The sequence below is a fragment of the Protomyctophum parallelum genome, assembly GCF_964188405.1.
Source record: "Protomyctophum parallelum genome assembly, chromosome: 20".
NCBI classification, from domain to species: Eukaryota; Metazoa; Chordata; class Actinopteri; order Myctophiformes; family Myctophidae; genus Protomyctophum; species Protomyctophum parallelum.
In genome coordinates this window covers 13513770-13585446 of record NC_139718.1, presented here as the reverse complement: position 1 = coordinate 13585446, position 71677 = coordinate 13513770, and the positions used below count along the sequence as shown (strand labels likewise).

Sequence of the window (71677 nt, the reverse complement as noted above, 5' to 3'; positions counted from 1 at the left end):
TCCCACCTGGGAGCTATGTTGGCTCTTTCCATGGGGGTTGCTGCCGGAGAGGAAGCGCACTAGGACATGGACCAGTGTGGGGTCAGACACCATCTGTTGAGCTGTGCTTTCTTGACCATCAGGACTGTTGCTGGTGGAAAGTGTTGAAAACTGACCACAGGCTGGCATGTTGGTCATGAGGGTGAGTGAGTGCAGTACCAGACACCAGGTCTTCAGGGAAGTGTTGGGATCACAAGCCAGCACGGCAAGGAAGCTGCTGATGGATGCTTGGTTGAGTGGGATGGCGGGCACTCGGCTGGCATTGAACAAGATGTCAGAACCACTCTCTTCATTACCATTGCAGGGGTTGAGGTGAAGGTTCAGCCACAGCTGCAGCAGGGACTCAAACTGCACATGGTGAACTTGAAGCATGGAGAACAGCTTGTTGAAGCAAGAACTCAGAATGGGGATAGAAGAGTCCTGCGCCATTATCAGGCTGCTGCCAGGAGAAGCTCCCTTTTGCAGCCCGCTCTGCAGGGAGTCATCTGTCCCATTGGAGGGCTGGGCCACTATGAGTGAGGTTGAACTGAGGGCTTTTAGGATGGAATCAGCCTGCAAATTAGCCATCATTTTGAGTGTCAACTCTGCTTGCTGTTCCAGCCCCACTTCCAGGCGGGAATCCAATGCTTGTGACACAGAGACGAAGGGAAGTTGTGTATCAGACTTGGTGCTATCAACCTTTCCTATGACCTTTCCTGGGCAGTATCCCCCATATCCTGCATCCATGTGAGATTGGTGCATAAACTGACTATAGGCTCCGCCCAAGCTGTTAAATGGGTCATAGGCTGGGATTGGATAGCCTCCGATATAGGTGGTACCAGAAGCATCATCATATTCGATGACCTGGTTTAGCGTGAGCAAAGATGATAGAGGTGGAGCATCTGTGATGATATCGGGTGCAGAGGCCTCTTCGATGTGTTCCACCAGGGGAATGGGCGCAGGCTGGGTTAGTGAGTTATCTGAGTCATCTTTGTCATCAGTCTCCATCAGAGTCCCGGACCCTGACGAGGAAGGTTCCCCTATCCCTTCACCTACTGCCCCTTCGTCCATCACATCCAGGAAGCCTGTTGACAACAGCTCACCTGCCAGGATGTCCTGCAGCATGCAGGTGAGTGAGTGTTGGGCCCAGTCTCCTCCCCAGGAGATGTCCACCCGGTTGAAGTCTGTCCCCACCAGGAGGAGCAACAGGCGCTCCAGCTGTTCCTCCGACACCACTTCACACAGGTGGATGGTGGGCTGGGTGGAGTTGGCTATCCTAGCTAGGACCTTGCAGACGAATAGCAGCAGGTCGGTGTGGCATGTGAAGTCCATCGAAAGCAGGAAGAGTGCCAGCTTCTGCACAATGGAAATGCAGTGCTCACGGGCCAGTGTGAAGGGCAGAGGCTCCTGTTTTGGGGCCTCTTTGTCCATCGTGCCCTCCATATCCAGTGTGAAGCGGGGACATTCGGACATATGCCGCAGACGAATCAGATCTTTAAAGTGCTTTGATGTGGCCTGCTCCACTGGGAATTTATAGGAAGAACCTTTGTTACTCTGGCTCTCAATCTGCTCTGAAGTTTTCAGTTTTGATTCCAGTGTACTGTCCAGGCTACTGTTGCCATTGGTTGATGTGCTGGAGTTCTTAGACTGCAGGCTGTTGTTAATGAAACTCCACTGTTTGCCTGTGAAGGTCCTGTTTCTGTCCTTCTTTCCAATGGGCTTTTTAGCACCTGCAGTCTCATCATCCACACTGGCCACATAGTCCAACAGTTTGGACACTAGGATCACCACCCAGCTGATCATGGGAATGTCCAGCACACTTTCGGTCTTCTGCTGGGTGGCAGTCAGAGGCTGCTGTAAAGGAAAGAGCAGGTTGTCCAAGAGGCTGAGCTGGCACTCTAACACACTGCTGTTGCTGAGGGATCTTTGCCCAATGCAGATCAGGAGCCTAAACACCCTGTCTTGGGGAAAGAGGCTCTGCTGTTCAGAGTTGTACAGCTCCTGCAGAATATTGGAGAGGAACTGGCCCCACCAGCGATTTCCACCACACAGCTGCACCAGCAGCAGGCCCGCAGGCAGGCAGATTTGGGGTGTACCACTGATGCATAGGTGCTTGAAGAGCTCCTCGCAGGCCTGAGCATGGAAGGTGCTCTGGAGTACCGAGGGTACCAAGTGGCCATTGTTGGTGTGCATCAGGCTGAGCATCGTGTCCAGCAGGTAGCGGATGATGGTCCTCAACTGTTTGGTGGAAGAATTATGGATCAGCTCCTCCTGTGCCTCTGTGGTGGTCATTGCTCCGGAGCCAGGAAGCGTTTTGCGTCTGGCACCCAGTGACACACGAACCCTCTGGATGGCATGGTGGGCCAGGTTAAGTTGCAGCTTCAACTGGATGCAATCCTGGTAGGCAGAGAAGACACGCTGGTCCTCTTCCATGACCTTAGCAGTTTTGCGCAGGAAATACTGGGCATTGTTGGCACTGTTAAGGGGTGGCACATTGATATTCTGAAGCAGCGTTTCCAGCCGGTGACACGCTAAGTTATACCTGCACTGGATGTCCTCTTGTTGTTTCACCATCATGGCGAGGTTTTGGTCCGCATCTGGCTGGCTGGCCACCTCACTCTCTCCTACAAGTGGGTCATGCATCAACTTCAGCTCACTCTCCCATGGAAAGATGTAGGTGTGGCCATAGTAGAAGCCCAACGGGATCTTGACCTGGGCATTAGTTCTGCCATATTGTGCCCGGGCATTAGTGCTGGCATACTGTCCAATGACAGTAATCTTCATGAATCTGCAGACCGGCGGAGGCAGGAGGTCATGCAGAATGAGGGAGTGGGTGCTGATGTCAGTAGCTACCACCAGTCTGCGAATGTCCACTTCCTCACCTAGTGTCCATATGTCTATAGACAGAGATGCCAGGTCCCCACAGGTGGGGATGAAAGCATCAGTCAACAGCACAGGACGTCCAAAGTCCAGTGTCACAAACCGGCAGAACTGGGATGACAGATGATCACGCTGGCGTGTGCGTTCAATGATGATGGACTGATGTGGAGGCTGAAGGAAGTGTGAAGCTTCCAGACCACTCTGTATGGGGTCCGGTTTGGCTTTCTTTTTCTTAGGTGCAACCATATTGAGGCCTGGTGGTTGGTACCCAGGACCGAGGCTGTCCTCAAAATCGTCTAAGGCCTCATCTGGGGAGATGTAGGAGGGCATAGCCGTGATGACATTCTGTGGTGCAGGATAGATCATGGCAGAGATGAGGGGGTTGACATATGTTGGAGGCCAAGAAGGGGTGGTCTTGACCTCCAACTTAGCCTTCTGCTGCTGCTCCAGTTTATGCAGCAGCTGTTGATTCTCCTGCAGCACCTGGAGTTGCTGCTCGGCAGACTCCATGTTATTGGACAGCGACTGAAGCACTACCTGGGAAGCTGAACTCAGTGCCATCGAAGCCTCACCCACCGTACCCGCCGATATACCGTCCTCTGTAGGCATTACGCCAAATGTGCTCACTGTGGATATGCTGGCATCATCATCATGCTCCACTCGTGTACCATTACTAGCAGAGATACACGTGAAGTGAAGAGGCTCTGCCTCCAGAAGGCCTGTCAAGACTGTGAAGCTACCCTCAGCTGCTGCACAGCTGCTCACCTTTCTGTTCCCTGAGATGATGTCAGAGAGGTCGATATTGTCAGACTGGACTCCAATGTTGCTGTTAAAGACATTCTTACAGGAGGAGCCACTGACCTCCAGGTCAAAAAGCACTGGGTCAAAGGGAGAACTATACAGATCATATCTGGTCTGCAACAATGACTCTAGTGGAGTGAGGCGGTCCTGCAGCTGGTGGGACACAGCGGTAAGCAGGGAGGCACAGGCTGTGCTGCAGCCTGCCAGGTCCTCCTCCTTAATGTAGTTCAGCAGCACAAAATACCAGAATACTGATCCACCTGTTGCTGCCGCAGGTAAGTAAGGCATATTGTCAAGTAAAGCTTTCAGTAGTCCCATACTGAAATCCTGTTGACTCTGGTCCCCTTGTGCATTGCTCATGCAAAGGGCAAGAAAGCGGGCACATTTATGAGCTATACTCCGACCGGCCTCAAAGAAGCACACCCGCACAATGTCAGACAGCCTTCTCTGAGTTTTGGCCAGAAAGCCCTCCTTTCCTTCTCTCAGACTGCCAGCCAGCCAGCACAGAATGTCAAGGATGAGGCTCTGGGCATGCTCTGTGCTTGGGCCCTTCTCCGCCTGCTTACACAGCGCATTCATAAGCTTCTCATGGAAGTCTGGGAACTGCAACAGGGCACAGCGCTGGACTCCTTCTTTGGATATGGATGTCTTCTTGAATGACCTGACTGTGATCGACACCTCTTGCAGTACGTCACAGCCATGCAAATTGTCGTTTTTCAGTGTCAGGGTTTCAGCCTTAGACGTTGAGACCTTCTCCATGGAGCCCTGTTCCTTCTGCAGCAGGTTGGAGAGTGAGTGTGACTTGGCGCTGGGCGGGGACATTACAGGCTGCAGAGTCTCCTCTTCCATGCCTTTGTTGCTCACCGCCTTGATATGGACCAGAAAGGACCGATACTTTCCCCCTGCCATTCCTTTAATGAGCTTGGGGCTGGTGAGGCTGAGCATGCCTGCATGTCCAGAGAGATCAAGGCCGCTGGCAAGCCATACTGGACCACACAGGATGTCCTCCTTATGGTCCTCCAAGAATGGGCAGAATCCGGAACCTGTCGTGTTCATGTCGTCTGTGATGTCATGCTGAAAAGATTGTCTGTTCTCCCCATTGGGAGTGAGGGACAGTGGTAATGCTAGATGTTTGTCCATTGCCGTGGTGCTCAGGACTTTAAGCCTGCAGGCTTTATTCTTCAGCAAGGTGACCTGAATATTAGGAATAATGTTGGTGACATTGGCGTTCATAACAAACTTGAAATCCACATGACCCACCATGCAGGCCTTGGGTAGAATCAACTCAAACACGTGCTCATCCCAGCTTGAGCTATCACTCTGGAGCCTCCAGGTGCAAGTGTGCTGATGATCCTGGGGGCGGGGCATCTGTTTTTGCTGCACCTCCACCCAGCAGGTGGGTACAACGGAAGAGAAGCAGGGTGTCAGTGTCTCGAAGCGTGTCAGCTCCACCAGTGACATCAGGCTCTCCATGCTCAGTTCTTGGTCCACCAGGAGTTCCACTCCAGCTGGAGAGGGCATGGGTCCGTCAATGAACATGTTACCATCATCTAGATCATCACACATACCTGCAATTTGAAAGAAATGAAGTTCTCCGCCTTTTGTGCATGCACAAAGGCGGTCGGTCCCAGAACAATAGGTGACGGAGACAAAGGGGTCCGTCTCTTCTGCTGACCCCTCCCTCTTGGGTGCCTCCACCTTAGCCAGGACCAGGAAAGTGGACAGGTCCAGGATCAAAATGTCCCCTGCTTGTGTGGTCATAACTACTTGTCCAAGGCCTGCCACCTCCATTTGCTTGCTCTCGTCTTTGGTGGAATTGGACATGCCAGTGGCTCTAGTTGTGGCTGCAGTCACTGTTCCAGGCCCACCCAATATTGCAGGGCCAATGCCAGTCCCGAAGGTGGTGGTGTTGTATTTGGGGCTGGGTAGAACCTCTGTGAACTTCTTGCTTCCATCTAGCACATCTGGATGGAGCACTATTAGAGAGGTGATAGCATCATTTGAGTCCTGGATGTGCTTCACCTTCACAGGCTCCTCATCCAAGGTGAGGATATGCTTCGAGTAGTTTAGCTTGTAGAGAACCAGGCAGCCCCCTCCGCTTGCACCACTCTGGGGCCTCTGTTGTTGCTGTTGGTTAGCTGGGGGTGAGATTAAAAGCATCTGGTGAGGGGTGCCACCCAGGTCGTGGTGGAGTTGGTGGGCCTCCACCCCACTGGCCATAAAGTGTATGGAGTCACTTTTAGGCTGGCTGCAGAAGTGGCTGAGATTGTTGAGAGCCTCTACTTGATTGATGCTGCTGAGGGACTCAATGCTGCATGGCTGTAGGCCCACCAGAATATGAATTCCATCCCAACAGGGAGTGATAGAGTCCACATACAGATTCTCTTCTTCGATCTGTTTGGGCAGCTTCAAGCATTGTACCAAGGTTGGGCAGGAAGGGGCAGAGGGGGTGACTGGGAGGGGAAGAGGGGGAGCCATGAGGCCACCCTGACTCAGTGCAGTCCAATGGCTGTCCATATCGCCGTTCATATAGCCGTCCAATTTCCCGAGATTATCAGTTGCATTTGCCAGTTGGTTGTCTGGTTGTTTGGTCTTGATACTGTAGAGCAACAGCACAGGCAAAGTCCTGTGCATGACCGGTTGGATGGAAGGGCTCGGAGGTAGGGACCGAGCTAAGCTGGGGGAGCCCAGGATGTCTGAAGCTGGGGCAGGAGGCGGTGTTCCTGCCAGTAAGGAGCTGGTGGTTGCTGAGCGGTAGCTGAGCAGCCCTCCAGCCAGCAGGCAGGGGGAGGGAATGTTTTGTTTCTCAGAAACCTTATCTTTGATTGTATCTTCCAGCACACTGGCCACTGCCTCCCATTGGAGATTCTCAGGCTTCTGCAGCACACTCAGTGCAGTCACTCCCAGGCTTACCTCCATGGTCTGCTGGGAAGATGGCTGGTCTGTGATTGCCTCTGACATGGGTCTACTGTCTGGGTACTCCAATTGGTCATCACTGCCTGATTCTAGTTTGGGGAGATCAGACTGGCTCTGCTTGTTGCCACACATCTGCCTCAGGATGGCCGGGTCATACTGGTTGATCTCAAACTTGCAGTGCACCTTCATCACCTTGGACACGTCCCAGATGCAGATGTTGCCCCTCTTGGTGGCGGCTGCCAGGAGGTTGGGGCAGCTGCCGAAGCCATAGCACACGATCTTGTCAGAGCCATCAGGGCTGCTGGGGAACTGGGATGGGCTGGTGGCCATTGTCACCGACAGTGGCACATTCTGCGTATGCTCACCCTTCACAAATGGACAGTTAGGGTTATGATGCCCATGCTCAGACAATGGCTCATCAGTGGGATCCCACTGGACTAGACACACATTGCATGTGAAACACATCGTTCTGTCATCACCTGGGTAAGTAACTGGTAACTGGAAGAATCCTGCTTGGGCAATGGCATCGGGGTGAGCCCACCTATAGCTTGCATGAGGCCATGACGTTAATGTCTCCCTCCTGTTAGCCTCGCTGTACATCAATGGCAGATTTGCAATATAATTAGTACTAGACCCCAGCTCTGGTCTAGTACTGGGCAAGAGGTAGGAGAGCCTGTCCATAATGGACGAGGCCACAGACAAGGCAGCTACATTCTGATTGGTCTTCAGCTCAGTGACAATGGCACCAATTACAGGCTTCAGCATGTTGTGAGGCAGATGGAAGGTCAGCACCACCCACTTGGCTACTTTATAATTGGCTGCTGTCTCGTGCAAAATATTCTTCAGACCTTCTTCGAGTTGGGTGATGAAAAGGTCGTATCCCTGGGTTTTGGACACATCAATCTTCTGACAAGCCACCAACATCTGCTGGGCCTCTGTGATGGGTAGCTCCAGCTGGACCATGTCCTCAGGCTTGGTCACAGGAGCCTGTAGGGCAGTTTCCAGCAACAGGATGCCATTTAGGTCCTTTCTGCACCCCACTGCATAGTCATCCACAAAAAGCACCTTGTCCACTGCAGGCAAGTACTGACACTTGACACGCCCCCCGGTTTTAGCATTTAAAGCTGATGAAGTCTGGAGAATGGCCCCCGACGTGCCGTCAATTACTTTAATGCTGCCACGGCTGGTAACGGCTAGGATAGCATTAAGGGCTGGGTGATAAGAGAGGCTTTGTAGACCCTCCTCATCGCAACACAGGTAACCATCTCTCAGTACGGTCCAGTCTGAGGAGGTGGATGAGCTGGAGCCCAACAAGGTCTTGGCTTCCATTCGTTTTCTACCTCCTTTCCTTCCCTTGTCCTAGGGATCCCAGTTAACACAGGAAGTAATATTGATCAATCCTAAAGGCTACCAAATTGACCAGTCTTCTGACACTGCTTCTCTGCCCCGTCACCACAGCTCTTCACTCTTCAGGTTACAAATAATTAATCAAAGATTCCAGGTTTCGGCATCAGACTAGTAACAAGCTAGTAAAGCTAGTCTTCCTGGTTCTTTAATCTATCTATATTTGTCTTTCTTTGACAAATACAAATCATATGCTCATCTTCAATCTTTATATATGCTGATAAGGCTGGTTGGCCTGACATCACACACAACACAGCCAGCATGCCTAACAACACCAATTTACACAGGCACTGTTGCAGTTCGTCCAATGCTAAGAGCCTGTTTTATTTTCCATTTAAATAATAAAAGCAGTTTGTAAGATGTGTTTTGTATGTTCAACAGCTGACCAGACCTCACAACCTGTAACTAATTACCCTGCATTGTGGAGCAAGTGAGCAAGTGATTACTGTATAGTGGCTGCATATGGAGCCAAAGTTTGATCAAACATATGGCGGGAGCAAACTGTCATGAATTAAGGTTGAAAATGCTGTCTAAATTATTATTTTACAATTCAGGTGAAGTACCTCTTTAATCTTTATGACTAAGACAATTTTTATTTAGACAGCCACATAGGACTAAACTTAATTATGATGTATTGTATAGTGACTAATACTATACATCACAAGTTTAGTCTCAATATGTGGCTGTCTGCCTAAATAAACTGAAGTGCCCAAGTGAGAAATCGAACGAATGTAACCACTCCCATAACCTCACGTCACCAGGCTTTCCACTCAGAGCCATAGTGTAAGACAGAGTTATGACATTGAGGGGGCAGAAAACAGTCTGGTCACGTGGTTCATGTACTCACGCAAGCCCATAGCATTCCGCAAACTTCCGGTTGTCCCCATTCAATACTTGTAATACTTACAATAGAAGTCTATGTAGAAGTTGTCGTAACTCTGTTTTACTCTATGGCTCTGCCTCGGAGGAAAGCCTTGTCTCACTGTATCCAGACAGTGGAGTCACGAAGATGCCAAAAGCCGCTCGTGGCAGGCGTCTCTTTCTGGTTTTTAGACAGCTGTTGGATGGAATTTAAGCTCCACCCACGCGACAGAATGCTGTGTTGGCCAGATTCCCGGAAACACTCCCGGAAACATTCTGCCGCGTGGGTGGAGCTTCATTTCCACCCACCAGCTGTCTAAAAACATGGAAGAGACGCCTGCCGTTCACGGCTTTTGGCATTGCCGTGTGAACCGGTCTGGAGCGGATGATATTGTTACGTCATGTTGTAGTATTGTTTTGTAGTCATCAGGCAGGAACCATCATCTGGAACTTCCTTTCCCTCAAACCGGAAGAATAACAATAAAAGCTCTCGTAGACTGCAGCTTTTATTGAGAAAAATCGGTTTGATGGAAAAGGAAGTTCCAGATTGATGGTTCCTGCCTGATGACTACAAAACAATACTACAGCATGACGTAGCGATATCATCCGCTCCCGACCGGGTATATATAAGTATATATAAGTATAAGAATATTTTATTTATAAAGCACCTTTCGAAGCAAAGTTAAGGTGCTGAACAATTGACACAGTATAAACAATAGAAGCAAGTTAAAAACAAGGAACACAGTTGTGACAATATAATACACTAGTGCAATGAGCAAAACAAAAAACAAACAAAGCAGAACAAAAACATAGGGCTATAAAATGAATCAGGTTACAGGTAAGTGGTACATGGGAGAAATATTTACGGAATAAATTAGCCTTTAGGAGTCTCTTAAAACAACTGACTCAGCATTTTTCAACAGGGCAAGGCATCCTATAGGGTAGGGTAGGGTAGGTATTTCTAAAAGACCTTTGTTGGAGGACCTGAGAAGTCTAACATTGGTCTTAGGAGGCAGTGGTCAACGATATACGGTGGGGCCAGGCGGCCAGCCCATGTAGAGCTTTATAAGTAATTAAAAGTATTTTAAAATCAATTCTGGCTTTAATAGGAAGCCAGTGTAGTGCGGCTAATACTGGAGTTATATGTGCCCTGTGGTTTGTGTTGGTGAGGATTCTGGCTGCGGAGTTTTGAACTAGTTGAAGTCGGGATAAACGTGATAAACGGCTCAGAGTGGTGTAGAGCGCATTGCAATAGTCCGGAATCTCCGGATGGGACATGGGAGTATATGAAAGCGTGCATGATTTATTAACAGATTTGTTTTACTTACTACAGACACCATTATGCATAGCGGGGGTTGCATTTCCTTTTTTTTCATCATAGGTGTCTTTCACGCCTCTGACTCTGAGTGTGACTAGTCTTTGTCTGATGATCTTTGACTGGGAACAGAAGGAAAACAACTAGCATAAACACAACAGTTTTTACAAAATCTCATTGCTTATACATCTTTCTTTGATTTCTTTGATTAGACAATTCAAAATCTGATCTTTTCTCCCCGATTCCGATCTTTTGAAAATCATGTGATCACCCAATCCGATCGGGACAAACCTATACTTATGGTAACCACTAACTACTATTGTTTTAGAAATGCACTGTAATTTAACAGATTTTTTTTTTTTTTAAGAATATATATATATATTTTTTATATATAAGTCTATTAATGTTGCTCTTCAATAGAAATTTCTCAATTTTTTGAGGGGCTATACAGCTTTTGTCCCCACACGTCTCAATATTTGCCAATGACAATGAAAGGAGAAAGGAGAAGGTCAAATGTCCACCACATAGCCTATGACATGAATTACTACGTTGACAAGAGCGCCCCTCACTTCACACGGGTGTGATTTTGTATTAGTTTGATACAGCTATTAGTGTGGATTTCTTTCCTACACAAACATTAAATTCCCATTGACAATGAATGGAGAATTTTACATCATTGTGTCTGAGCAAATCGGCTTAGTGTCTATTTCTGAGGGGCGATATAGCCCCTCCTATATAGGCTACAGCTTTTGTCCCCATGACAAAATGTCTGCAATACAAACATTAAATGCCATTGAAGGGAAATTTACGTCATCTTGTTCTTGTCCCCACATGTCTCATACCGTATATGCCATCGACGCTAAATATGACATAAATGTCCGCAACACAAACATTTAATGCCATTTACAATGAAGGGAACATTTACATCATCTTCTCCCTACACGTCTCATATTTGCCATGAACAATGAAAGGAGAAATTAGGTAAAATGTCCGCTAAATATGACGTAAATTTGTGGCAACATGCATTCTGATTGGCCATTATGAGATGATGCATGAGATGATAACTTCGGGTGTGATATTTGTCCTACACAAACATTAAATTCCCATTGACAATTAATTAAATTGATAATTTTACGTCATAGTGTCTGAGCTAAAAGTGATGATGTATGATGATAAGAGCGCCACTCACTTCACACGGGTGTGATTTTTATATTTTAATTGTGTATTTAATTCACTCAACTTTCTTTGGGTTTTATGAATGTTTAACCAATGAAAATAATTAACAAGAGCTTGTGAGTGACTAACAAATTAACAATAACACAGATTATTTATCCATTCCCTAAAAAGTAACTTTTAGGAGGACGGTTTCACTTGGCAGTTAATGTCAAGAGTTAAATATATTTGTCAACCAACTTTAACTGACGAATATAAGGAACACCAGTGCCCCCTACTGGCTGTGCTATGTAGTCAAATTAATTCTGCTCTCAGTCAGTGCTAAGTAAAATCACATGATGTGTATTTTTGTCATATGACATTGATGAGAAGAAGACTGGACAAGAAGCAAGCAATGATTCACACTGGACGGCTTCTGTGAATGAAGGGCAACTTGACCACTTGTCAGGGATGAAATTCTTTACACAAGTTTGGTGATAGCACTTATAACAGCTGGAGCATGGAGTGTTGGGGATTTTTGCCTGCGATAGCCGCTTGTTTGCTAGGTAGGTCTCATTTAACCACATTGACTCTCGCGTCCCTGTTTTAGACATGTAGCTCCTTATAGGTGATTAAAAAATATTTTATTTAATGGCACAAACAAAATCTTATTTTCGTCGTGCTGTAGGCTTACTATAACGGTATAAAATATAAACCTTCGGATTGTTATTGTATGAATTTAAGTTGGATTAAAGTTAACACGAATGCAGATCATCAATTTGATGTCAAAGGATGTCAAATTGTAGGTCTGCGAAAAAGTGCTGTTTTCTCCCACAATATTGAGTTTGTATATTTGATTGTATGTTTTGTCATGTAGGCTACAGTAGTCTGTTTTGGAGAAGTCAAGTGACAACTTGACAAGCTTAATTTACGATATGAGTGTGTGGGATGGTTTGGGATCTCCATTTGGTTCCATAAAATAAAGTTCTTCTGACAGTTTAACCATTGTCTAAATCGTTTTGAGGGAGAAAGGTTGCAGCTCACCGCATTTGGAGACAGAACCAGGGAAATCATATGACTTGTTGCATTTCTTGAAGAGGGTGTCTCTTATTCGGCAAAGCAGTTAAGCTCAGGGCTAATGTGATTACTATTACAATATGGTCTTTGTTTTCCTGATGTGTCTGCAAATTATTTCTCCAGATCACACTTTAATAAATAAAGAAATTCATAGATCAAATACGAGATGGGTGATTCAATAGCGGTATGTCACAGTCATAATCATGAGATGTGGCGGAACGAGGAAGTTTTCTCGCCCTTTATAATTTAGTTTTTTGTGCTTATATCTGGCTAGCAATAAGGAACTGCAGAACAGAGAACATCCACCTCTGGCTAGGAAAAGATCATATAAATGTAATCTGAGCAAAAAGTCAAGTGGGGTCAAATGAGACGCTTTTCACTATGTTGTCCATGGCAAGGTGAACAATAATAATAAGGCAGCCTTTTTCAGATGCCTGAAGAAGGTCTATGACCGAAAGCTTGCTATGTAGAATTAAAAAAAAAACCTACTGGCAGATGAGCAGTGGCCTATTCACTGTTTTGTCCTTAAGCAAGGTGAAATGAAATGAGATCAACACTTATTTGAGGATGTCATCTGTCAATTGAAATCATGAGTATGCCATCTAATATGGAGGAAAACAAACTATTCCTGTAGATCAACATGCCCCAGGTTAGAGAAGAAGACTTTGATAATCCAAGTCAAGGATCTGAGTGACAATTCTAAAAAAAATGTATTCTTTTTTCTTTACACAAATAATTTACTCAAGTAATTTATCAAACAAATAACACATTTCCCTTTTCCAAATAGTCTTATTTATAAATATTTTTTTATCTTGGAGGTAATTTATGAAACCATGTGTTTCCTAATTTAGTCATAAGTGTGTGTGTGTGAATAAAATGTTACTTTTGTCCAATCTATAACTAAGGGCGGTTGTAATTGGTCTCACTGCACTTCTCCCCTACTACTTGCTTGCGGCTGATTAAAAAATAATAATATATATATATATATATATATATATATATATAATTGTTTTACTTAAAACGTATTTATATACAGATTTCGAATTTTATTGTTATCGTTGATATATATTGCTCTGGACAATAATATATATTTGACCCATTTGTATTACATCTGTATCAGTAAATTATGCAGCCGATTTTAACCACTTTCAACCTGACGTCCCTATTTTGAAAAGTTTAAAATAATTAACTGTTGAGGACGTTCTAAGAACAAGAATCTCAATGCCTGCACTGTTGCTCTGGCTGCATTGGAACTTCATGTGACATTAAGTAACTTGGACCCTCACCCTACATATGACAAGGCTTTCCTTGTATTTCACTTCTCCTCCCTTCCCCATGCAGTTAGTGTTGAAAAAACATGTTATTCTCTTTCAGGTATAGTAGTAAGCCAGACCACACTCGCTCCTGCTGTGACAGACACTACAGTCAGTGAGTTTGTGACCGCAATTCCCACGTCCCCAGGCTGCTCCGCACTCAACACGTCCACCTGCGAGCCCTGTGCCCCTGGATCCTACTATGACAACGGTGAGTCTAGACAAACCCATGTTGTTAATGCTTAACACCATTAAACCTAGTGGCTCGTGGCTCTATTTTGGGCATCCATCCATCTTCAACCGCTTATCTGTAGTCGGGTCGCGGGGGCAACAGCTCCACCAGAGTGCTTCAGACTTCCCTCTCCAGACAAGGTTAATTAAAGAAGGTTAGGAAGCGAAGACCGTACGGTGGACTCCATGTTGCTCCCTGGAAGGAAAGAAACATGCGCAATGGGCTATATGCAGCCAGCACTTCCGAGTTCATCTTCCTTGTTCTCAATTGCGCATGTTTCTTTCCTTCCAGGGAGCAATATGGAGTCCACCATACGGTCTTCGCTTCCTAACCTTATTTAATTAACCTCGCTCGAGAGCAACATTAGTGACTTCGTCCTGGGGGATCCCGAGACGTTCCAAGGCCAGTGAGTCGATGTGTTTCCTCCAACTGCGCCTTGGTCTGCCCCAGGGTCTCCTCCCAGTGGCCCTATTTTGGGCATTTGGTCATTATAGGAAAACATATCCAAATAATAGCAAAAATAGCTAATCATCTTGTTCACAGTGAGCATGTAGATCAGCTTGTAATATGTCTATTTACACCACATGACATCGTCAAGTATAAAATAGGGCTTAATAGGGCTATTTAAAACGTTTGCCTCGATTACATTTAATAAACAATATCGAATAAACAAAAACGTATATAGTGAAAATAGCAGCTCATAAGCTCATAACACATCGATGCGCTGAGATCGGCTGTTTTCACACCATTTTGTACGTCACTACTGTACAATGAAATACAAGTTTAATTAATTAGACTACCGGTAATCAATTTAGTAGATTATGAAAAATGTATTAGAACTTAAAAAGAAAAACCTTGCTTCTCAACTATTCAGTTATAAATCAGTTATTGGTTCAGACTTCAGTTTAAATATATTTTTGTTAATAGCCCAGCATCAGGACTAAAGTGCCATTGTGTGAAAGTATAATTCACTTTAGAGCTCCTTGCAGCGGAACTATGTTTCACAAAACAAACTCCTGCTCGTTCTGATCTAGCGATCGATGCGTCGTGAGCTTGTAGATTAACTAATTACGGTGAAGACATTTGGTGTAGAGGGGCAAAAGTAAGGGGCCTAATAGACTCCTGGGGGTCTCCAGTCAACAAAGTATATAGGGTTTAAATGGTTAATGATTGTGTGTTGGCGCACTATTATAGGATGTTGGCAGCAATGTAATGCAGTTATTGTTACTCCACATGACATCTATTTTTGACCCAAAGAATGCTTTGACCCCATCATTGGAACGCAAAGTAGCCACAGTTATTGCCTAGTAATATATGGTGTTGGCCTACTATCTAGCTGATGATTTTGTTATCAGCTACTTGTCCAGTCAAAACCCAAAACACCAAACGTGTTCTTCTGGTCCTCCCTCAGACACGTTGCTGTGCTCCTGTTGTCCTGACCCTGGGTTATGTCTATTTCCTGGAGCCTGTCTTGCATGTTCCAGAGGCTTCTATCAGTCTCTGTCTGGACAGCAACAATGCCTGCCCTGCAACAATGGCTTCTACACAGAGTAAGCGCCCAATCTATTAATTTTAATAAAATTCCAATGAACACTCAGTAATTTGCTGTGTGCCCTCATAGTTAACCAGCTGGCACCCCTATTTTGAGCATGGCAGTATAGGCAGATTTACAAACTCACACAACGCAGATGTGTTGTGAGCTTGTAGATCTTTGACAATAACGTGCTGCTAATCTGCTATTTTAACTATTTGTGGTATGTATAATGGCTTAAGTTGTTAAACGTGCAGAACATCAAAGATTTCTCTTTGCCTCCTAATGATTTTGACTTGCTGTCTATTTTTCCATGATTACACTTAGTGTCACTGGAAGCCCGCTGTGTAAGTCATGTTCTCCTGGGTCCTTCAGCAACAACACTGGTGCAGACACCTGCATGAGTTGTTCTCCTGGTACGTGTATTCAGCAGTACAGTGGCAAAAACACTTATCATAGATATTTATTCAATATCTGTAGATGTTTGTTTATATCCGTACTCATAGGCTATGGCAAGAACACTACATGACATGTACGTAGGCCTACACACACTGTGTCTGTACTCTTTGTAAAGGTTATCAATCCTTTGAAATGTTGCCTTTAAGTTACAAATACCTTCATGTTGCCTTTTTAACCTCTGATGGCTAGCTGGTGAAATCAATTATTGACTTTATTAGTCATATTTATGGTCAATGAAAAAGATAATTATTGAATAATTACTGTGATTAGTGATTGATTATGATAATTGAAGTTGCATTCAGTAGTCACCTTAAGTCATGTTTCATACTTTTGTTCTAAATAACAAAAGCCACCATGACAAAATATAAATTATTATTAATATAAATGTATTAATATAAAACCAATATATCATCTTGGCCATTATTTTGATTTTTACCACATCTGTATCTTCAATTTATGCAGCTGATATGTCCTGATTTTTAACCCCTTTCAACCTGATGACCCTACTTTGGGCACGTCGTTACAATAAATTATAGGTATTGTTTAAGCAATACAGTAAACCTGTTTTCATCAGTTCTCTCTTAAATCGTTTCTGTAGTCTACTTTTTTCCAGGCTAACAGCTCAAAAGTGCTGAATTAAACTGCCTATATTATTTTCAGGTTCCTTCTCCTCCCAACAGAATTCCACATTGTGTCATCCGTGTCCACAGGGAACATTTTGCAAGTAAGTTGCCCTGGAATGCCACCCTGTGTGGTGTGCTGTGTTTTATGTACTGGTATCCAGAAATCAGTGTGGGAACTTTGATAACCATCTTTGTCTTTTCCCAGTCCCTTGTCTAAAGGTAATTTAACATCAGACATCACATGGTTCCATCTCATGGCTCCCTCTCTCTCCCCCTCGCACGCACGCACGCACTCACTCACTCGCTCACTCACTCACTCACGGTTAGGGTTACACATTATCTTGAGCCACTGCTCACTCACTGCTTTGATTAATGCATGAGGTGTTTATCAACTGCTTTAAGTCAAAGCATTTAACTGGTTAAACGGTGTCCATCATACTGAATGGGCCTCACAACAAATGTATTTCCTCCTGAAGGTCTTTACACACTGCGATGAATAAATTATTTGAAAGTGAGTCTGCAAATATTTTTGCATGAATAGCATCAAACCCTTCATATATCTAATTCATATAGGTTCATGACTACTACATCACATTCCGTGCTCAACCAATCAAATCATCACAAAAGTCATTCCGGCCAATCACTTTTGACAATCACTTTTTCTCTTCAATATGTACTTTACTTTGCTCAGCCAATCAAATCATCGCTATGGGGTGACAGCCAATCACAAGCCAATGTTTGTGTTCACACAAACCCAGAAAGCTGGGCATACGAGGGGCTAGCGCACCTCAAACATTTATTTGACTGAAAGATACAGAGATCTCACGGGCATATCAGTCGGATTGGCGGTGTGACAACGACATAGGTGTTAGCATTGCGTAGTGGCCCGAACCTCTAGTAATAATAGATCGCCATGGGCATAGAAATACAATAGTCATAGTCTTTCCATCTGATGAACATGAAGCCTGTATAACATGTCCTTTTCCAATGCGGTACAGTGGATAGAATAGTTAGGATGGTTAAATCAATCAGGATCAATGAAGTAGCCTGCTGCTTATTCTACCTCGACTCTCTCTTTTTTGTTTTACCTCAGAAACTGTGTATTGTTTACAACAATATCTACAGTATTATATCCTATGCTTTACTTTAGTGATCTATTCCCCCAAAACATATTTAATTTACACTGAGCAATACTACTACTTAATACTCATCACACAAGGGTGTCACTTGCCAAAAAGAAAATGTTGCATCACGTTGTTAGCTTGTAGATCAGTTTTTCTTTTTTGTAAGTGAGTAAAGCGACACTGTTGCACACTACAATTCACTCATGGTATTCATGGTGTTCAATTATGAAAATGATTCACTTCTCCAATTTATGAACGAATGGCATTCATGAATTTCATCATTTGATACGCCTCTGGTACTCACATAAGGTTTGTGCACCTAATTAATCCAACATTGTTCTTTTATTAAAAGAGCACTGAATTCATCTTCAAAATTATCTTCATATAATTGGTCCTCGGACTCCTCGCTCATAAGACGGCAAAATGTATCCTAATAAATGGCATACTGCATTAATGCAATATTTATTTTATCATTACAAATTATGGTTAGTTTTTCTATCTTCACTTTGAGACTACAACAAAACCAACCAACAGCCTCCGATTTGATTTTAATCAGAAGATATTCTTCTGTCAATTGATATGGGTTGTGGCAGCTATGAAATAAGCAGTAGAACTATTTGTTTCCACTCATAATACAAAGTGTCTCTCTTGTTAACAGTTCCACGAGTTGTGCCCAGTGTCCGACATGTCCTGTGGGTACAGAGTCTCTACAGGTTGCTGCTAAAGAGTGCACACCTTGTAGGCCAGGTAACTGACACGTTCACCTAAACATAAACAAACGTATGAAGGTAGGCTTTCAATTTAAGGCATTATGTGATTTTATAATTATGCAGTATCTTACACTTTACTACTATACTTTAAGGGTAGGTCCACACTAATGGAATAGCAGTGGCACTTGATACTTTAATTTGGTTTTGTACAGGCATGCACAAGGCTCCCCACCAGAATATGTGTCAAATCTGCAACAGTGGCTTCTTCCAGGTCCGCTGGGGCCAGGAAAACTGTGACGTTTGCCCTGAGAATCACTACTGCCCTGTGAGTGCTATTTCCTGTAGTGAACATAATGGATCACAATGTTGTCTTGTCGTTAATAAACCCATGTATCTGAATGTTATTTCCTGTACAAGTTGTTTGATGGATTCTATGCTCATTAGAGTCCAGATGTGAATCCCATCCAGTGCCCCAATGATGCCTTCTGTCCACAAGGCAGCACAGCGCCAGGGTATTGCATGGAGACCTTCTTCCGTAAATCAGGGGAGACTTGTGAATTAGCCCCTGTCACAATTGCTCTTCTGGTCATTGGCGGAGGCGGTAAGTATTTAGGGCTGGAATAATTGTACAAATTGTACTTCAATTAAGTAAATCTTGTTATAGCTTAACAGAATAGTAATCTGTTACAATAATAGAGGATTTGAAGGATTGGATATTCCAGTACTTGGTGTAAAATTCAAGTCACAATTCCTTTTATTTATTATTTACTTCCCATCCTGTGGGGGGGATTTTGATTCAGCTTCATTCAGATGATGGCTGCTCAGATGGTCATGAGCATCTGGGGGCGATGTTAAGCATCTTGCTCAGGGACACTTCAACATGTATACTGGGTGGGCCAGGGGGCAAACCGGTGAGCTGATTATCAGACTCTCTACCCACTAAGCTATGGCCTGCACACTTAACTATAATGTTCCTGTATTTCAGAATGTAAAGCCCTCACACTAATTTAATTAATATAGTAGGCTATCACGAGCTTTCATTAAAGGACTTGCTGCTTGAAGTATGCTTGTTTGGGTTCCCATCTAAAAGATGGTTAGCTTGAAATTGCAAATATCCCCATCCATGTACTTTGAATTATTTTCTTTAGAGCAGTTATTACATCTCATGTTAGATGTGTAGAAATGGGTCAAATCTCCCTTAAGATGAAGTTATGTTAAGCCTGCTTTTGCTAATGTTTAATGTCACACATTAGATGTGGATGTAGTTATCACCCTTTTGGCCATGCAAACACAATAACCACTTCTGTTCACTGAAGTGCTTCAGAAAGCTTTGCTGCGATTAAAACTAATCCTGCTGCGCATTGTCAGAAAGTGCACTTGTTTGGCAGGTGTGAAGGCTCATTCGAATCCTAATGCGTATCAAAGAACCGCATTCTACTCCGAGCAAAAACGTGGGGTTTTCTTCGGGGGGGTTATGACACATGCACGTTATGAGTATAATTTTATCACCATAGATTTCACTGTGTAGGCTAGTTTATGAATGGAACACATTGAAAAAGGTCCCCCCTGCTGCGTTTCCAATTGCTGCGGATGACAGTGTGAAGGCAAACCGCAGCAAATTAAATATGCAAGAATACCAACTTCTCCACTCATTCGCATCAAGTCTACCGAAGTATTAGGTGGGAATGTGACCTTAGTGGTACTAGTTTATTATACTCTAAATCAGACCAATCGGGCCATAGCTGAATGGGTACTATGAGGCCGTCTGGGAAACAGAAGGTCCTTGGTTTGCCCCCTGAAAGGGTAAATGCATAGGACAAATGTACAGTGACTGTGACAGACAAAATACCCAGGAGTGGTGGGGACTATTATTATGAAATATCTAAAGATTCTGAGACACATACTGTGCAAAATGTGAAACATCTAATCAAATTAGAATTGTGTAAGACTGTGTTGTCAATGTCTAGTGATGCCTATACTGTCAATATTATTCTTTAAAAGAAATCACACCCGTGTGAATTGAGGGCTAATCATTGTACATCATGATGTAAATTCTCAATTCATTGTCAATGGGAATTTAATCTTTGAAGGACAAAATTAGCCGATTTGCTCGTCCACATATGACGTAAATTCATTGTCAATCAGAATTTAATGTTTGTGTAAGATGAAAATCTACTCCAATAGCTGAATATAGGAGGGGCTAGCGCCCCTCAAAAATCTTGAGTTGTACAAAACAACAATGATGTGTATTTCAATTGAAGGTCAGATATTTACACCATCATATTTACACCATCATGTATGACTTATTCTTTTCTCTCTTTTCCAGTAGCCATTCTATTTGCCATTCTTTTTGGGCTACGTCGAAAGAGAGATACTGACAGAGAACTTTCTATGGTGCGAGCTCCACTATTACGCAAAGAGCGACCCCAAGGTCGATACTATGGAATACCCTGTGATGCAGAACCTGTTTATGCTGGCTGGTGAAGATAGCTAAAAACTGTTCAAAGATTTTTTATTATTGGACCTACGCAGTACGCACGTACGTGCTATCATTTGATCGAGAATAAGAGATGTTTATACTTGTGCCTCAACTGTGGACAGGACTGTTAAGACAAAATGTAGACAGTCATGTTTTAGTAAATGTTTCTTAAGTACCGTATGTTGACAAACCACTAGGCATTTTATGAGCTACATTTGAAAATATTAGTTGCATGTTCCTGTGGTTTTGTTGTTGACTGACACTGTTTAAGCTGTTCCGTCTTGAAAATGAAAAAAGAAAAAATGAAAAAAAAGAAAAAAAGAAAGAGAAAAAAAAACATTCCACCCACAAACTGGGTTAATGGATTAAGCGAGATACTGGATTCTTGAAACGTCAATGTGATCCTGGTGGTATCTTATGAAAAGCACTTTGTACTAATGTATGTCATTGATTTACTTTGCACTCATATCTTGGCAGATTGGTCAGTGCTTTTGTTATGCTTATAGAGTAGTTCCTTTGGTCAAAGTCTTAAATTGTGGTCGGTGCCTCATGCGTAACTTATACTCCGTTGAACGACAAAGTATAAATCAGGCCTTAGGCTTTTTTATGCATTTGATTATGGTACTACTTGTTTTCTATCTATAGTTTAATTGATACTTTTGTCCAATGTGTTTGATCTATGTTATTTAAAAATATGGTATTTGTATGTTTTAAAGAAAGAACAAATAAAAAAAAGCTCAACCTGGACCAATCATTAATTTAATCCTGTTTATTTGCTCATTTCATTCATATATTTCCATTAGTGTGGAGTGGACCTCAGCATATTTGTCTAATTACAGTAACTGGCTTCAGAACATCCCACTCCACTGACACATGCCTCCTCTATTTGAGTGACCGCTGCACCCATTTCGAGTCGAAACGGCTGCCACATCAAACACGAGGTGGATGCTGGTAAATACTGCGGCATGGTCACGCTGGACCTCCAAAAGGCTTTTGACATCGTACACCACTCCATACTGATTAATAAGCTAAAAGCAATTGGTTTTGATAGCACATCAGTGAGCTGGATGAAAACGGATGGTGGACCATGGAGGTGAACGCAACACTGCAACTTGCTCCTGTTTGTGGATGACTCTGCACTGCTGGTCTCAGACAAGGGCTCAGGGCTAGAGTGACCGAAGTCTGACGTCAATATCGGTAGAGGGCGCAAATGCACAGGTTTGTGTACTTTTTATTTGCATTATAATCCCCATAGGGGGATTTTAGATCGCCTCATAAAAACTGTGTTTGAAACATGTCACCCCGGCCGCTTTACTCATATGGATATTAAGAATCAACTGACAGAGAAAACGCTAATGTTACTGTCTGCTACTGAATTAGTTAAATTTTCGCTAGAAGCAGACTGTATCATATATGAGTGACTGACAGAGACACCTCCCTGACAACGCCGAGACAGCTTGTTTATTTTTGGACCACAACGCTTATATGAAATTTTAAGATCACCCCATGTTATTCTCCATAGAGAAATTACTTCCGCGAACCAGGGGAATCGAAGGGATGAGCGAGTTACGTCAGGACTTCGGTGCTCTGTGTGTGTGTGACTGTGAATGCACAATCTCTGTAAAGCGCCTTGGATAAAGGCCCTATATAAATGTAATGTAAACCATTTACAGGAACAAACTGCAGGTTGAAAAGGCCCTCCGCTCTGAACTCGTTAGAATCTGCAACTGGTTTGCTGATAACAAACTATCCTTACACTGAATCCATTCTATTTGGATCAAATAGTAATCTCAGCAAGGCAGACGGCTTCTCAGTTAAAGTGGGTGACAAATATATTATCACATGAAAAGATTAAATTACCTACCTATGTTCCATCCTGGAGGAACATCCTTTCTGTGATAAAATGGCCACCAACGTAATCAAAAAAGTCAACCAAAGAACAAGTTTCCTGTACAGGATCTCCTCACTGGTCAACAAAAACACCTTGAAGACCCTAACAGGAGCCCTTGTACAAGGTTTCTTCAACTATGCATGCACCTCTTTACCACAGCACCCCAAAGGCCCTTAAAACAAGGCTCCAGACTTCCCAAAACAAACTGGTCAGGCTACTACTTGGCTTCACTCCCCGAACCCACCTCATCTTTGCCCATTTTGATAGGCTGGAATGACTGGCTAAGGGTTGACGACAGAGTACAGCGTCTTGCAATGGGTCTGGTCTACAAGATTCGCTACACCACCAAGATACCCATGTATGTACCTACCTGTCTAAATACTTCCTTAATGTTGAACAAAGTCCACACTCACAACACCAGAGGGAGTTCAACAAACCATGTGCAACCCAGATTCGTCTCAAACAAGGGATTCAATTAATTTCGCTTCTATGCCACTAAAATGTGGAACGCCCTACCAACAGCCTATGCCACTAAAATGTGGAACACCCTACCAACAGCCATTAAGATATGTGAATCCCTTAATTGACTCCTTCAAAACCACCCTCAAAGAGCAGGGGCAAAACTGGCCCCTGTTAATGAAGTCTGAGTTCCCCCCTACATGTTTTTCCCCTTTCTGATTAATTGGAAATGGTGGACCCTGTTGTAAACAAGTGTAATGCTTAATCATTCATGGTGCCATCCACAGTAACAGTTTTTGTATTGTTGTGCTTCAGTTTGAAATGTACCCATTCTACATACTGTGAAATAAAAAATTAAATCAATAAAAAATCAAACCTTCAGGTGGCGCTTGCATTTGCCTTCAGAGGTCCAGATGGGAAATGTCGCCCCTTGTGGTCTTATTTATGGTGCGAAGTTGGCCAGAAGTCCAGGACGTCACACATAACAAGATAACTAAAAACAAATACAGAAAATTATTTCCCATCACATCTGTGGGGAAATATTTTCAATCTTTGCTATTGGGGATGAAACTGCAGCTTTTTGTCAACAGGTTTATTGCATTTAAACTTAAGATAAATTAGCTTACCGTGGTGTCTTGTTTTGAAGTAATTGTATCTGTGTACTAGTACTACGAAATGCATTTACAATGCAGGCCATTACAAATTGGTCATCATGAATAAGACTATTAAAAAAGACACTGACATAACTGGACAGGTGGTGGTAATTAGTTCATCTCCATACCATAACATCCATGCTCCACACTGGCCACCAGTGGCAAATTCTGGCAACAAGCGAACACGTATTGTTTGTCCTTTGAGTCCGTAGCTTAAGGAGACAACATGGCGGCCACCTTGACGAGGAAAGCTCCTGGTGTGTATGATTTCTAATTCTAAACGTTTTCATTCTTCAGAAGTTATGTTATGGCTATGACCACGAAAACGTGTTGTTACAAGATGTATTTTTATCGATGTACAAATCAATATTAATATCGATGTTGATCTTGATCTAAGGGTATCATGGCATTGGCAGGTTGTGGTGAAAATAACCAGATTCAAAACGGTGTCAGTGTGTTGTGTGTTTTCAACGATACTAAACGTTAAAGCCGTTAATGTAATGTCTACTGCTTATTACAATGTTATCTTGCCAAGGAAAGAAGAAATTACCCTTCAGCCTACCTGCCTGGGTTGTATTTTAGAGAGCGGGCTAGCTCTGGTCCATCCTCTAACTGCCTTCATTGAGGTATGAAGTTGCAACTCTAGATTCCAGCCATTATGCAAAAATCACACCCGTGTGAAGTAAGTGGTGCAACTCCGTGTGTGTGTGTGTGTGTGTGGGGGGGGGGGGGGGGGGGGCACAGGAACGCACCCAGGGTGCCGGCCCGATTCCGGCGAGCCGCCCCGCGTCCGAAACGGTTGAGAAATGACAGTTACCGTGTGGGGGGAGTGCAGTACTTTCATCCGACGGAGCATTGGTCCGAACGACAACCTACCTCCTCCCTCACCCTAACCCTAACCTCCCCTGAGGCAGACACCTAAACCTAACCGCAACCCTCTCCCGACCCGCAGCGCACCTCGGAGCAATGCTCTGTCGGATGATATGATAGTATGCCTCCCGTGTGGGGGTCCCTCCCGGGCCCTACTGTACTATACTGGCACACCCAAAATCACCATATATACAGTTTGTGTGTGTGTGTGTGTGTGTGTGTGTGTGTGTGTGTGTGTGTGTGTGTGTGTGTGTTAGGTTGCGCACAGGTGGTTAAAAACAACCATGCTGTTTTTGTGCTCAGACGCAGGCAGGCACCCACACACATGCTCACTTAAGGAAATGGTTGCACCACTTAAAAAATCTATTGTTGCAAATTGCAGCTAGGCTCGGTAGTACAGCAACTTGCAATGCGTCTGGTCTTCAGACTTCAAGGGATCAGACTGTGCCCAATTATGTACCTGTCAAACCACTCATAGAAAAGTCTGAAGCTTGACAAATGACTCCACCCCCTTTCCCAATTTTGTAGGCCTACATAGTTTTATTTAGGGAAGCGGTGGCTCAGGGGTAGAGTGCCTGGATGGTAACCGTAACGTTGCCAGTTGGAACCCGGGCTCCCCCAGAGTTAGTGTCGAAGTGTCCTTGAGCAAGACACTGAACCCCTAATTGCTCCCGATGTGCTAGTTGGTGCCTTGCATGGTTTCCGCTGCCATCGGTGTATGAATGTGTGTGTGAATGGGTGAATGTAATGCACAATCTCTGTAAAGCGCCTTGGATAAAGGCGCTATATAAATGCACCATTTACCATTTATTTACCATTTTAGTGCCATGATGATTTGTTGTATATTATTGTATGTCTTTAAATGATTGATTAATTGAATACACTGGACCACACTGGAAGCAAGCCTGTAGGACTTTTTGTATTATCCTTTTAGCATTATTGTATAATTCTACCGCTGTACTATTTTGCAAACCGTTAATTAATCAATCAATAAAAAATGTCATGTTGGACAGGTTTGCTGAGGCAGCTCATTGTCGGCGCCAGAGCACCAAAGCTCTGCCTGTTCTCTACAGTCATTCGACCTCCAACTCTGCAGAGATCTACTCCTGTCTGGGCTTCCATGTCTGTTAAACTGTGCCAGCCACCCCAACACAGTCTCTTGCAACGGTAAATACCAACGACGGAGGCGCGCCGTCACGTTCGGCACAGCAACTCGCTTGGTGGTGCCTCTAGGCTCTCCTGCTTCAACCTAGCCTGGGCACCATTTCATTTCGGTATATGATCCGGGCTGGAGCCGGATGATATGCTTACGTCATGTTGTAGGCAATGGTTTGCCTACAACAAACAGGAAGAACAGGCGGCGGCAACTTCCTTTTCCCTCTCAATAAAAGCTCTCGTAAGCGAGAGCTTTTATTGAGAGGGAAAAGGAAGTTGCCGCCGCCTGTTCATCCTGTCTGGCGACTACAAAACAATACTACAACATGACGTTACCACATCATCCGGCCCCAGCCCGGATCATACAGACTTTTGAAACAGAGACCAGGCTTTCCTCCGAGGCGGTGGAAAGCCTGGTGATGCGAGGTTAGCTTCAACCGACTCAGGGCCGTTCGATTTACATCCCAATATGGACAGAATTGTAAATTTAAAAAATCTGCACACCACTCCCAAATATTTATTTTACTGAAGTAGTAAAATACATATTTGGGAGCAGTAAATGGTGTGTGGATTTTTTTATTTCTTGATTTGTGACTTTATTTGATCCAGCACCCAGCCTATATAGGTACATAGATGTGCATGTTCTTTTTGGCTGCTTGTTCAGCCTCCTCTACCACAGAAATGTTAAATTAATTATTTTCCTTTCTATTTTGTTGCAGTGTCTCACCACTTATTCCTGGCCTGGTTCAGCAGCCAATCAGAAGCCTGACATATTACAGTGTGAAGAAGGCAAAGAAGAAATCAGTGGAATCTGTAAAGGACAGGTTCCTGAGGTTGCATTGTGGTCTCTGGGTCAGACGCAAGGTACTGAATCCTTTTTGTAATTGTTGCATGTACTGCAAAATAGAATCCTGTGTTCAGTTAACTCAGTCTGGTCCGTTTGAACACTGTCAGACATAAATTCAAACAGGAGTTTACTGTGTAGAAATTTCTAAAGAATACACCACCAGTGGCAGTCCTAGGCAACAGAACATACTGTAGCTCGCCTATAGTATTACGGCCTAATAATTTGACTATTATTGCCAGGACAATCACTGGATGACACCGTAATGATACTGATCTTTCTGAAAAATATTCTGTGTGAAACATGGCACCCTAGTGGTGATAATGGATGAACTTATATTTGACTGATATTTCCTGTGCATAGGCTGGATACAAAAAGAAATTGTGGAGAAAGCCACCTGCTCGAAGGGGTCGCCTGAGGCAACATGTGTTTTGTAACAAACAACAGAGCAAGCTTTTGGATAAAATGACGACCAAATTCTGGAAGAGGAGGAACTGGTACCTTGATGATCCATACTTTAAGTACCATAATAGGGTTAACCTCAACTTGTAGATTTCCAATGTGTAGTATTGTGTATTTGTTTGAACATGTAATTAAAGAAATAACATTCTTTTATATTTCTCATTACACGATTGGCTCATTGAAATCACAGATTGTCTCACATGCTTTGATATGTCTCCAATGGTAAATATTTTAAAAAGAACAAAGATTTAAACGCATACAGTGAGAGTTTGCCTCTATATTTAATGGCTTAATATCAATTCACCAACAAACACCTTTGACTGAGTGTAAAGATCATTTGAAAGCCATAAACTCATGTCATCACATCCTTCTGTCTTATCCACAATCAAGTTAGAAGATTTAAGTATTTTGAGATTCTGGCCTGCCAGAACTTGGGAAAGGGTTATTTCTTCATCATAAAGAAAGTGGCTCATCTTTTGTTATAAGACATGTTTCTTATAGAGATATTTAACCAACTGAAAGTAATATTTCCTGTCTTCCAATAAAGCACTATGATGAAAAAAACCTTTTCCAGCAAGGCATCTGATGAGGCCATGAAGAGCTTCACACAAATTCACTTAAGAGAAACATTTTCATACAAATAAACATCATGCAGTGATGACTCTTATTAATCGATACACAAGTATACAAATATACATGGCCTCAACATGTTCAATGTATACATATTCTCAGTCTTACTTGTACTAGGAGTTTTCTTAATAGAAGGAAATCACATTTCCAACAACACTGAAGACACTAATGCAACATTTCAAACCATTACCACAGGTCAGCATTTTCCTGCTTCATGTTTTCACCGTTTACCCATTCATGTAATATTTTGTGTGCATATCAAGTATCTACAACGTCTGGGTGAATGACGTGTAAACAGAACAAGTGTACCTGAGAAGTTTTTGTTTCAAACTTCACTATAAATGATAGTGGCTGTTTTGCTGTTCCAACTATCTAATTCAACTATCATTTACAGACACAGTGATAACGTGAAAAAGAATTGCCACGATTCAGGCCCAGTGAATAACTGAATACAGTGCTGAAACATTTCACAGACAAGTGCATCTCCTCTTGCAATTTCTTTTTAAATAAATCTTTCCATATATTTACTGCCCTGTGTGTAGAATTATAAACCTGCAGACAACTTACTCTTATTTAGAAGAGTAGGGGGAAAGCAACCATGTTAAATAAAACATGCTACATCTTAGGTCCAGGCAATGATTGAAGTCAGGAAATTGCTATTCTGTTGTTAAATTATTGCACTGGACCTTTAAAATTATCCAAAGTGTTGTGTTCTTAACACAAATCTTCTGAATAAGATCAAAGTAATTAGAATCTGAAACTGTTTTGACAATCCATATGGAACAAACTCTTGTTCCATATGGAATGTCAAAACAGTGTGCTCCACTTTATATTATATCTCCATTTACATTATTATTCTTTATCTGTGATGAATTACTTGCTACACACAATTATTTCCTTAGTATATAGAAAATGGACAAAATGATCTGAGGTTAGATCATCGCTAATTACATTGAACTCAGGATGTGTGATGCTTAAGTGTGTTACAGTCCCTTTCTTGGTACTGAGGGCAGTAAATGTCATTCTAAACATAGTGCAAAAAGTTTTAGAAAAGAACATACATATGGCCACCAAATGGATATATTCTGTTATGGTCTCTTGAGGTTTTTATGCAGAGATAAGGAACAGGATATTGTATACTGTATATATATATATATACTATATATTGTCACTGCTGTCAGATTTTTGTCCTCTTCAGAATATGCTCTTCCTGTAATGAATTGATAAACATATTTCTGAATACCTTGTAGTATTAACAGAGTGGGTTCCATTAGTTCGGGGCTCTCTACAAGCCATGAGAGTAGGGGTTACACAGTCATACCTTGGCTTGTAACACATTTCCTAACAGTGACCATGTCACTGTCAATGCCAGTCACATATTCAGTAACTACATTCTGCTTGACAAAACACCAGTAGGCTAATCAGTAGGGAGACATACATGCAATTGTCTCCCTAAATATGATATAAAAAAAAAAACAGGAAAATGACAACCACACAAACTGTACATATTGTAAATACAAAACATATTCAGGTAACCCGCAAATTAAATTGAAAAGTCGGCCAGTTTGGAACCCACTCACTCTTGTGTTCTGCCTTGATATCACTAACAGGCTTGTTTTTTTTTAATCATGTGCCTCAAGTTAAATACTACATATAGAAGGGTCATAATAAGTCACTTTGGTATTACCTTTTCTAAAACAAGGCTGCTTTATACATGTAGCTTTTGGCCATACAGTATTTCTTCCATCTTCTTTTCCTCAGAGCGAAGGCAGCTAAAGATGTCTTGAGGACGCAGTTTCACATGGCTTCATTGTTTGAGCAAAGGGCACTCCTGGATCTTGTGATAGGCCTTAAGACTCTAGGAGGAGGCTAGATAAAAAACAAAATATAATAACGAAAGAAAGAAAAAAAGAAAGAAAGGAAGAAGATTTGATTAAGTTAGCGAATAGTCATCACTCATTTGAAAAGGAATCGTTCACTAGTCAGATGATGCTGGTTAATTTATTTGGATGGAGTGCATATTAACATGCCACAAAGTAAGACACTTGATTTTGAAATATAGTCTACCTTTGCTTAACAAAATATGATTATTTTTATCAGTTTCTCCAGGGACTGTTTTCTGATTCTGATGATACTTTACTTTCAACATTGTTTAAATAAGCCCAAACCATACCGGTAGGGAATGAGTTGCAATGGTGTAGTTGACCTTAAAAACCGTCTCGTCTCAACCCGACCCTTTGGTGTGGATTGGGCTTGCCAGTGGTGAAATACAATAGAAAAGAATCACACCCGTGTGAAGTGAGGGGCACTCTTATCATCGTACATCATCATGACGTAAAATAGACGATGCCAATTTGCTCAGACACTATGACGTAAAATTCTCCATTCATTATCAATGGGAATTTAATGTTTGTGTAGGACGAAGAACTAAAAAAATCAGACCTGTCTGAACTGTGTGTGTGTGTGTGTGTGTGTGTGTGTGTGTGTGTGTGGCTGCTCAACAGTGACACTTGGTGGTCAACCAAAGCTATTGTCGTACTTATTTAGACATACTGGTAAATGGGGATTGGGGACGGACGGACATAGTTGGTAGTTGGGAGAGGCTAGCACTACTCAGAAAATAGCTGCGATGAGATGGGGTCCAGCCATAAAAGTAATAAAGCAACAAAGAAAAAAGCTATGCCTGTCTTCTAATTAGTAGTGAAATACTACTTGGTACTACAATGATAACTACAACAATTACTAAATTAGGACTAACAAGTAATGTTATTATGTCATACTCTTCAAGGGGGAGTGGTTAACCAGACTACGAAATTCCTTGACTCGCTATTTTAACGTCGTAAAGAGTGTATTGAGCAAATAATATAATTGACTCATTGGGAGACCTAAAGGTCAGAGGTCCTTTGGGGAATGGCTGTGAGCTTCAGTTCTTGACCCTCTACCATATTTCCGAATTTAGTGGAAAACAACACAGAACTGCGAAAACTGGCGGAACCCATACGGGTTTGACCCCTGAAAACAACAAGACAAGGAGACTAATAATTATAATATAATACTAATATAATATAATAAAGGCTAATAAGAATAATACAGACAGGAACTAATAACGCACAGATTCATGTGGATCCTGACTTCAGGTGGCCAGTCTTTGATGTAGGTACTGTGACGTCAGTCGTCTCCATATTTGGGCAAGGTTTCAGCCAGATCCAACTGCCATTTGTATTCACAGGTCATGGACATATGTGACCTTATTACTCACTATCAAACATAGAAGTCACTGCAAACATACAATTTAAATCCAAACCAAAAACACATTCATTTGCACTGATCTATCATTCCACTAAAACCAATGCAGGGTTTAGCATAAAGGCAAGATTTAGCCACAAGGCAGAGATCCTGGGTGCAGTGATAGTGTTGAGAATATTCCCAACGCAGCCAATTTGCTCTTACAGTACATCACATGGGTATGACCCCATGTAAGTATGACGCAAGAGCAAAATGTGTGTGAATAATGGTCAATTGGTCTGTCATGATTCAGTTAGATGCACAACAGTACACATTAGTGAATCAGTGTGTTAATAACCGCTCTCCAGTGGGTCATTAGAACCACACAGCAGCTGAGCGGCCATATTTACAGGCAGTACCTCAGGAGCCTTCCTCTTAATCAGCATGAGCTGTGGTGAGTTTGATGTTGTCTGCACCCCTTTTCTCACCTCCTCAGCCTGCTCTGACGTTGGAGGAGTGGGTGGTGGTGTGGAGGGTGGAGAGGACTGGGGTGTCAGAGAGGGTAAAAGGGATGTGCCTGTGGTGCGGATGTCATTCTGGGGCTCGGAAGGCACAAAAGGCTGAGATAGCAGCTCCTTGTTGTCACAACCGCCCAAGCCCAACATCTCATATTCAGTCATGTCAAAATCCTGTCCTGCACCGTGAAAAGGAACGGCGGGGAAGAATAAGTAACAGAGGCTTGCACACAAGAAATACAGTCTTTGTCCAACAAGCAGCAACCAGATATGTTACTGTAATTGCTGGAGTACTGCATCTCATTACGTCTGTGGAGGTTTGTATCATAAGGCCCTGATCATTGTTCAGAGAGATGACTCAGAAGGAACGTAATTGAGTCGATAAAAAAGGCTTGTGCTCGTGGCATAAACAACCCTAACCCTGTGCCCTTTGTCAGTCGGCTACAGTGTGCAGTACAGTATGTCCACCCAACTGGATTTCCATTTTCTACAAAGCACAAAACTAAAAGCAGACATTTGACAATATTCTTAAATTGGCCTCACTCTAATAAGCCTATGCTGGTGTTTATTACTGTATGTGTAGCTGTGATCCAAAAATCTAAATATCAGTCACCGGTATGTTGACAACATACTATTCACTAAAGCACTATCCCTCATTAAATAAACATTTCATTATACCTCCTGCAAATATAGTAGGCCTATAAGCTGTTTTGGCAAAAAATATTATTAGTAGTACAATATTTTTTTTCTTTACCAGATTAAAACGTAGGATAATGTTTGGAGCATGCCTATTATCCAAAGACAGATGTGAAATGACAACTTTGGAAACAATGAGAGCACTTTCAAAGTATGGCTAGCATTGCAGACCTGCAGCTATAGCAGTTTCCAAACAGGAAAGCACATTTAGGGTGAGGGGCACTTCAGGAAAGTGGAGGTACTGAACAATATCTGTAGGATTGGACAAGCTTAAACAGGAAGGCAGAAAAACAGAGTAATATGTGTTCCGCAAAGGAAACAGGCACTGTGTGTCAGCAATGCAGAGACATTATTTAATGCCCAAGCAAGCAGTTATATTAATCCTGGGCATACAACCAAGTTGTTATGGTGTTGTCTTTTAATTAACATGCACTATGCCAAATTATTAAAGTAACTTTACTTCTTGATTCCAACTAAATGGAACAAAAATCTGCCATAATAAAAAGGTATACTTGCACGCTCTACATGAACCCCCAAGTGGATACTTTTTCACTATTCATTGTCTCACCATTGCTGTAGCCCTCTGATTTGCTGCGCATCATGGTTTTAGTCCTGTGCTGTGGTGACTGAGTGTTGACAGAGCCTGGGTTGGTAGGCTCAGACTGGTAGGAAGACAAGTCCTGCATGCTGAAACTTCTCAGTTTGTCTGACAGGACTCCCTGGCCCTAGAGTGGGATTTTTAGCAGGCAAAAATATATACTTTACAATACAATACATATTTAATGAAATGTGTAATTATGCTGACATCACAAGGTGCTTTGCTGACACCCAAGCTGTAGAATCCCCCAACCAGTGAGGACTGCAATCTCACTCTCCATTTTCTGACGCAGTCTGAAAACTCATTTCTTCAGACTCTAGTGAAGTAGAGTCCCATAGACTAGAGCACTCCTTATTCATTGAATAACTTAATGTCATCTATTTTCAATAGATTCTGGTTATGCAGCTAAATTGGTTACTTGTTTACACTATGTATGTTATTTGCACTCTACTGACTGACCATTTACGCAGTCATTTGGTTTATGTAATTTACTTTGATCTTGCACTTTGCAAATCGCTCTAAATAATTGTTTGCTAAATGCCAAATTGTTATAGCTTAAATAGAAAGTTTACAAGAGCAACAAGCTATCTTTAGCGTGTGAAACCCAGAAAAACATCACTTCATTCCAATGTACACCCAGGTCAGTAGAAATAAAGTATTCACAGTCAGCAGTACCTTTGTTGCGGCCAGGACAGCAGCTGTGGCTGCCACATTGAGCCCTTTCTTCCCAAATTGCACCAGGGTGTCATAGCTTTTGTCCTTCGCTTGGCAGAGATAGTCATCAATGTCCTGGCACAAGTAAAACAAAACATACATTTTCATGTTGCGTCTCTTACTGGAGCCCCAGAAAAGACATCCTCTTTGCGATTTAATTTCCTTGTTTTTGTTTGTAAACGTTGTTTTCACAAGAAAAGTTGACAGACTGACTGAGGACTGAGGTGTATCACAGGTGAATCATTTTAATGTATTTGTAATCCCTCTTTCAGTCTCAAGGGGCATACTGATATTTAACAAAGACAAAAACACCCCCTGAGAATTGAGATCACATCCTGAGTTATCCTGTCTGTTGGGCTCCTAAACCCTGAACTTTCTCTGACGTGTTTCCTGACACAAAAATAAAGTAAAAGGAAAAAAAGAAACAGGGAATGACATTTCCTATCCTTTCCTCAGGAATTTCTAACGCATCAAGTAAACTGTGAGAGTAAAATTTGTATGAGAAATGAACTTGGATCGAAATTAGGTGATATAAGCATGCATACAAGCTAATCTATGGCCTAACATATAACTCCTTGTCCCTTCAACTAACATCACAGAAGGAAAGGAAAAGAAAAACAGGATAGACAAAGATTTCACCTTCTCTTTAGAGGAAAGTGTGGGATGAACAAACTTCCTGTATAGCACGCTGGAGCCTTTTGTGTAAGGGGACAGTAACCACACCACGAAGGCTATCTTCAGCTCATAGTAGAAAGGAACCCTGTAGTGAACATACACAATCACATTAATAAAACAACGTTCCCTGTACATTAAGTAATTAACTAAAATACCTGACTAATTCTAATGAAATTTCCAAATAGCAGCAATAAAGTTATTTTAGATATATATATATATATAGATTAAAAACAAATCATCCTTTAATAATCAAATAGTTATGTGAAGCACACTTACCAACATAGAAATAGATCTGAAAATGTTTCTACAGTAGTATATAGGGCAAATATAATCCAGTACATCATCCATTTTACCTGAAAATGAACAGTGATGACAGGTAAGAATAACAGTAATAAGCCCCACTATACTGTGTGTGTGTGTGTGTGTGTGTGTGTGTGTGTGTGTGTGTGTGTGTGTGTGTCATATACTGTAGATATACAGATATAGCATACAATAGATAGCCTACTTAACCGTAGCCTATACTTACATATTCTTTCACATCTTTTGTCTTGACAGCTTTGTATGATGAGTATGCAGGATATAATGTACCGAACACAAGTCTAGAATACAGGAAAATAAGATGTACAGTTGAAAAAGAAATGGTGAATTTGAAAGGTAAAAGAACACAGAAGGAACTGTATCTCAGTAGGCCTATTAGTAAACAGGGCATCCTCGACAAAAATAGTCCATCAGACCTATGCGCAAAGGTCCAACTTTTACCCTATTGAGGACAGGTTGGCTAGTTAATTTATTTTATTTTATAGGAAACAGCGGTAGACGCCACACCTGTGCTGCTGACTACAGTGTCTCCAACAGACAGGACCCTCTTCAAGTGCAACAGCTGTGAGTGCGACCTGCTCGAATTACTGACCTACATAACATAACTACACTACACCGTGTTGGCCCAGCCTGCAGATAACTTCCATTATAGAGTTTACATGTGCAGCAAGGTCGCTCAAAATAAGTAAACAGGCCATAAAATCAACTAGAAATAATAGGATTCAGCTCAACGATACTGAATAACCCAAATATAGCCTAGCCCTATAGATCGCCATGCTTTGAATATAGCCCAAGGCAAGGCTGCTGCCATGAACTCCAAGACAGCCACTATATATATAGGTAACAGAATATTATCTAATTCAATTTGATTGAGATTCTATTTCGAGGTTTGTGTAGCCTAGTCTTTTCCGCACTGTCATGGTGTCAATAATGGTTATAGATTGTCGGTCAAACTGGTCAATTCAACGGCGACTGTAAATTATTGATAAAGTATGTGATCACTTTATGTCTGAATAATACTGTATGTCACGGTTGCATTGTAACTGGAGTATCTACACGTACGACTGACCCATCTCTTTGTGTTCCCAAATACATATGCACCAAGTAGGCTACCAACACAAAATAGCTCCACTGCTGTTTCAAAAGCTTCTAATTCGGTCACTTCGCCATTGGAGATTCACCGTTTATGACTGCATGTGCAGACTTTTGTTTCTAATGCTGCTCTATCTGGCCAGGCCAGGCTGTATTATAAATAATATAGATGATAATATGGCCAGCCACGTCACCTCTTTGTGTAGAATGGAAAATACATGGAAAACATAGAATATCAAGCCACTAACCGTGCGAATGAATTTAATGAGGCATAGGCCCAGCTAAATGCCGTACCGTTCAATAATAATGTCGTTACATTCCGATCCTAAAAGGCTCGCAGCGTCTCAAAAGCCGGAGTCACGGTTTATTATGTTTAGAATAAACCCTAAATTGCCTTGCCAATCCAGCAATGGCCCATGCACCTGGCTAATAACGGTTTAAAATCGCGCGATGTCCGCTAAACGCTATTTCTATTTGTTTCAATACACCGTATCATTGGGAATATGAAATGAGATTTAAAAAATAAATAAAACATAACTTACACCACAACTCGAGAGATAATCCACGAGACCATTGCGCTGGGAAGGCGACAGAACGCGCTGTCTGTGGGGAGGAGTCTGTCTTTTGCCAGTTGACAGGCGCATCAGAGCGGTGTCCAGAGCTGGCGCACGCATGCAAGAACGTGATTCGGGTAAACATAGTGCTCACTGCTCCGAACTCTATAGATGGCATTGTTGCGCGCGCTTGTGTGTGACTGACTGACTGTGTGTGTGTGCGCGGGCGCGCGCGTGATATTAGGGGAGGGGGGGGGGGATATACATGCTGTACAGGACTATTTTTTAATAGTAGGCTATATAGTATAGTATAAACCAGTAAGACGCATGAGGACGAGACGCGCGCACGTATCCGCCCGGGAGACGGCAGACTGCCAGAAAGCTGGGACTTTGGCATGGGGGGGTCAGAATATATCAACATATGGAATGAATTCTGTACTGGCCATATATGGAGCATGTCTTGAGTGTACGGTACAAGGTTTGATGAGGTCAGATCAGCAAATGGAAATTTCAGAACAGCTCCATTATATGGAGATCTGCACCCGATTCGACTGTTATCAATAGACAAGACGCAGTGATCACATAGGATTTTCGGTCGAAACGGCTGAGATCTAAGGGTGGCAGCGGGGGCAGTGTCTTGAGTGTACAGGGTTTGATGAGGTCTGGCCATAATGGAGTGTGTCTTGAGTGTACAGGGTTTGATAGTCAGATCAACATATGGAATGTCAGAACAGGTCAGCTCCATATATGGAGATCTAAGGGTGACAGTGGGGGAAGTGTCTTGAGTGTAGTGTTTGATGCAGGCCCAGGTAGGGCCGGGCCTTAGGCTGCCAGGCGCGGCTGGACTAATAACTTTGGGGCTGGCCAATCTAGAGTTTGAATGGACAGGTATTAGTCAAAAGGGAGACATCAAAGAGGAAGGAATGGATGGGTGGGTGGGGAGGATCAACATATGGAATATCAGAACATATATGGAGATTAAGGGTTTGAGGTCAAATGTAGTTACTGGCCAGTTCCATATATGCAGATCTAGGTGATGATCCAGTCTTCTCCATGGCTATCCAGGGTTAGTGAGGTCATTGCGTGATCGTCATACTACTGTATATGGTAAATGGAGCACGTCACTAGGTGTGATGTCACGAGGCGTAATGGACTGACAACCATATATGGAGGCGCGTGATGTCACGAGGCCTAATGGACTGACAACAAATATATATGGAGGCGTGAGCTGACTGACTGACAGACAGGTTTTGCAGGTTTTCATAGTAATCGGTGACCTCCGGTCACAAAAAAAGAAATATAAAGCCACATAGCTCAGTGACAGTGGGGTGGGCCAAAATAGACTACCAGTGAGAAAAGGCCTGTAAGAAACAATATTCAGTAATCAGTAACATAATTCTTTGTGACAGCACCTTTGTCAGTAGACCTAGCTTTTAACCTGAACCATACATCCAGTAGGCCTATAGTCCAGCCAAATAACAGAGTCGAGATTCGGTTACAGTCAAGTTACAATACAACAAAAGCTACCAAGGGCGGGTTGCTGTACTAGACCAATCCTTTTGTCTACTTTGATAATGAGGAGGAAGTAAATTTGGAGGAAGTTGGAACACCACAAAATCACTTCAAGACTGAATTCACAGCCTCAATCTGATACTATTGCATATTAACTACGGTTAATAGGTCTATGCTACATCTGTCATAGCTACTGATCACTTCAGAATAAAAAATTCTCCAAAATTCAGGCAATGTTTCTTAAGTACTTTCACTATGCAGCCAATAGCAACATGAGACAGTTTTCTATTGGTAAACCGATACCTTTGTTCTTAAAAGTTTTATTTTCACATTTCTCCCACCCACATATAAAAGTATACACACAATGAACAATTCCACAATACACTGGTTATGTATTAACCATTTTGTTTCCCCAGAATTTCTCTGAAATGTAGGCAAAGAAAATCATTGTGATGATGAGTCAATGTTTAACAGGCTGATCATCATTAAGAGCGGTATGCGTGCATTGTTCTAACAAATGTACTTGTATACACAAAGGACAACATATAATAGATACATTTTGACTGTACAGGAAAAAAAAAAAAAAAAATCAATACCAATGCAGACAATTCTGCTCTTCTAGTGTTTCCAACAAGTTAATTGTTGGATGAGAATATAAGAACAGATTGTACGTTTGGGTGAGGTTCTAGAATATGATCAATAATTATTATATTATTACCGGCTTTGGGTAAAGACTGCTAAATGGTGGTTCACAATTTAGGATCACACTACAATATGTTTGAGCACTATAGGCACAAGCAGGCTTTTGATACTTACATAAGATACATAAGATACAACTGTCTTGTATTAGATACTTTATCTATATTATGGTGGGTGTATACACCACGCTTTGGATAATGTCTTGGCTTCTGTACGGTCACCCGGCACCTATATACAAAAATCTATAATCATTCCGAGATGGCCAAACATTCTAGGAAAAAAAAAAGTTTTTTTAATGCAAAACTGTCCTATAGTGCAAATTGCAAACCCTTGATTACATGGACAAAATAATAATAAAGATAATATAGCAGAGAGGATGCTAGGGAAACCCAAAACCAAGTTGTCTCCGTCCATTAGCCTACTGGTTGATTAAAATGGCATTGACATCTAGGATTATGAGAGAAGGATGGGATTCATCTTAAAAGTTCTTGGAAGCAGTTTAGCACTTGGAGACATCTTTCATAATCTACTGTGATGACACAGACCGATCCTCCCCTTATAATCCTAGATTGACAGGAAAGAGGCAGGCAAGCTTAGCTCCTTAGAGCTGCCAATCTGGACTGCATCTCTTCAATGTCCTCTTCCGACTCATCCTCAGAGGCTGCAGTAGCCCCTGCAGGCTCCATTTCGGGCAGGGCATCTGTGACTTTGCTGGGTGCTTTGCCTAGGGCACCTAACAATGAAAGCAGATAGATGTTTAGAGAAATACATTGAGGAATAACAAGTTAATTCACAGTTGCAGGCCATTATCGCACTACCAGAATCAGAGAGGCAACGTCGTTGTGTGTGACTACGGACTCTTCTTCACGTATCCGTCTATGATCTAAGCGTATTATCCCACCCTCAATGTCTTCACATATTGTACAGTTGATATAAAATGCATTATTCAGGCACATTTCAACCACCTCTTTTGACCATTAGGCCCACTCTATGCAACGTCATCAAACAGCGATGCGCACACACACACACACACACACAACTTTACCAAATAATGTCACTCTCCATATACTGCTTTTGTAATTCTTGTCTGTAGTACCAAAGCAGGGTAGGGTAGTCAGAGGAAATCAGTTGAAACATTTCTCAGAATGCTGCAAACAAAGTTCAGCTTTAACACATAGTCCTTGTGATACATTTAATAATCAGTTTACCTGCTGTGATTTCAAAGAGGATCTTGTCAACCTCTGCCTCCGCCTCCTCCTCCATGTCCTCACCATCTTCCATGCTCTCAAATGTGTCCTCCATCATTTCCTCAATGATGCCAGCCTAGGAGATGAATAGGTACAGCACAAATAACCACACAGCGTACTGTGATGATAATAATAAACTTTATTCATATACGTAGCACCTTTCATGACATGTGCTTTCCATAAAAGAGAAAACATAAATATAAATAAATACACAGAAACAGCAAGCAAAAACACAGAGTAACATTAAAACAAATAGCAAAGAACATAAAACGGTAACAAATCAGGCAGAGCAGTGATGAATAAGAACACAGATTTTAAAAACTCAACTAAAAGCAAGAGTGAAGAGGTGGGTCTTGAGCTGTGCTAAAGAGGGTGCCTGTCTGCTGTAGTGGGAGTTTATATTTTTAGATGCCATTTTTAGAGTTTTAGGTAACTCTAGCTACCACATTTTTAACAAGTTGAAGTCTGTCAGTTGTTTTATTTGGTAGGCCAGAAAAACTTGCATTGCCGTAATCAATCAACATTTTTGCATTGTCTAATGACAGTCAGATAGGCTCTATAATTCATGCAATGTTAATAAGATGAAAAAAGGCAGTCTTGGTAGCCGCCTAGCCGGATTAATGTGCATATTGAAATACAATTCAGAATCAATAATAAGCCCCAGGTTATTTTACTGTGGAGTTGCTTTCTACAGTCAGGTTACAGAGTATATTTATTATTGATTCTTTCTGCTGTACAATTTAAAGCCAGACATTATTTTAACCAATCTATATAATAGAGTACCGGTATGTTAATACAATATGACTTGGACATTTGTAGTGTTGTCTCATGGACATAATACCTACGTACATTTTATGTCCATTGTTTCTCTCCAGATGTTTGTCCAAAACCAGGGTCTAAATTTCTCAGTGGAATAGTAGGAAGACAACCTTCGGTACTGTGCTAGTTATATTAACATGACATAAGGATTACTTGAAATAACATTTCAGTCCTTGTAATAAGTTCCAGATAGGAGCTTTAAGTCATGTTGAACTTTGTTGTAGCCTTGGGATATTTAACCTGGCCATGATATAACGAGTAGAATAATAATGTGGTAATCAGAAGATCACCGGTTCCCCTCAGATGACCATTTGAGCTAGCCTTGCGTAGCCATACTAATATCACTGCGTGGATATTAGTCTGGTCCCTCTCAGTATTAGGATTTTCCCCAAGGGGCGGTTACAAAAAGATTCAAACGGACAACATTGGTTAGACCTACAACCAATCAGAGCAGCGCAGCCCGCTTGACTGTCCCTCTGGTCTCCCCTCGGCACGCTTCCCTCACACTTAGTTACCCTAAAAAACACGTCAACTCAATTCTATTGTAACTAAGATAATAGATAGAAATTCTGAATTTTTAATGCGATATTTAGCCAGTACGAGCACAAACGTCCCGTTTACTGCTATGGTGCCATCCATATTTGCATACCATAATGAATACCGTAAAGCCAAGTAATGCTTGCCGTTTCATTATACAGTATATTGGCAGTTTGCGATATAGAAGATATCTCACCAATATTTGATCTTACATTATGGCAAGGTAACAATAGAGCATATGCTCATGCATAAAGTGAGTGCATTTTAATACAATCAGATTTACTTTTCTGTTTGGATATATGGACCGTCAAGGCCAGAAAGTATTCTTTTGCGACTCAGTTTTTGTTTTAACTTTCAGGTATGATGATGTTGTCACCAGGGCTCCAGACTAACTTTTTCACAGGTAGCACTGGTGCCACCTACCTTTTCAGTTGGTAGCGCCACCACAAATTAGGTAGAACTTATTCTTTGTATAGCGTGGTATTAATACATGACCTTATCACCAAGGCTAGCAAAGGTTTTCTTGGCTGAAGCATAAACGCCTTAAATTAAGCACATAACATAGAATATTTATATTTGATCACTCACACATACACACACACCAATCAGGCAATAAACAGAAATGAGACACGCCTTACCTTCTGCAAGGGCATGTTCCACATGGCCAATAAGGATATTTAACACTGAGGTGCCCACAATGTTTACTTGCCCACTCTTCCTGTACCCTTTTGCAATGTGAAATGCCACCAAATTCGTAATCCTTTTTGCTTCTGTCTTTATATGGAATGAAGCCCCAACATGAAGCTGATGTGATTTTATTGTGAATGGAAACGTTTCTGAACGTCTCTGATCTACAAGCTCACGTGTGGTCTGGTGGACGTGACGTGTTGTGAGCTTGTAAATCTGCTATTTTCAGCATGAAACATATACCAGAAGAATATACCAGGTTTCATGTGGGAGATGTATTTTTTTGGCCGAGGCGATCATGTATGTAGCCTGCACTCGGTGCAAAATAACAAGCTATTGGAAGCTATTCTTCGGTGGCACTATGTTGAATCAAACAATAAGTTTACCTCAGTGTTGGGGACATGTTCTGTGTCTGCTGTCTCCGTGGATTCAGCGCGAGTATCATCATCCAGTTGTAAAATGCATGCAGAGTGCACTGCACGCTCAAACTTAAGTGCACGGCTGAGATTGTTGCTGAAATCTTTGTTTTGTTTTTTTCGGGGTTGATCAGTGAGCGCACCGCTGCCGCGTTGTACGTGACTCACGTGTGCAGACAGACAGACACTCAGGCAGGCAGAGGGGGAGCGAGAGAGAGACAGGTGAGACTCGGCGGAATGAGCCAGAAGAAAGTAATATTTTATTATCGCACTAATGCCTGTGCCTCATGGTTGAGGACAATAAGTGAAAGCAATAAGTAGCACCGGTGCGACCTCGTAAAATTTTAACTCGCACCGTAAACCTAATAGGTTGCACACTGGAGCCCTGGATGTCACGCATATAACTCACAATAGTGGTCTTCAAGGGACAAGAAGGTGGCTGCACACACTGGTAGCCAAAGTGCAAATGCCAACAGCCAAAACGCTGGTTTCTTTACTCTGCGTCCTATAATATAATATTGGTACTTTGGGTACCAGTGTGTGCAGCCACCTTCTTGTCTCTGGAAGACCACCATTTATTTTATTCTGCCGTGGACCGGCACCACTAGGACCTTGGTGTACATAGTAGTCTTGTGCTTTAATTTATATTCCACCACGCGAGGTGTCTCTTGCCAAAGAAGAACAGATTTACTCTACACAAGGCATTGATAGCTTGTATATCTGTTCTTCTTGGCAAGGGACACACCATCATAATACCAGTACATAGTATAAATTATAGGCTATATTACTGACCTTCATCATTTCCTTTGAGAGGTCCCTCATCGTGGCTTGGATCTCTGGGATTTTAACTAGGCTCTGCATGGCTTTCATCACCTCTGTGCTCTTCTGAATTGCCCCAGCTACACGCAGCACAGCTGGAAACACACAAACAGAATTCACTTTTCTAACACCAACAATACACAATATTAAGTTACAAACTGTCAGATTAACAACCCGATAGAAGCCTGAGAGGCATACAGTATTTGGCTCAGTTAGGACCAGATGGTAACTTACGTCATGTTGTAGTCACTGGTTTGTAGTTATCAGGCCGAACAACTGAACCAGAATTATGTATTACCCTGAACCAGTATTACCCAAAATTCCACGTGATCAAGGGCATCATAATTTTAGGGCCTACCCAATAAAAGCCTTGAAGCTTGTAGTTTGTTTGATAAGCCTATATCTTTTATTACAACTCGTAGCGACTGGCGAGACAAAAAACAAACATGGGGGGACCAAAACAAAGAGACACCGAAAAAACCGAACTACCTAACCGGAATAGATTTTACCATCCGGTCTAGACCACGCCTAGACCAGATCACACAGGCAATTTAAGAACACAGAACAGGTTTTCCTCCAAGGTGGAAAGTCTGGTGACACAAGGTTAACCCAATAGTAGAACAACCAGGCCTTTAACACAAAAAACTACCAGAATAATGAACCCTGAGTGTGAATATAGCAATTCTAGCAGGAATATTTCATTACTTACAAAGCTGGTTCTTCATGCCGAGTTGTATGGAGTTCATGTGGGCTTTAGAAGCATAGAGCTTGCTGATGGCTCGCCTTGACTGGATCAGCTCCTTAGCTAGAATCACACACACATCCCTCTGTCCCTTCTTCGCTGCATCTTTGATGGATCTCTTGACTTTCTCCTCCTCTCTCTGAATGTCTGAAAAACATTAGATATTATATTGTTGAGTTGTGACTTTATTATTTTTAAATAATTACCACAAACTACACCATATATTGTAATACATTCATATTTAAAGTGCTGTAATAATTGTTTTGTTAAAATAAGGTAAGCCGTTTATATTCCAATAGCAACCATTGTTATTGAGTCTATTGCAGTGGCAGGGGAGTGAGGGGACTCAACTCAAAACAACAATTTCATGCAATCAGGAACGAGAACTAATAGATCTATGACACTGGATAAACAAGTGAAATCGGAAGTGATTCATAAAAACAAATGAGCAGACAAAATTGGAACACAAGCTGCTAAATTATGTTTTGGGTGTTCTCTCTCCTGATGGGATGAGTGTTTAACCCACCAGATAATACTGGAGACCTGTTACTGAACAAACATGTCGGAATCAAACACTATTAGAATGAGCTTTAACTTTATATCAATAAACATTTTGTTTACAAAACAATATAACTTACAGCACCTTCAAATGATTAAATAATCTGTAAACGACAAATATTGAGATCTCACCTCGAATCTGTCTGTCAATCACTCTCATCTCCTTCCTAATTTTGAGAGACCATTCATTGATCTGAAATGGGACATTTATCGTCTTTATCAACATTGTTTGGGTTGGTAGAGTCATAGAGATAGGTGAAAAACTAAAACTTAACCTTAAAATATGTGTAAAATAAGACCATGTAAATGTTTATAGGCTTCTTGGATAAACCACTGCTCAAAAGTGAGGTTTGTTTACATCCGAGCTAACAGCTGACTCGTGTAAGCAGCCATGCTAGCTAGCTGTATACAAAAGCACATTATGACGTTTTAAACATGTTGGTGACAGTGTAGAAGAGATTCAAAGATGAAACGAAGACAAATATTTGCTGGAGAAACAACAAACGTTAAGAATATTATTTTTAAGTTATTTCATATTATTGTTGTTGTCGTGCTAGCAAGTGCAAGTGCAACAGCTTGGAGAAATCAGACTAAGCTAACAGTTACTAGCGACTCCCATGTGTGTTGCGTATCTAACTACAGCTATCTTATTAGCTTAATACTACACAAAATATTTCTCTACTCACCAGATCTTTTGGTGGCTTTTCGTGTGTTCTCCCGAATAGTCCCATTGTAACTTAAGACGTTTAGCTAAACTACTAGTAGCCAGCTACAGCTAGCAAGCTCGAGGCAGCGTCTAGTGAGCTAATCTAGTGAGCTAATTTAAGACTTCCGGTGGACGATCTCTTCAAAATAAGAGTACCCTCTAGAGTATTGAAAAAAAGTTTAATTTGCACATTAAAACTACAAATTAAGCATTTAAATGATGCTATATGATGCTATAAGACACACATTATGTTTCTGTGTAAGAATAAGTAATTAAATCCTTATAATAATAATAATAAAGTTATCTAAATGGATAAATGCTATTCACTGGAGTGCATGGACTTTATAAAGTGGACACTGGACAAAAGACGGCTCCGCAAGGCAACTATCTGGACATACCCACGCGTTCGGGGAGATGTCCTATACCACACCCCACTCTCCGCTAAGCGGGAGAGGTGTAAAATTCACAGTAGCAGACCTTCTACTGGGGTCAAGGCTGACAAAAAGTACCGTTTCCGGACCCAGAATGGACACTGGACAAAAGACGGCTCCGCGAGGCAACTATCTGGACATACCCACGCGTTCGGGGAGATGTCCTGTACCACACCCCACTCTCCGCTAAGCGGGAGAGGTGTAAAATTCACAGCAGCAGACCTTCTACTGTGGTCAACGCTGAAAAAAGTACCGTTTCCGGACCCAGAATGGACACTGGACAAAGAGGCCTCCGCGAGGCAACTATCTGGACATACCCACACGTTCGGGGAGATGTCCTCTACCACACCACACTCTCCGCTAAGCGGGAGAGGTGTAAAATTCACAGCAGCAGACCTTCTACTGGGGTCAATGCTGACAAAAAGTACCGTTTCCGGACCCAGAATGGACACTGGACAAAGAGGCCTCCGCGAGGCAACTATCTGGACATACCCACGTGTTCGGGGAGATGTCCTCTACCACACCCCACTCTCCGCTAAGAGAGAGAGGTGTAAAATTCACAGCAGCAGACCTTCTACTGGGGTCAACGCTCAAAAAAGTGCTGTGCCTTGGGGCATTGACATGAAATCACTTTCTCTACACAAGCTAAGTCAGGTCAAGGAGTTACCTCTAGCTTTGGAATGGGTGTCACTTGTGTGCGTTGATTGCATCTGTCTGTGCATTTATGCATTTGTTTGTCCTGACGAAACTTGATTATTTCTCGACTGTTTATTTTCTCGTATGACACGACATAGAAACTACTTGTGACTACTGTCTTTGTGTGCTGTCGAGCGGATGTTCTTTGCATCAGCTCAAAGGTATAGCCTGCTGTGTCATTCGATTCATTTGTCCAGATATGCCATTTATGATCTTTAAGGATGTACAATGACGCATATGGTGGCCTGTCGAAAAATACACACATACTGGTCAAAGCATACTCATTTTGGTGGTACAGACAGGATAAATTGAACGTTTTTGGAATTTTTGTGCCAGCTCTTAACAGGAGAAGTAAGGTCTGTGGGCTGTTAATTACTTCATATGTTGATAAGCTCTTTTCCTGCTGACATGTTTCACATTGTTCAGATTGAGCAGGTAATATTTGTGCAATAGTGTCTAAGATGCCTTTTTGTGACACGTCAAGTGGCTGCACTATGAATTGTGACATGTTCTTTGTAGATGGTAAGGCCTTGTCACCACATTGAGTACAACTATACAGACTAAGACTTTTCAGGCAAAGCAGGTCATCTCCAAGGAAAGGAGACCGAAGTGTGTATTCTACAAATCTATTTAATATGGTGCATACTTCTGTCCTAGAACATTTCTGAGACACTAATGACACTGATGTGTTGGCTAGATTGAATTTCTCAAGTTTCCGTCTAAATGTTGAGTCCTGCGCTGCTGCTTCTTCAAGCCGTGTGTGACATTTTTTGATAGCAGATGTCTGTTGTAGAAATGTTAGAATTGGTAATGGTATAGCTTCACACATATTGTCATTTAGACTTTCATTGCATAAAACCACATCATCATCATCTTCTTCCAAATTGTCCTCCGTTATTGTTCTGTTAATTGCTTTCAACTGTCCAGGCACAGAATGTACAGATGTCTGTATGTTTTGCTTGAACAACTGTGTGGACACCACACATACTCAACCAAACTACTAGTTTGTGTATAAAATCTAATGGGTCATTGTGCATTCCTAAGGCCAAGTAAGATGCTATTCACTAGTTGTTGAGTGACACCACAGATTGTTTTGCAATCAAATGTGTGACCTGGATTTTGAAAAAACGCTTGAATGAGAGCTGCTAAATTCCCCGGCATAGATGACAACTGAACCATCGAAGTAGGTGTCAATGGTTTCAATTTATCTTGTACTACTTGTAGATGCAGTATACCCACGCGTTCGGGGAGATGTCCTGTACCACACCCCACTCTCCGCTAAGTGGGAGAGGTGTAAAATTCACGGCATCAGACCTTCTACTGAGGTCAACGCTCAAAAAAGTGCTGTGCCTTGGGGCATTGACAATTATTTAATTAACGAATTAAATAACCTTATTTTATTCTGAAGGCAACCGGATGTCTTAAATTAGCTAGCTCTCAGACAGGAAGTTCTAAATTAGCTCATAAGACGGAGCCAAATATCTGTCTGAGAGTGGAGCCTGCCTGGCAAATGACATGGGGGGTCCTTTTTGTGGGCTTGGCCGAAAGTGGGCGTTACCAAAAGGTGGGCGTGGCCATGGCCGCCAGAAGTCTGTCAGATTTTGACAGCTTCAAATTAGTGTTAAACATAATATAACCCAATTGACTCCAGTCCTCTCTGTTTAATATATCTATAATGAAACTATATAAACTATGCATATACCATGAAGTGCTATGACTACTAGCTCTGGTCCATAGCTCTAATGCGTTTCATTTAGAGCTATGTTACTCTAAACTTCCCCGCTCGCATGAATGCAGACCAGCCTCTACTCTTTGGCGTAAATAAAAAGAACGTTTTTGCTACACATAAAAACAAAGGCGAGTTGTGTCATTAGAAAGCCTACTTTGGTAATTGGTTCTAGTTCTAGTGAACAGAAATAATAAATAAATAGACTTGGTAACCTAACTGTAGGGAGTGCAAACACATTAAAGAACCTGGGGGTTATCATCTATGAAAAGGCAACACAATGAGCAGAAAATAAAAATGAACCATGTAAATACAACAAATTGAGCAGAGCACTGCAGGGAGTTGAACCCCATTCCGGTAAACCAGAAGTACCACAACCAGTGCCTTGGTTTTTGTTTTGTTTTACGAGGTCCATTCGTTGAAATGTAAATTTTGCATTGCAACGGTAAAGTAATTTCACAATTGACATTGTAGGCAATAATTAATAACGGTATGGCACCAGGCCAAAGCCATGGGGATAGAGTATGTTTTGCACTCTGAGTGAGTGTGTGTGTGTGTGTGTGTCCGTCAGTTTGTTAACAGCTAATCTCCAGCACCATTAACCCGGTCGATGCCAAATTTTGCACACACACTCCCTGGATGCCAACGATGAACCTCTGTCCCAAACTTTCCAGAACGGCCTGTATAGCACCACACATTTTTGTATGCCCTCCGAGACTATGGACTATAGCCTTTCGCTTTTCCGCGATTTAACCTTTTTTCAAATCGTGAACAATGATGAAGAATCGCGCACTATAGCATGCCACTTAATGACCTTGGGGTCATCAAGGTCATTGATATTGATCAATAACCTTGAGCAGTATAAATGACCTTCAATAAGACTAGTAAATGACCTTGACCAGTATAAATGACCTTGACAAGTACAAATGACCTTGACCAGTATAAATGACCGTGACCAGTATATGACTGACCAGTATAAATTACCTTCATGAGACTAGTAAATGACCTTGACCAGTATAAATGACCTTTAGAAGACTAGTAAATGATCTTCACCAGTATAAATGACCTTTAGAAGACTAGTAAATGATCTTCACCAGTATAAATGACCTTGACCAGTATGCGGTCCGTGACCATGGACTATAGCCTTTTGCTTTTCCTTGATTTTCACCTTAAAAAAATCCTCAACAATGATGAAGAATCGCACACTATAGCGTGCCGCTCAATGACCTGAGACCATGGACCAATGAATGAAATACAACACATTGAGCAGGGCACTGCAGGGAGTTGAACCCCGTTCCGGTAAACCAGAAGTCCGACACCAGTGCCTTAGTTTTTGTGTTGTTGTTCATTTAAAGGTCCAGGTGTGCATACGCATGTGCCCCTGTGTGTGTAGGTGCATGTGTGCATGTGTGTGCACGCTTCAATGACCACTGTTGGACCCAATGGCGATCAAGGACCTCAGGGAGCCACCCATAATTCACAACGGTCACAGCGAACTCTGTTGCATCACAACTGGTGGCCAACAGTCGTAACCAACACCGCCACGACCCACAGGAGAATACCATCGCACAGTGGTATCAGACCAACCACAATCAGCCAGCCCTCAAACCAAACCCTTCGACCTAGAAGAACTCAAAACTGCAATGGGAAAGTTGAAACCCGGAAAAGCAGCAGGGATTGATGACATACTGGCAGAAATTATACAGCACCTGGAACCTAACGCAAAGACCTGGCTCGTGGGGATGCTGAACACATGCATGGCACAGAAAACCATCCCTTCTGTCTGGAGAAAAGCCAAAGTGGTTGCAATCCCCAAACCTGGCAAAGACCCATCATCCTCAAAGAGCTACCGACCCATTTCCCTCCTCTGCATCACCTACAAGAGAGGCTGCTACTCCAACGCCTCATACCACTCATAGACACCAAGCTGACTAAAGACCAAGCTGGTTTCCGTCCCGTCCTGTGCTGGACAGAGCTCAACCTCACCCAACACATTGAGGATGGGTTTGAGGGAAAACAAATAACTGGAGCAGCAACTGGAGGGCGAAGCAAGCACGCAGGCAGCTTGTGCCTGCCTGCGTGCCTGCCTGCCTTCCTCATGTGGAAGCTGCATAGTTGAGTTTGTGTGTGTGTTTCTTTTTCTGTCTTTCTTTCTTAGGACGAAGATCAAGGTAGACGCCGTTGGAAGGCTCAACACAAGCCGATGCCCCTAGAGATCCATCCCAAAGCTTCCCTCAGGGAGTCCAGCAAGCCAGCTAGCCAGCAAGCCCGCCCAGTCAGCCAACGCAGCCAGCCAGCTCCGCCAGTCAGCCAGTGTAGAAAGTCAGGCTGCCAAGCCAGCGCACATCAGCCCTTGCAGTCAACCATTGTAGCCATACCAGCCTTGCTCAGTCAGCTCAGCCAGGCCTCTCTCGAGGCCTGGCTCTCTGTCTGCCTGGCCCGGTCTGCCCCGCCCTGCCTTGCAGCAACAGAACCAGCCTTGCTGGCAAGCCAGCCAGCTCAGAATACGAGCTCAGCAAGCCAGCGCAGCTGGCAAGCACGCAGTTAGTCTAAACCAGTTTCAGACTGGCAGGCCAAGGCAGACAGACAGGAAGACCGAGGCGCCTAGGCAGGCAGACAGGCCAGGAAGGCAACAAAGTGCAGGCAGGGGGACTGTCCGGCCTAAGGCTGCGCTGCAAGGGTTGGAGCCTGGCCAGCTCCTGCTGGTCTAGACTGAGTGGCTGTGGCTGCACAGTAAGGCTGCGGTAACCTAGTCTGGGCTTGCTGCTGCACTGGCTTGCTCAGCTCGCATTCTGAGCTGGCTGGCTTTCCAGAAAGGCTGGTTCTGTTGCTGCAAGGCAGGGCAGGGCAGACCGGGCCAGGCAGACAGAGAGCCAGGCCTCAGGAGAGGCCTGGCTGAGCTGACTGAGCAAGGCTGGTATGGCTGCAATGGCTGACTGCAAGGGCTGATATGCTCTGGCTTGGCAGCCTGACTTTCTACACTGGCTGACTGGCGGAGCTGACTGGCTGCGTTGGCTGACTGGGCAGGCTTGCTGGCTAGCTGGCTTGCTGTGCTCCCTGAGGGAAGCTTTGGGATGGATCTCTAGGGGCATCGGCTAGTGTTGAGCCTTCCTATGGCGTCTACCTTGATCTCCGTCCTAAGAAAGAAAGACAGAAAAAGAAAGACACACAAACCCAACTATGCAGCTTCCACCTGAGGAACCGAGACGCGAGAAAAGAACTGAGCGTCACTTGGGATGGTCACAAACTCTCCAACCATACCCACCCCATGTATCTTGGAGTTACACTGGACAGGACACTCTTCTTAAAAAAAACACCTGGAGAACACAAAAGCCACGGTCAACACCCACAATAACATCCTGTGAAAACTAGTGAACTCCCAAGTGGGGCGCAGACCCACAAACAATCCGTGCAACTGCCATGGCCCTGTCTTTCTCTACAGCAGAGTATTCCTGCTCAAGCTGGAGCCGATCACGTCACACCAAATTGGTCGACACAGCCCTAAATGACACCTGTCGCATCATCACGGGATGGGTCAAGAAAACACCTGTCCCGTCCGTGCCTTTATGCGCTAGCCGGCACCTCCCCCCGCACATCAGACGACTGTGTAACGCTCAAGATGAATGGAAAACACAGGAGATAGACAGTGAAGTCTGGAATGAAATGATAGAGAACACCTCACACACACAGTTTCCTTTCGTGGCTGTTTACATTCGAGGGTCGCCGGTCCTCTCAAACGGAACAGTTTAACGTCATGCCCAGGACGAAAAGATATAGAGAACACCATAATGACAAATGACAAATAACAGCAGGAAGGCATGGGCCACAATCCACCGTCTTGGCAAAGACCACACCACCCATAATTCACAACGGTCACAGCAAATTCTGTTGCATCACAACTAGTGTAGGTATTGGATGGAACCCGCACACCACAGGTATAAGAAAGACGTGATGCAGAGGAGGGAAATGGGTCGGTAGCTCTTCGGGGATAATGGGTCTTTGCCAGGTTTAGGGATTGCAACCACTTTGGCCTTTTTCCAGACAGAAGGGGTGGTTTTCTGTGCTGTGCATGTGTTCAGCATCCCCACAAGCCAGGGCCTTGAGTTAGGTCCCAGGTGCTGTATCATTTCTGCCAGTAGGTCATCAATCCCTGCTGCTTTTCCGGGTTTCAACTTTCCCATTGCAGTTTCAAGTTCTTCTAGGTCGAAGGGTTTGGTTTGAGTGATGGCTGATTATGGTTGGTCTGATACCACTGTGCGATGGTATTCTATGTGGGTCGGTGGCGGTGTTGGTTACAACTGTTGGCCACCAGTTGTGACCAAGACCGCCACCAACCCACAGGAGAATACCATCGCACAGTGGTATCAGACCAACCACAATCAGCCAGCCTTCAAACCAAACCCTTCGACCTAGAAGAACGTGAAACTGCAATGGGAAAGTTGAAACCCGGAAAAGCAGCAGGGATTGATGACCTACTAGCAGAAATGATACAGCACCTGGGACCTAACGGAAAGACCTGGCTTGTGGGGATGCTGAACACATGCATAGCACAGAAAACCATCCCTTCTGTCTGGAAAAAGGCCAAAGTGGTTGCAATCCCTAAACCTGGCAAAGACCCATTATCCCCAAAGAGCTACCGACCCATTTCCCTCCTCTGCATCACCTACAAGCCTATCCCGTCACACCAAATTGGTCGACACAGCCCTAAATGACACCTGTGGCATCATCATAGGATGCATCAAGACAACACCTGACCCTGTCCCAACACCTGTTTACATTCGAGGGTCGCCGGTCCTCTCGAACGGAACAGTTTAACGTCATGCCCAGGACGAAAAGATATAGAGAACACCAACATGACAAATAACAGCAGGAAGGCATGGGCCACAATCCACCGTCTTGGCAAAGACCACACCACCCATAATTCACAACGGTCACAGCAAACTCTATTGCATCACAACTGGTGTAGTTATTGGATGGAGCCCGCACACCACCAAAAAAAAGAAAAACAACATACTATAGTATGCCCTCCGTGACCATGGACTTTAGCCTTTCGCTTTTCTGCAATTTAACCTTTTTTCAAATCCTCAACAATGATGAAGAATCGCGCACTATAGCGTGCCACTTAATGACCTTGACCAATATCAATGACCTTGAGCAGTATAAATTACCTTCAATAAGACTAGTAAATGACCTTGACCAGTATAAATGACCTTGACAAGTACAAATGACCTTGACCAGTATAAATGACCTTCACCAGTAGAAATGACCGTGACCAGTATATGACTGTGACCAGTATAAATTACCTTCATGAGACTAGTAATTGACCTTGACCAGTATAAATGACCTTTAGAAGACTAGTAAATGATCTTCACCAGTATAAATGACCTTTAGAAGACTAGTAAATGATCTTCACCAGTATAAATTACCTTGACCAGTATGCGGTCCGTGACCATGGACTATAGCCTTTTGCTTTTCCTTGATTTTCACCTTTAAAAAAACCTCAACAATGATGAAGAATCGCACACTATAGCGCGCCGCTCAATGACCTGAGACCATGGACCAATGAATGAAATACAACACATTGAGCAGGGCACTGCAGGGAGTTGAACCCCGTTCCGGTAAACCAGAAGTCCGACACCAGTGCCTTAGTTTTTGTGTTGTTGTTCATTTAAAGGTCCAGGTGTGCATACGCATGTGCCCCTGTGTGTGTAGGTGCATGTGTGCATGTGTGTGCACGCTTCAATGACCACTGTTGGACCCAATGGCGATCAAGGACCTCAGGGAGCCACCCATAATTCACAACAGTCACAGCGAACTCTGTTGCATCACAACTGGTGGCCAACAGTCGTAACCAACACCGCCACGACCCACAGGAGAATACCATCGCACAGTGGTATCAGACCAACCACAATCAGCCAGCCCTCAAACCAAACCCTTCGACCTAGAAGAACTCAAAACTGCAATGGGAAAGTTGAAACCCGGAAAAGCAGCAGGGATTGATGACATACTGGCAGAAATTATACAGCACCTGGAACCTAACGCAAAGACCTGGCTCGTGGGGATGCTGAACACATGCATGGCACAGAAAACCATCCCTTCTGTCTGGAGAAAAGCCAAAGTGGTTGCAATCCCCAAACCTGGCAAAGACCCATCATCCTCAAAGAGCTACCGACCCATTTCCCTCCTCTGCATCACCTACAAGAGAGGCTGCTACTCCAATGCCTCATACCACTCATAGACACCAAGCTGACTAAAGACCAAGCTGGTTTCCGTCCCGTCCTGTGCTGGACAGAGCTCAACCTCACCCAACACATTGAGGATGGGTTTGAGGGAAAACAAATAACTGGAGCAGCAACTGGAGGGCGAAGCAAGCACGCAGGCAGCTTGTGCCTGCCTGCGTGCCTGCCTGCCTTCCTCATGTGGAAGCTGCATAGTTGAGTTTGTGTGTGTGTTTCTTTTTCTGTCTTTCTTTCTTAGGACGAAGATCAAGGTAGACGCCGTTGGAAGGCTCAACACAAGCCGATGCCCCTAGAGATCCATCCCAAAGCTTCCCTCAGGGAGTCCAGCAAGCCAGCTAGCCAGCAAGCCCGCCCAGTCAGCCAACGCAGCCAGCCAGCTCCGCCAGTCAGCCAGTGTAGAAAGTCAGGCTGCCAAGCCAGCGCACATCAGCCCTTGCAGTCAACCATTGTAGCCATACCAGCCTTACTCAGTCAGCTCAGCCAGGCCTCTCTCGAGGCCTGGCTCTCTGTCTGCCTGGCCCGGTCTGCCCCGCCCTGCCTTGCAGCAACAGAACCAGCCTTGCTGGCAAGCCAGCCAGCTCAGAATACGAGCTCAGCAAGCCAGCGCAGCTGGCAAGCACGCAGTTAGTCTAAACCAGTTTCAGACTGGCAGGCCAAGGCAGACAGACAGGAAGACCGAGGCGCCTAGGCAGGCAGACAGGCCAGGAAGGCAACAAAGTGCAGGCAGGGGGACTGTCCGGCCTAAGGCTGCGCTGCAAGGGTTGGAGCCTGGCCAGCTCCTGCTGGTCTAGACTGAGTGGCTGTGGCTGCACAGTAAGGCTGCGGTAACCTAGTCTGGGCTTGCTGCTGCACTGGCTTGCTCAGCTCGCATTCTGAGCTGGCTGGCTTTCCAGAAAGGCTGGTTCTGTTGCTGCAAGGCAGGGAAGGGCAGACCGGGCCAGGCAGACAGAGAGCCAGACCTCAAGAGAGGCCTGGCTGAGCTGACTGAGCAAGGCTGGTATGGCTGCAATGGCTGACTGCAAGGGCTGATATGCTCTGGCTTGGCAGCCTGACTTTCTACACTGGCTGACTGGCGGAGCTGACTGGCTGCGTTGGCTGACTGGGCAGGCTTGCTGGCTAGCTGGCTTGCTGTGCTCCCTGAGGGAAGCTTTGGGATGGATCTCTAGGGGCATCGGCTAGTGTTGAGCCTTCCTATGGCGTCTACCTTGATCTCCGTCCTAAGAAAGAAAGACAGAAAAAGAAAGACACACAAACCCAACTATGCAGCTTCCACCTGAGGAACCGAGACGCGAGAAAAGAACTGAGCGTCACTTGGGATGGTCACAAACTCTCCAACCATACCCACCCCATGTATCTTGGAGTTACACTGGACAGGACACTCTTCTTCAAAAAAACACCTGGAGAACACAAAAGCCACGGTCAACACCCACAATAACATCCTGTGAAAACTAGTGAACTCCCAAGTGGGGCGCAGACCCACAAACAATCCGTGCAACTGCCATGGCCCTGTCTTTCTCTACAGCAGAGTATGCCTGCTCAAGCTGGAGCCGATCACGTCACACCAAATTGGTCGACACAGCCCTAAATGACACCTGTCGCATCATCACGGGATGGGTCAAGACAACACCTGTCCCGTCCGTGCCTTTATGCGCTAGCCGGCACCTCCCCCCGCACATCAGACGACTGTGTAACGCTCAAGATGAATGGAAAACACAGGAGATAGACAGTGAAGTCTGGAATGAAATGATAGAGAACACCTCACACACACAGTTTCCTTTCGTGGCCGTTTACATTCGAGGGTCGCCGGTCCTCTCGAACGGAACAGTTTAACGTCATGCCCAGGACGAAAAGATATAGAGAACACCATAATGACAAATAACAGCAGGAAGGCATGGGCCACAATCCACCGTCTTGGCAAAGACCACACCACCCATAATTCACAACGGTCACAGCAAACTCTGTTGCATCACAACTGGTGTAGGTATTGGATGGAGCCCGCACACCACAGGTATAAGAAAGACGTGATGCAGAGGAGGGAAATGGGTCGGTAGCTCTTCGGGGATAATGGGTCTTTGCCAGGTTTAGGGATTGCAACTACTCCAGCCTTTTTCCAAACAGAAGGGATGGTTTTCTGTGCTATGCATGTGTTCAGCATCCCCACAAGCCAGGTCCTTGCGATAGGTCCCAGGTGCTGTATCATTTCTGCCAGTATGCCATCAATCCCTGCTGCTTTTCCGGGTTTCAACTTTCCCATTGCAGTTTCACGTTCTTCTAAGTCGAAGGGTTTGGTTTGAGGGCTGGCTGATTGTGGTTGGTCTGATACCACTGTGCGATGGTATTCTATGTGGGTCGGTGGCGGTGTTGGTTACAACTGTTGGCCACCAGTTGTGACCAAGACCGCCACCGACCCACAGGAGAATACCATCGCACAGTGGTATCAGACCAACCACAATCAGCCAGCCCTCAAACCAAACCCTTCGACCTAGAAGAACTTGAAACTGCAATGGGAAAGTTGAAACCCGGAAAAGCAGCAGGGATTGATGACCTACTGGCAGAAATGTTACAGCACCTGGGACCCAACGCAAAGACCTGGCTTGTGGGGATGCTGAACACATGCATAGCACAGAAAACCATCCCTTCTGTCTGGGAAAAGGCCAAAGTGGTTGCAATCCCTAAACCTGGCAAAGACCCATTATCCACAAAGAGCTACCGACCCATTTCCCTCTGCATCACCTACAAGGCTATATGAGAAGCTGCTACTCCAACGCCTTGTTGCCACTCATAGATACCAAGCTGACTAAAGACCAAGCTGGTTTCCGTCCCAGCCGCTCCTGTGCTGGACAGAGCTCAACCTCACCCAACACATTGAGGATGGGTTTGAGGGGAAACAAATAACTGGAGCAGCATTCAGAGATCTCTCTGCTGCCTACGACACTGTCCAACACCGCACAATGGTCAGGAAAAGCCTCCTCAACAACAGGCGCTTCTATGTCCAGTTAAATGACCAGAGGAGTAAATGGAAAGCCCAAAAGAACGGCCTCCAACAAGGTAGCGTGCTCGCCCCCCTCCTTTTCAATATCTACACAAACGACCAGCCACTACCCAATGCCTAATGCCAGCGTTTCATCTACGCCGACAACCTCTGCATTACGACCCAACAAGCAGACTTCCAGAAGATTGAGTCTGTCCTTGAAAGTGCCCTCCAAGAAATGTCAAGCTACTACAATACAACCACCTGAAACCCAACCTATAGAGAACACCTCACACACACATAATTTCCTTTCGTGGCCGTTTACATTCGAGGGTCGCTGGTCCTCTCGAACGGAACAGTTTAACGTCATGCCCAGGACGAAAAGATATAGAGAACACCAACATGTCAAATAACAGCAGGAAGGCATGGGCCACAATCCACCGTCTTGGCAAAAACCACACCACCCATAATTCACAACGGTCACAGCAAACTCTGTTGCATCACAACTGGTGTAGGTATTGGATGGAGCCCGCACACCACAGGTATAAGAAAGACGTTCTTTGTTGAAATACTGACAGCGTTTCGATCCATTTGATCTTCATCAGGTCATGTGTACACAAAACATACACTTTTATACTAAGGGAGTGCCCCCATTAAACAATCAAAATACCACATTTTGGTGCCCCTCCCATCACTGCAGGTGTGACACGTCAACCCTGAGTGAGTAGGTGGGGACCCAGACATATTGATGTAAATATAGTCTGTTCAGAAATTGTAGTGCCTCTCATAGAGCTTGTAGGTGATGCAGAGGAGGGAAATGGGTCGGTAGCTCTTCGGGGATAATGGGTCTTTGCCAGGTTTAGGGATTGCAACTACTCCAGCCTTTTTCCAAACAGAAGGGATGGTTTTCTGTGCTATGCATGTGTTCAGCATCCCCACAAGCCAGGTCCTTGCGATAGGTCCCAGGTGCTGTATCATTTCTGCCAGTATGCCATCAATCCCTGCTGCTTTTCCGGGTTTCAACTTCTCCATTGCAGTTTCACGTTCTTCTAAGTCGAAGGGTTTGGTTTGAGGGCTGGCTGATTGTGGTTGGTCTGATACCACTGTGCGATGGTATTCTATGTGGGTCGGTGGCGGTGTTGGTTACAACTGTTGGCCACCAGTTGTGACCAAGACCGCCACCGACCCACAGGAGAATACCATCGCACAGTGGTATCAGACCAACCACAATCAGCCAGCCCTCAAACCAAACCCTTCGACCTAGAAGAACTTGAAACTGCAATGGGAAAGTTGAAACCCGGAAAAGCAGCAGGGATTGATGACCTACTGGCAGAAATGTTACAGCACCTGGGACCCAACGCAAAGACCTGGCTTGTGGGGATGCTGAACACATGCATAGCACAGAAAACCATCCCTTCTGTCTGGGAAAAGGCCAAAGTGGTTGCAATCCCTAAACCTGGCAAAGACCCATTATCCACAAAGAGCTACCGACCCATTTCCCTCTGCATCACCTACAAGGCTATATGAGAAGCTGCTACTCCAACGCCTTGTTGCCACTCATAGATACCAAGCTGACTAAAGACCAAGCTGGTTTCCGTCCCAGCCGCTCCTGTGCTGGACAGAGCTCAACCTCACCCAACACATTGAGGATGGGTTTGAGGGGAAACAAATAACTGGAGCAGCATTCAGAGATCTCTCTGCTGCCTACGACACTGTCCAACACCGCACAATGGTCAGGAAAAGCCTCCTCAACAACAGGCGCTTCTATGTCCAGTTAAATGACCAGAGGAGTAAATGGAAAGCCCAAAAGAACGGCCTCCAACAAGGTAGCGTGCTCGCCCCCCTCCTTTTCAATATCTACACAAACGACCAGCCACTACCCAATGCCTAATGCCAGCGTTTCATCTACGCCGACAACCTCTGCATTACGACCCAACAAGCAGACTTCCAGAAGATTGAGTCTGTCCTTGAAAGTGCCCTCCAAGAAATGTCAAGCTACTACAATACAACCACCTGAAACCCAACCTATAGAGAACACCTCACACACACATAATTTCCTTTCGTGGCCGTTTACATTCGAGGGTCGCTGGTCCTCTCGAACGGAACAGTTTAACGTCATGCCCAGGACGAAAAGATATAGAGAACACCAACATGTCAAATAACAGCAGGAAGGCATGGGCCACAATCCACCGTCTTGGCAAAAACCACACCACCCATAATTCACAACGGTCACAGCAAACTCTGTTGCATCACAACTGGTGTAGGTATTGGATGGAGCCCGCACACCACAGGTATAAGAAAGACGTTCTTTGTTGAAATACTGACAGCGTTTCGATCCATTTGATCTTCATCAGGTCATGTGTACACAAAACATACACTTTTATACTAAGGGAGTGCCCCCATTAAACAATCAAAATACCACATTTTGGTGCCCCTCCCATCACTGCAGGTGTGACACGTCAACCCTGAGTGAGTAGGTGGGGACCCAGACATATTGATGTAAATATAGTCTGTTCAGAAATTGTAGTGCCTCTCATAGAGCTTGTAGGTGATGCAGAGGAGGGAAATGGGTCGGTAGCTCTTCGGGGATAATGGGTCTTTGCCAGGTTTAGGGATTGCAACTACTCCAGCCTTTTTCCAAACAGAAGGGATGGTTTTCTGTGCTATGCATGTGTTCAGCATCCCCACAAGCCAGGTCCTTGCGATAGGTCCCAGGTGCTGTATCATTTCTGCCAGTATGCCATCAATCCCTGCTGCTTTTCCGGGTTTCAACTTTCCCATTGCAGTTTCACGTTCTTCTAAGTCGAAGGGTTTGGTTTGAGGGCTGGCTGATTGTGGTTGGTCTGATACCACTGTGCGATGGTATTCTATGTGGGTCGGTGGCGGTGTTGGTTACAACTGTTGGCCAGTTGTGACCAAGACCGCCACCGACCCACAGGAGAATACCATCGCACAGTGGTATCAGACCAACCACAATCAGCCAGCCCTCAAACCAAACCCTTCGACCTAGAAGAACTTGAAACTGCAATGGGAAAGTTGAAACCCGGAAAAGCAGCAGGGATTGATGACCTACTGGCAGAAATGTTACAGCACCTGGGACCCAACGCAAAGACCTGGCTTGTGGGGATGCTGAACACATGCATAGCACAGAAAACCATCCCTTCTGTCTGGGAAAAGGCCAAAGTGGTTGCAATCCCTAAACCTGGCAAAGACCCATTATCCACAAAGAGCTACCGACCCATTTCCCTCTGCATCACCTACAAGGCTATATGAGAAGCTGCTACTCCAACGCCTTGTTGCCACTCATAGATACCAAGCTGACTAAAGACCAAGCTGGTTTCCGTCCCAGCCGCTCCTGTGCTGGACAGAGCTCAACCTCACCCAACACATTGAGGATGGGTTTGAGGGGAAACAAATAACTGGAGCAGCATTCAGAGATCTCTCTGCTGCCTACGACACTGTCCAACACCGCACAATGGTCAGGAAAAGCCTCCTCAACAACAGGCGCTTCTATGTCCAGTTAAATGACCAGAGGAGTAAATGGAAAGCCCAAAAGAACGGCCTCCAACAAGGTAGCGTGCTCGCCCCCCTCCTTTTCAATATCTACACAAACGACCAGCCACTACCCAATGCCTAATGCCAGCGTTTCATCTACGCCGACAACCTCTGCATTACGACCCAACAAGCAGACTTCCAGAAGATTGAGTCTGTCCTTGAAAGTGCCCTCCAAAAAATGTCAAGCTACTACAATACAACCACCTGAAACCCAACCTATAGAGAACACCTCACACACACATAATTTCCTTTCGTGGCCGTTTACATTCGAGGGTCGCTGGTCCTCTCGAACGGAACAGTTTAACGTCATGCCCAGGACGAAAAGATATAGAGAACACCAACATGTCAAATAACAGCAGGAAGGCATGGGCCACAATCCACCGTCTTGGCAAAAACCACACCACCCATAATTCACAACGGTCACAGCAAACTCTGTTGCATCACAACTGGTGTAGGTATTGGATGGAGCCCGCACACCACAGGTATAAGAAAGACGTTCTTTGTTGAAATACTGACAGCGTTTCGATCCATTTGATCTTCATCAGGTCATGTGTACACAAAACATACACTTTTATACTAAGGGAGTGCCCCCATTAAACAATCAAAATACCACATTTTGGTGCCCCTCCCATCACTGCAGGTGTGACACGTCAACCCTGAGTGAGTAGGTGGGGACCCAGACATATTGATGTAAATATAGTCTGTTCAGAAATTGTAGTGCCTCTCATAGAGCTTGTAGGTGATGCAGAGGAGGGAAATGGGTCGGTAGCTCTTCGGGGATAATGGGTCTTTGCCAGGTTTAGGGATTGCAACTACTCCAGCCTTTTTCCAAACAGAAGGGATGGTTTTCTGTGCTATGCATGTGTTCAGCATCCCCACAAGCCAGGTCCTTGCGATAGGTCCCAGGTGCTGTATCATTTCTGCCAGTATGCCATCAATCCCTGCTGCTTTTCCGGGTTTCAACTTTCCCATTGCAGTTTCACGTTCTTCTAAGTCGAAGGGTTTGGTTTGAGGGCTGGCTGATTGTGGTTGGTCTGATACCACTGTGCGATGGTATTCTATGTGGGTCGGTGGCGGTGTTGGTTACAACTGTTGGCCACCAGTTGTGACCAAGACCGCCACCGACCCACAGGAGAATACCATCGCACAGTGGTATCAGACCAACCACAATCAGCTAGCCCTCAAACCAAACCCTTCGACCTAGAAGAACTTGAAACTGCAATGGGAAAGTTGAAACCCGGAAAAGCAGCAGGGATTGATGACCTACTGGCAGAAATGTTACAGCACCTGGGACCCAACGCAAAGACCTGGCTTGTGGGGATGCTGAACACATGCATAGCACAGAAAACCATCCCTTCTGTCTGGGAAAAGGCCAACGTGGTTGCAATCCCTAAACCTGGCATAGACCCATTATCCACAAAGAGCTACCGACCCATTTCCCTCTGCATCACCTACAAGGCTATATGAGAAGCTGCTACTCCAACGCCTTGTTGCCACTCATAGATACCAAGCTGACTAAAGACCAAGCTGGTTTCCGTCCCAGCCGCTCCTGTGCTGGACAGAGCTCAACCTCACCCAACACATTGAGGATGGGTTTGAGGGGAAACAAATAACTGGAGCAGCATTCAGAGATCTCTCTGCTGCCTACGACACTGTCCAACACCGCACAATGGTCAGGAAAAGCCTCCTCAACAACAGGCGCTTCTATGTTCAGTTAAATGACCAGAGGAGTAAATGGAAAGCCGAAAAGAACGGCCTCCCACAAGGTAGCGCGCTCGCCCCCCTCCTTTTCAATATCTAAACAAACGACCAGCCACTTGAAACCCAACCCATCAAAAACCCAACTATGCAGCTTCCACCTGAGGAACCGAGACGCAAAAAAAGAACTGAGCATCACAAACTCTCAAACCATACCCACCCCATGTAACTTGGAGTTACACTGGACAGTTTAACGTCATGCCCAGGACGAAAAGTTATAGAGAACACCAACATGACAAACCCTACACTTAAACCCTCTATATTTAATAAAAAACAATTCTGGACAGGAATCCTGTATTGCAGGGGTGCCCAAAAGGTACATCGTGATCTACCAGTAATCACAAAGGCTGTGCAGGTAGACCATATGGCATGCCCCTGTATATAATCTATCACTTGAATTAAGGTGACTTGACACCAGCTCAAATGTTGCACACAAACATCAGTAGCAAAAGTACAAAGTTATTGTGACAGTAATAATTGCTATAGTGTGTGTTCAGTAACAGGAATATTCCTGTCTCTCCAGCTCTTTAATAAATAGAAAAGGGTTTAATCAGGAGTTGTAGTAGCCACAGGATAATCTAAGCGGTGGATATTGCTCTTTTCTTCATGTCTTTATGTATGTAAATTGTCTTGTTGTTTGTGTTATGTCAAATGCGTGTATATGTGTTCTGCATATACTTGGCTGCTGTGTTGCAAGTTACTGAACACACACTATAGCAATGATTACTGTCACACTATAGAGCTATTTAACACTGTTACTGAACACACACTATAGCAATGATTACTGTCACAATATAGAGCTATTTAACACTGTTACTGAACACACACACTATAGCAATGATTACTGTCACAATATAGAGCTATTTAACACTGTTACTGAACACACACTATAGCAATGATTACTGTCACAATATAGAGCTATTTAACACCGTTACTGAACACACTATAGCAATGATTACTGTCACACTATAGAGCTATTTAACACTGTTACTGAACACACACTATAGCAATGATTACTGTCACAATACAGAGCAATTTAATTTAGGTAACCAAATTGACCCCAATAGTAGATCTTTACACTCTCAATAGTTCAATTGTTGTTAAGCATCTGCTTAATTTCCAAAAAAACTACACAATTAGAGAATGTAGAAGATTGCTACTTTTGATCCTTTGATTATATAATGCTGATTGTAGCATAGTGGTTAGTGACTGAGCTTTGTTAACATGAGTGCCCGGGATCGTTTCCCACCAATTTCAAAGAATGTTTGTTGCTTCGTGCCAATTTTCACAGAATGTTTGTCCTTTTACCTACCAAACAATACTATTTTCACCTCTAGTCGATTATTTATTCAGCGTTTGAGCCACGGACCACCATTTGAGGCCATCTAGTCTCTCAGACCCATTTGAGCCACTGACCACCATTGTGAGAGTCTATTAATGTGAAATGGTGGTCCGTGGCTCAAACATGTTATCACTTTTGAAGTTACTTGTTGTGTTTAGATATGTAAATACTACTCTTTAAAGCCGTGTTTCGGTAGTCGAGTGGGTACTGTCGACGGCTAGTAAACATTGAGGCTGGGCATAGTTGTTTATAAACCTTCGACACTAACCATTCGGCTACTGAAACACTGTTTTACAGTTTCGTACAAACATCATATATAAACATCATAACAAGTAACTTCAAGTGATAGACGTTTGAACACACAAACAACAACAGCGTTAAGTATTAAATAACATTTAATCACTTACTTGCTCCGAAGACGGACCCGCGATGGTGACGTGGCACGTTCCAAACAAACACTGACCAAACCTACCTCCACGCGTCTCTTCCGTATTTGAGGGCGGCGGCACTTCCTTCCGGTGTGAGGCCACGCCCGCGAGATTTAACCGCGAATCTATTGTAGTCCTCTTACGTTACATCCGGGTCCCTTGGTCCCATCCGCTTCTAATGCAAAATAGCTACATATCTGAACGCGTGAATCTTTTTTTTTTTTACAATAACGTTATTTGTCAGAAAGGAAGCCATTGAGGGTTAAAATGGGTCTTAATGCTTCCAACTCATATAACTGTCACCAACAACACTTTTAATGATATTACATGAAGCAGACAGCCCTGTGATGAAACCTTTAGTATTACACTGTGGTTAATAGGTTTTTATTCACAATGGAATGTTATTGTACTCTTAATATATCATGGTGTAGCACAGCACAGTAGATTCATATTTCAATCGATCTGGGATGTTAAAATTGTGCAAAACTCTGTTCAATGAATGGCCTCTTCTGCTACATTAAACATTACTAAACATTAAACGTTACTTATACCTGTTATTGAGACTCCTATAGAGCATGTTGACATGGATAGCTTGGTTAGTAGTATCTCTGTTAGTTAATGCAGTTTGATTGATTAAATTAATAGCCTATTTTATTAGACAAAAATGTAGAACAGTAGTGTCATAGAGTGGAAAATGCCATTTGGTTTAATGTCACAGAATGCAGTGCCACGTAGAGCAGCATGATAAATGGTTAACTTTATAGTGTGTTCAAAAATGGCAGATCTGCAAGTTCAGTGTCTTGAATGAGATGTGCTGTGAGTTTGCATATCTGCTATTGTCCAGCATAGGACCGTTGCACAGTGAAGTATAAACAAGGCTTTAGGATTTATAAGTCGTTTTTAGAATATAATAGAATATTCACTCCAGTGAATAGCATTTATCCATTTAGATAACTTTTTGATGTTATTTAATTACTTATTTTTACACAGAAACATAATGTGTGTCTTTACAATAACTGTAATGTAATAATAATACTAATAATGTAATGTAATAATTATTAATTAAATAACCTTATTTTATTCTGAAGGCAACCGGATGTCTTAAATTAGCTAGCTCTCAGACAGGAAGTTCTAAATTAGCTCAAAAGACGGAGCCCAAGCTCGATCACCTCACCTGGCACTTCCTGACCACCACTTCCTGTTCTTCTGTTTAGGATCCGGCCCGGTTGGAATATGATCAAACACACAGTGGAGGAACGCCCTACCAACAGCCATAAAGGAGTGTCAGTGCCTAATCACAACAGTGGGTAGCCCGGTAGCCTATACATACAATTAAGGAATAACTAGTTTTAATTTTAACACATAGTTTATGTGTGTATGTGTGTGTGTGTGTGTGTGTGTGTGTGTGTGTGTGTGTGTGTGTGTGTGTGTGTGTGTGTGTGTGTGTGTGTGTGTGTGTGTGTGTGTGTGTGTGTGTGTGTGTGTGTGTGTGTGTGTGTGTGTGTGTGTGTGTGTGTGTGTGTGTGTGTGTGTGTGTGTGTGTGTGTGTGAGCCTATCCGTGGATATGCACGGCTTGGGATATCCGTGGATATGCTCCTGAGGAGGAGGATTCTAAAAACGACTTATAAATCCTAAAGCCTTGTTTATACTTCACTGTGCAACGGTCCTTGCTGGAAAATAGCAGATATGCAAACTCACAGCACATCTCATTCAAGACACTGAACTTGCAGATCTGCCATTTTTTCCATCCAAATGCATTATATGGTTAAATGGGCCCTACGAGATGCAGAAATTAACTAGAAAAAGTGCCCTTCTGGGCACAGGTCTCCACCAGGAGGATAGGAGAGTGTGTGATGTTTGGCAAAATAGTAATTTAAACATGTTTGTTTGTGTGTGTGTGTGTGTGTGTGTGTGTGTGTGTGTGCGCGCGCGCGTGTGTGGTGTATATAAGGGCCACTGTCATTTGAAATCCCTGATTTGTGATCCCAGTTCATTTTGCCAGCCATTTGGGCAGGACCGGATTAACACCTCTGAGGGCCCCTGGGCACTGAAGCATGCACACGTAAATCTTTGTGCGTGCGCGTATCGCGCGTGCAACATTTTTGCTGTTTTGGGGGGGTTTTATGCCGTTATATTGGCCTATTTCCGGTCGCGTACCCCCCCAGAGTGACAGCCAATCTAGCGCATTGTTGCTGCTTTACACACAATTGCACTTTTCAGCTGCCTTCTCACCAACAATAAAACACTAATCTATTTAGAGACACCATTTATTTCATTCGGATTAGCAGGAGCTTTTTTTTTATGGGCCCCTGGTGCCCAAGGGCCCCTGGGCACGTGCCCAAAGTGCCATAAGGTAGATCCGGCCCTGCATTTGGGCCTGAGGAGGGTAGTTAGCACCAGTGGAAAGGTCACGGCCTGATGGCCATGCAGGGGTTTCTCATATGCAGTGGTGGAAAGTAACTAAGTAAGACATTTGAATACTTTTTCCACCACTGCTCATTATGGTTAGGCTTCATCCTTGTTCTGTTTCATCCATTGCAGTATGACATGGCCCATTACATTTGGATGGAATGTGGACATTTTGTTTAAAGGCCATGGGTTCACAAACAGGTAAATTAAGTAGGGTGCAACTTGTAATCTGTTCGATTTTCAGATACGGTCGGGTAACGGGTTTAAATTCACCCATTCACATCTCATCTGTGCTCGGGACAAGACAACGTATATGGCATTGGCAGGCAATCCTATGCCAATTGACCTTTGGACACAACAGCTATCTGGGTAGCCCTGGTCCAGTGCTTATAGCGAGAGAGACTCGTGACTGGACCAGGGCTAGGATGCACCATGCACATGCACTGGTTTTCCAAAACTCTATAACAAAAAGTTCCCTGTAGACACTAGACAGTTTAATACAGGTCTGCTGATGATGACATTACATAGACATGGGATGGACAGTATTTATTTCTTGTTAACGTACTACATTCACAACATAGGCATGCATGCATATAAGAATGGGCAATTTGTCTGATGTTTTCAGTGTTCATAAGATATTTGTTAACTCTTAATTTGTATAATAGACTACTTTTGCTGCTGCATGACTGAAAGCATCAAACATGAATTTGAGTCCATTACAGTCAGTCTCTAATGTTTGAATTACTTACTCGACTTTGTCACACCATTTCACTTTTTATGTATGATTGAGTCGTGACACTTTTGAGTCCTTGCCTCTATTGGTCCTGCACGCTGCACCTGTCCCTGACGGCGACACAGGTCCCTTATCGCAATATGATTGGCTACTTGGTTGTCAGGCAACCAGTGACGCAGCAACTACGCTACAGTTACCGTTACCGTTAAGTAGAATGTAGTCACTACACAGAGAATAGAGATGAAAATCGATGGCTTCTCAAAAGAGAAAAAGAGAAAAGAAACCCATCTTGTTTAAACGACAGGCTACTGTCGTCGTCGTCGTCATCATCATCATTTGTAACTAATACGGATGAAGAATGACAATGTAGCCTAGTTCCCAACGAAAATAATATGCATTTGAAGTTTTGTTGCTGTTGCCTCCCTGACAACCATCTAGCCAATCACACACTTAGACCACACAGCGTAGCCGTCCCTCCGGATATGGGATCTAGCACCGTCCCCATCATCATGATGCCTTCTTCCAGGGGATTCTAGATTCTTCTCTTACGGACTGGTCATCGCACCAATCAAACAATGATTTGGGTGCCACATAGCCAATCACAGACGACCGAGGGCAGGTTCACGAAGCATCCTTTAACCATTGCGCATGTTTGTTAGGGCTGCCGGGTCCTGAATCCTCTGGACCTCATCATCGCGTAGTACTGGAGATTAGATTGAATGGGTTTAAAGCGCTCGTCTTACATAACATAGAGTATTTCAGTTAGCACACAGTGAGGTAGCAGTAGTAAAGCACATTATCATCATCATTGTTTGGTTCCTGAGGTGGCAGTATGTCCGTGGTAGGCATTGATGTGGGTTTCCAGAACTGTTACATCGCTGTGGCTCGGAGCGGTGGCATTGAAACCGTTGCCAATGAATACAGTGACAGATGCACACCGTAAGTAGAATAATATACTGATCATTACACAATTATATTGTTGTCATTGACATCCTTTGGCCGTGACTTTGTTACGCGATGTTTGCGACTGCAAGAACCGCACTCACTGTGACCTGATGTCACGGCATCAGCATTAATTGTAAGGATAATAATAGATGCTGTGTGTGCAGGATGGATTAATTATAGATGTATTAAACGCCATGATACACACACCAGACGTGTGCATTATTTTTTAAACAATAAACGTAGCCCATTCAAAATATATGGTCTCTGGGGTGGAGATACACACAGTCACTTCAGTTTTATAGAGTTACAGAAATGAATAAATGTAACACTGAGAATGTAACTGTACAAGACAAGCAAAAGTAACCAGAGGCATGTAGGCTACATACCGGTAATAAAGGCAACTTATGGCAGAAGATGAGAGAGTGATAAGACAATAAATAACATGCCTTCAGAAATGACTTTTCTTGGTTGACGACATTTGCAATTTTGCATACGACTGACAAGGTTAAACATTATTGTAGGCTGCTACCATGACACGCACTATCGCAGTGATGCAGGGCAGGCCCCTAGCACGTGCGCGTGCCGCTGAGAGCGCATGTTTTGTGCTGCGCAGTGAGCGTTGAAGTTGTGTGACAGTCAGTCAGACAGACACATGCATACAAAATACATTATTTATTTTTAAGGGATGGATCGTCATGGATTATTGGATATAGGCCTAATTTCGCTAAAAAAAAAATATATATATCTTTATATGGTGACAGTGCACTGCAGTGGGGCTTGTAATGGATCCATACAAGATAGTTCATTCTCTTGTAATGATCTATTATTAATATACATTATCTAAGCGCCTCTCAGCCATAGAACCAGCCTTTAAACCAGGGAAAGGCTACTGTTTATGTATATTAGGTCAAGACTGTTATATTTCTGATTATTTATGTGTCACACAGACAGAATCAAATAAATCTATGACAGTCTTCCATGGCTAGGGTACTGTTTATCTTGTTCGTACAATTACTGTTTGATTGTTAAATCTTGTGTTGGCTATTCTTGCACCATCTAAGTGTAAAAATGTAGCTTTTAGTGTCTTAAAACACCTGCAAAGACAATGGTGAACATTGCTGCATGCTTACTGACATGGAGTTAAGGAAAGGGGATGCAGGGGCAGGAACCTGGAGGCAGCAGGAGTTTTCATTCCCAAATTGGATGGATGCGTTTTGGAGGGGAGGTGTGGAACTATAGAGCTGCTGCCAATTGATTAAATGGATTAAAATGGATTAAAAAGTTCTAGAAAGATTCCCATTTGCCACTGTCAGCATTGCAAAACAATGTTATCAGTGGTGTGCAAAGGATGCGTAAAATGAGTGATGAGAAGTGAAGTTGCAAATGAGGTTTACTTTTGAAGGTGAACTGCTCTGTCACATATACTGACCTAGTTTATAGTCAGACTCCCTTGTGAAATTAGCTAAATCTTGGGCAGTCTCACAGCCCACATAGTTTTTGCCTGGCACACCATCTGTTTCAATCCATCCCTGAGAGTTCAACTATATCGCAGCTGATATCAGCAGCACTAATACAATATTCCTTTTTTCCTCTGAAGGGCTTGTGTGTCTTTGGCCTCCAAAAACCGTATAATTGGAAATGCAGCTAAGGGTCAGGTAAGACAGCTACAACTATCCATATAATTTATGTAATGAAGGTAACATTCCACATAGAGATCAATGCTGCTGTTGTAAATCAATGTTTAAAAGATGATGAGATGATAGTTCTGGTTGTTGTTCCAGATTATAACAAACTTCAAAAACACAGTTCATGGCTTCAAAAAGTTCCACGCCAGAGCATTCGATGACCCTTATGTCCAGGCGGAAAAACCAAAACTTCCATACAGTTTGCATAAGCTGGCCAATGGCACTACTGGAATTAAGGTAAATGCACTGCACAGTTTTGAAGTGCATACATTCTTGTTTATCTTCCACTGCTGTCACTGTTATAGCGTGTCTCCGTAGTGATTTATTTTATTGACTTTTTAATACTGGTGGTGGTGGATGTGCCTTAAATGTTGCCCAAATATGGAGATGACTGATGTCATAGTACTGACATCGTAGATGACGGATAGTCATAGACTGGCCAGATCAGCGTGATCCAGTATGAGTGTGACGACACTAGTGTTCACTCCCATTGGAAGAATGGAATACGGAAGTGCTCATTCTATCTCAATGAAATAGTTCCAATGTTTGGAACTATGCACATTGATATTGAACGAGCGGTGAGATCAAAGTGTGTCGCGACTCTCTTCTACGGCTCTGGGCCAAATGGCATACGAGATCCACATGGAAGCCAGTTCTTTATTAGGCCCATCTTGTTTTAACTAGTTCAGCTCAGATCAGTGATCAGAGTAAGTATAGGCATGTCTAGACCCATAGTTCTTGTCACACTTTGCTCAGTGCGAGGTAGTATGGGCCCAAAAAGGCATTAGATTCAAGACTCAAAAATGTTCAAAATTACCCCAAGATAGCAAGTCAGAGTCCTTGTTAGCAAAATCAAACAGTTTTTATTCACCTTGTGTCCCGAAGTGGCAAAAATTATGTTTTAACAAAACACAGCCAAACTATATACATGGCTGAATAGGTCAGCCCTACATCGACTGAACCACAGTGGCAGGTCCCCCTTCTTATATATAGGCTAGGCCCCTCCCACTGGACCATACCAACCCTAATTGATTCCACAATTATAACAGCCCCATGTCCAGAGACAATACTTTAACACTTGTATAATTCACATTTAAATCATTACACATTATCCACAATTCACATAACCCACATATTTATAATCAGAGTTATCTCTCTCTACACACACACAAAACACTGATGGCATGTCCCCTACCCAAACCCACAGTTGGTAGGTGCAGCTCCCTACAATGGAGCCACCAATCAGTAATCAAGCAAGCACCACACAATATACAAAAGTCAAAATAACAAATATCACTCTGCAACACAAATAATACCTCAAACTTTAACCCCGTGTTGAATTCAGTCTCAATGGCAGGCTGAACTGCCACAGTTCTCACCACCAAGACTCACGTCATGATGCAGAAACAGCACTGCATGTTCCTGCTGTACATGTCATCAATATGTCAGTCATCTTCATATTGACAACACATCGCAGGGCAGTGACGCGGCGTGTAGACCAGTGCATGCTGCTTGCCACAGACAGACATAATTTAGACTTTATTATGGTAGATACTATAGATTCAAATTCATAGGCAGTGTTTTTGTTTTGTTTTTGTGACTTAAATAAAGGTACAGTAGGGCAACAGATATGGGACAGCTTCATATATTGTCTATACTATACTACATATCTAGACAATAATATCAGTTTCTTCTTTGTATAATTATGTTATATATGGAATGGAATTGAACAATCGTGACATCACGAGTGAAGGACGTGTTTAGTTGTAT

The 71677-nt window shown here is 43.5% G+C and overlaps 5 protein-coding genes across 9 annotated transcripts in view; 2 read left to right on the top strand and 3 right to left on the bottom strand.

The window, feature by feature from the left end:
• Positions 1 to 7944, bottom strand: part of LOC310877651 (dual E2 ubiquitin-conjugating enzyme/E3 ubiquitin-protein ligase BIRC6-like) — a gene marked incomplete at both ends in the record, with an annotated part of 15639 nt that extends 7695 nt beyond the window's left edge. The window contains one exon of the mRNA XM_083791602.1: positions 1 to 7944. This exon is cut by the window's left edge and continues 6078 nt beyond it. Coding sequence (XP_083647728.1) covers positions 1 to 7944 — 7944 coding nt within the window.
• Positions 7945 to 11742: 3798 nt separating this feature from the next.
• LOC310878060 (uncharacterized protein) lies at positions 11743 to 21642 on the top strand. 2 transcript variants are annotated; one of them, XM_083792142.1, is made up of 9 exons: positions 11743 to 11913; positions 13799 to 13948; positions 15381 to 15519; positions 15828 to 15916; positions 16620 to 16683; positions 18365 to 18453; positions 18629 to 18741; positions 18861 to 19017; positions 20746 to 21642. In XM_083792142.1, the coding sequence occupies exons 1-9, from the start codon at positions 11868 to 11870 to the stop codon at positions 20898 to 20900; spliced, it is 1002 nt and encodes a 333-aa protein (XP_083648268.1). In that variant the 5' UTR covers positions 11743 to 11867; the 3' UTR covers positions 20901 to 21642. The 2 variants fall into 2 exon arrangements, with proteins under 2 accessions (XP_083648268.1, XP_083648267.1); XM_083792141.1 differs by having other exon boundaries at positions 20743 to 21642.
• Positions 21643 to 27465: 5823 nt separating this feature from the next.
• On the bottom strand, positions 27466 to 36375 carry reep1 (receptor accessory protein 1). Of its 4 annotated transcripts, none has more exons than XM_083792024.1 (8): positions 36235 to 36375; positions 34809 to 34881; positions 34559 to 34635; positions 34247 to 34367; positions 33569 to 33682; positions 32864 to 33020; positions 31504 to 31778; positions 27466 to 29728 (listed from the first exon to the last, which is right to left on the bottom strand). In XM_083792024.1, exons 1-8 carry the CDS (start codon positions 36264 to 36266, stop codon positions 29657 to 29659), a joined length of 921 nt encoding a protein of 306 aa, XP_083648150.1. In that variant the 5' UTR covers positions 36267 to 36375; the 3' UTR covers positions 27466 to 29656. The 4 variants fall into 4 exon arrangements, with proteins under 4 accessions (XP_083648150.1, XP_083648151.1, XP_083648153.1 ...); XM_083792025.1 differs by having other exon boundaries at positions 31573 to 31778; XM_083792027.1 differs by lacking the exon at positions 31504 to 31778.
• A 1685-nt stretch (positions 36376 to 38060) lies between these two features.
• On the bottom strand, positions 38061 to 65331 carry chmp3 (charged multivesicular body protein 3). The gene is made up of 7 exons (XM_083792724.1): positions 65300 to 65331; positions 44969 to 45070; positions 44415 to 44475; positions 43692 to 43871; positions 42956 to 43077; positions 39666 to 39780; positions 38061 to 39190 (listed from the first exon to the last, which is right to left on the bottom strand). Exons 2-7 carry the CDS (start codon positions 45011 to 45013, stop codon positions 39051 to 39053), a joined length of 663 nt encoding a protein of 220 aa, XP_083648850.1. The 5' UTR covers positions 45014 to 45070; positions 65300 to 65331; the 3' UTR covers positions 38061 to 39050.
• A 2610-nt stretch (positions 65332 to 67941) lies between these two features.
• Positions 67942 to 71677, top strand: part of hspa4l (heat shock protein 4 like) — a 16243-nt gene continuing 12507 nt past the window's right edge. Inside the window, exons 1-3 of the mRNA XM_083792260.1 lie at positions 67942 to 68216; positions 69820 to 69877; positions 70004 to 70144. Coding sequence (XP_083648386.1) covers positions 68110 to 68216; positions 69820 to 69877; positions 70004 to 70144 — 306 coding nt within the window. The 5' untranslated portion in view covers positions 67942 to 68109. The remainder of the gene's footprint in view (positions 68217 to 69819; positions 69878 to 70003; positions 70145 to 71677) is intronic.

What these genes read in the sequence shown, in the direction of transcription:
- reep1 (XM_083792024.1), bottom strand. Translation starts at nt 36,266, where the DNA reads ATGGTCTCGTGGATTATCTCTCGAGTTGTGGT. An exon ending in ATTATCTCTCGAGTTGTGGT is followed by an intron (nt 34,882 to 36,234) that starts GTAAGTTATGTT and finishes CCTGTATTCTAG; the next exon opens with ACTTGTGTTCGGTACATTAT. An exon ending in CACTTTCCTCTAAAGAGAAG is followed by an intron (nt 33,683 to 34,246) that starts GTGAAATCTTTG and finishes TACTTGTGCCAG; the next exon opens with GACATTGATGACTATCTCTG.
- LOC310878060 (XM_083792141.1), top strand. Translation starts at nt 11,868, where the DNA reads ATGGAGTGTTGGGGATTTTTGCCTGCGATAGCCGCTTGTTTGCTAG. An exon ending in TGGATCCTACTATGACAACG is followed by an intron (nt 13,949 to 15,380) that starts GTGAGTCTAGAC and finishes GTCCTCCCTCAG; the next exon opens with ACACGTTGCTGTGCTCCTGT. An exon ending in GTGCACACCTTGTAGGCCAG is followed by an intron (nt 18,454 to 18,628) that starts GTAACTGACACG and finishes GGTTTTGTACAG; the next exon opens with GCATGCACAAGGCTCCCCAC.
- chmp3 (XM_083792724.1), bottom strand. Translation starts at nt 45,013, where the DNA reads ATGGGACTATTCGGGAGAACACACGAAAAGCCACCAAAAGATCTG. An exon ending in AAAAGCCACCAAAAGATCTG is followed by an intron (nt 44,476 to 44,968) that starts GTGAGTAGAGAA and finishes GTCCCATTTCAG; the next exon opens with ATCAATGAATGGTCTCTCAA. An exon ending in GATTGACAGACAGATTCGAG is followed by an intron (nt 43,872 to 44,414) that starts GTGAGATCTCAA and finishes AATGTTTTTCAG; the next exon opens with ACATTCAGAGAGAGGAGGAG.